Source organism: Anabrus simplex, chromosome 1, assembly GCF_040414725.1.
Source record: "Anabrus simplex isolate iqAnaSimp1 chromosome 1, ASM4041472v1, whole genome shotgun sequence".
NCBI classification, from domain to species: domain Eukaryota; kingdom Metazoa; phylum Arthropoda; class Insecta; order Orthoptera; family Tettigoniidae; genus Anabrus; species Anabrus simplex.
The window spans coordinates 1,088,730,888-1,088,802,976 of record NC_090265.1 but is presented as its reverse complement, the minus strand read 5'-3'; the positions used below and the strand labels follow the sequence as shown (position 1 = coordinate 1,088,802,976).

Here is a 72,089-nt window from a genome sequence, read left to right as displayed (position 1 = left end):
CATCAGCAGCTCCGCTCCAGCATCGCAGTCGCCGCCAGCGCCGCCGCCGTTTCACGCCGTACCGGCGTATTTAGGAGGGGAGGGTGTTGTATGTCCGGCGCTCCCTTCTCGCTCCGCCAGCCAGCTGCACGCGCGCCTGTGTATCATTCTGCTAGCTTCGACGCGCAGCCCTCAGTGCGCGTGCCTGACCATCGAGTGTACTATAAATAGGAGCTCCCTGCCTGCTCACTTGCCCACTTGCCCGGTGTCCAGCTCCAGAATACACCCTACGTCGAGCACGGAGGCTACTCCTCTTGAAAATGTGCTTCGACCAGGTGGACTGAATTTCTGGCAGTACGAGGTTTCACCTCTGGTCACCGCTCCCTTACCTGTTTCCGCTGCCTATGTTCCGTAATTCTTTTACAAGCCATTTTCATTCCCTAATTTACGCAAGCTCCCTTAGTTTCGCTAGGTGGAATTTCTTCAATCAATTGAACTTGCTTTTTAGGAATTCAGGCACTTCAACAAACAAGGACTCTCAAAGACATTTATGTTAGTGTGCCAGATAGTTCTCGACTATCAACGTGTCAATTCACAAAGACTATCTTTTCAAGATAGAAGTGTATATAAAGACTGTAAACCTGTACATATTGTATAAAGACAGACTTTTCTCAAGATTCAATATTCCTTTTTGCTTCAAAATAAATTTCAGTTATTTATGTAAATATCATAAAGTGAAGCAATAAAAGTTGTGTTTTGTAAATTTCAATCTTTGGTTACAACATGAACGATACTCACAGTACCGTACCAGTAAACGCAGGAAATGCCACGTGAACTGTTCCGTGTACGGTTGTAATTATACCTACTAAAACAGCCCACCAGGAACGATTTCTTTTTCCTTTTCCAGCCGCAGCTGCCCATAAAATCATAAGGGAAGCATGGATAACTTCTTTAAAACGTTCAATACTGGATGGAAAACTGTGGGTTCCTGCCAGTAATTCCAGAATCTGCATCCGACACTTCACTGATGCAACACCTACCAGAGACCCTGATAGCCCTGGATATAAACCTACTTTGCATATGTTACCAAGAAGAACTAATGAGGACGAAATACAGAGGAATCTGACAATCAGGTACAAGAGGAGGAAAGGGAGACAAAGTGAAATGCAAGAAAACATGAATTCTGTTCCTGAATCACAATCTCCCCTAACTGTTTGTAGTATAGGTATTCAGACTGATAATTTACCATTTTCATATGACCAGGGAAATGTAAATGTACTATTTTGTAATTTATATTTGCCCAGTGATAATTCAAAATGTGATTCAGAAACTCTGACGATTTTACACACGAAAGTGTTAGACAAACAAAACACGTACGGAAGCGCTGCGACGTAGCTGAAAAAATAGTTGTAAGGTAGTAAAGTATGTATCCATATTACTCTCTTCAAGTAAAATATTTCGTACTTTTTCCTAATTTACCGCAGATTTTACACTTTGAGTAAAAACAATAATTATCTTCCATTTGGGACAAATAATGTCGTGATATTTCGTGGATCGGATTCGTTCACGTAAACAAAGGATCTAAATTAAGATTTTTTAAAATTCTTATCTTGATGTTAATATTATATGGGGTTCGACTAACATTTGTCTCTCTCAAACATAAACCAGATACTTCTTTTGAAAGTTTTTCTTCCACCTGAGATATGTTATGGCTATCATTAAGCTCTCTTCCTTTCCTCAAAGTAGAATTCCTAAAATACTGAGAACTCCACATAATTTTCTGAAAACCTACAAGAATAACAACATTCGACATAGCTGATTAATTCAAATTATACGTATTCGCAACCCATTTCAATAAGTAAACAACGACAGCTGATGTTATTCTGGTGTTTCTCCCACCGATGAATAATCGTCTCTTCCGCTAGGGGCGCTGCAGTCGAAAATTTGTTGTTACGCACGGTCCCTATAGGAGCTACCGTATTTGTCACGTGAAGTTTGGTGAAGTGACGTCAGATACAAATTCGAAGCACGTTGGTCGTAGGGAAAAGTTACTCAGTCTGGGCTCAGCCCTCGGAAGCGTAGGATCTATGCGACTGTCACTCCCCTGGCCGGGCGAGTTGTCCGTGCCGTTAGGGGCGCAGCTGTGAGCTTGCTTCCGGAGATAGTCGGCTGTCCTGAAGAGAGTTTTCACACCAGGCAAATCCTGGGGCTGTACCATAAATTAAGGCCACGGCCGCTTCCTTCCCAATCCTAGCCCTTTCCCATCCTTGCGTAGCCGAAAACCATAGTGCGAAGTTAAACCACGAACAAAGATAAATATACTCTATTGGTCAAATATTTTATTTTGAAGTTCGACTTCTAAATTAGTATTATCAGTCCGTATCCTTTGTTGAATGATCAGCGCCGGGGCCTTAGTTCGGGAGGGCTTTGGGTTCGATAGCCGGCTAGTTCGGGGTATTTAACTGCTTCTAATGAATTCTACTGAATCTGCGACTGCGTATTTGCATTTATCCCAGTACACTCCTCTCTACACACACCACACTACATTACCAACAGTCACAGAAACACGTTATAATTATTGCATCCCTCCATAAAGGGTTGGTGTCAGGAGGGCAGTTGTAAAACAGGGCCAAATCCACTTATGCCTCACAGTTCATACCTGCGAACCCACCAGGAATAAAGTGAGATTAGTACTTTGTCACTACATTGTGGCCAATAAAATTTCTAAACGAAATCAGAAATGGTGTTCTTTGATTTTATTCATGCAGCAGATTTGTATGATGTGTCAGGGATTATTCTCATTTCTCAAACAACTAAATGTCAAGTGGCAATAAGAAAACTACTTTTACGCAAGTAGCACCATAGCTGACTGGTCCAATGAGTAGTCAGCGCAAGAGGAATAGACTGGGCGAGCGAGCATCGGGTTGACGCTGATGATTGGGAGAGATCAAACAAAGCATGCGCGGTGTCTCCTGAATGACGCCATGTGTGACCTTACTTCACAGATTCTGCGAATAGAGCTTAGATAATGAAGTTAGGCAAGCCAGTTCAGAATGAATGCAGCATGTACTATTAATTGGACAGATCTTATAGGCACTGTCGTATTTTAAAACTGTTCACCTTTCGTTATCAAAGATCAACTTTTGATTTATCTGGTGATTCACTCCATTATATTTAAAATTGAAGTTTTCAGTAATTTATGAGGAAGGCAATACTCGGCCGCACACAGATGTAGACTAGGGTACCAGATTACAAGCCTGAAGGCCCGATTTAAGATTAAAATGTATTAACATGAGCCACAGATCTCACAAAGGGTACCATTCATTTGTAGAGAACAAGTATTATTATTATTATTATTATTATTATTATTATTATTATTATTATTATTATTATTATTATTATTATTATTATTATTATTATTATTATTTTATACTTGCTTTACGTCGCACCGACACAGATACGTCTTATGGCGACGAAGGGACACGGAAGGGCTAGGAGTGGGAAGGAAGCGGCCGTGGCCTTAATTAAGGTACAGCCCCAGCATTTGCCTGGTGTGAAAATGGAAAACCACGGAAAACCATTTTCAGGGCTGCCGACAGTGGGGTTCGAACCTACTATCTCCCGAATACTGGATACTGGCCGCACTTAAGCAACTGCAGCTATCGAGCTCGGTATTATTATTATTATTATTATTATTATTATTATTATTATTATTATGAAAAATGAAATCAGCAAAATTCTAGTATATAAATTATTACAAAAAAAGAAACTTTTCCTTTGTGAAAAACTAATGATCATGAATATATTTCAATAAATGAACTCAAATATTGATAACGAACGATTTATTTGCATCATTCCACAGAGCGTCTTTGGGAACCAAGACCTAAGGTAACGGCTAATGTGACGTCATTCCGTCACACATTTTGTCGTGTTACACAAATATTCGGATGACTCCCAGCCAAAAGATATTTATGTCAAAACAATGTTCACTTCGCAGGATTGTAAGATGGCATTTTTATACTTTATCCTACATCTGTCTAGATACTTTAATTTACATTTAACAACAACCAAACTGTAATTACTTTACACAATGAGAAATATACATCAGAATTTAAACACGGTATTTTAGAATATACTGGACAGTTCACGAGAAACGGAACAATATTCGTCTCGTATACTTTTTTACCGGGACACGGGGACACTTCAGAGAAAAAAGAGAAAATCCCATGAAATGAGAGACGTCTGGTCACCCTAATGTGGACTATATTTCCACAAAATACATTAAATTTATCGAAAAGTGGATTGATTCAAAAGCCTGAATGATACTCAACATGCTGGCTGCGGACGCTTCCACCTCACTGTCAGCGCCAGTTAATTACAAGTGCAGTCGTCATATCCAACACGTTACCAGACTAAATTTAAACACTACAACAACGCGAATCAAGATGTTCCAAGCTCCATTAAGGAAAGAATAACCACAATTACTACGGCAACATCAACCTGATGTGAAATAAATATTGTTGTAAAACATTTGCATAATCTGACGATCAGCAGTTACGACATAATTCCTCTATAAATATCACATATCTTCTCCTGCATTCCCTCACTTGGAGGTCACACGTGTGAACTGTGACTCAGCTGATAAGTTGACGGTAAACTGCGCGCATAGGAGAGGCCACGAACTACCCGGCTCGCTGGATGAATGGTGAGCATTGAGGCCTTCTGGTAGAAGAACACGGGTTCGATTCCCGACCAGGTAGGCGATTTCAGTCCACCTGGTTAATTCCCCTGACTCGTGGAATGAATGTTTGTGTTAACGCATTCCACTTCATATACACACAACACACAACACTAACAACCATTAAAGATACATACAGTAGTAAATACATCTTTCCATGTGAATTGATGTCACGAAGGGCATTCGGCAGTAAAACAAGGCTTGGTCCAAAGTTGTGACGCAGTTCGCACTCGTCAGCCCACTAAATTGACGTAAAAGCAGCAGCAGCAACAGAAGAATAACAAGAATAAGAAGGAAAATAAGAATACGAATAATAATAAGAAAAATACTAAGAAGAATAAGAAGAAGGTAAGGATACGTCAGAAATTAAGGAGGGAAGGGACGAGACTGCATATCTGTAATCTCGGCGCCTGCTCCCAGCTATCCTGAGTGAGGATTTCTCCAGCTAGTGAGAAATCACTGAAGATGTATACTGGTTTGTGACTTACTTTTCCAAGATAGAGGTGGGCGATAAACATTATATTGTTTCCGAGTAGCTCAAGAGATGCGTATGGATACAGTTAACAGTACAATACATCACCCTCTATCGGCCAAGATTCAAGACGCAGTAAGTGTTTGAGTCTGATGTCCGCAATACCGTGAGCACCAGAATGAACTGCGCAAACAGCGATAAATGAACAACGTAATGAGCGAAGTAATTGGTCTTTTGTCGTAACCCCACAGCCCAGAACTCTTCAAGAACATCCAAGAATGTCTGTAGTCCCAGAACTGACTGAGTCTCGAAAATTGAGCGAGTTGGCTTCGCGGGTCGATCTCGTGGCTGTGAATCTACATTCTGGAGATGGTGGATTCGAACCCAATTGTCAGCAGTTCTGAAGATCATTGTTTGTGTTTTCCCATTTCCATAGTAGGCACGTTAGTGCGACATTAAGGAACCAGTCAGAAAAAAAATAATCGAAAAGGTAAAAGTACCTATAAAAATAGCGGGTAACACGTTTGGTTTACGAGTATGTAACTGTTGGTATAGCAGTCATAGCCACAGGGCCTCCAGCTTCTTGAGGAGTCCGAACTACGGGAAGATGATATTTAATCTCAAAAATCTCACATGTATTGGTCGAGATTCCAACCGTGACCTCTTGTCTAGAATCTACTGATGAAATCATTCAGTTATGAGTTATGACGCTCATATTGAAAAGAACTACTATGGAGACCATCGAAATGAACATAGCGAATAACCTCTTCCGACCCCCCCCCCCACCATGGCACTACAGTCCTGAAGGGCCTTGGCCTACCAAGCGACTGCTGTTCAGCCCGAAGGTCTGCAGATTACGAGGTGTCGTATGGTCAGCACGACAAATTCTCTCGGCCGTTATTCTTAGCTTTCTAGACCGGTGCCTCTATTTCACCGTCAGATAGCTCCTCAATTGTACTCCCGTAGGTTGAGTGGACCTCGAACCAGCCCTCAGGTGAAGGTAAAAATTCTTGACGTGGCCGTGAATCGAAGCCGGGGCCTCCGGATAAGATGCAGGCACGCTACCCCTACACCACGGGCCCGGCGGAACATGGCGAATAGGCCTACAGTATAACGATCAATGCATTTAGACAATTACTTTTAAGAGCTTATTTTATGCCAACGCTTCGAACGTCTCTGATGACGTGTATACTATGACGAAGTTACAAACTCCTTTGGGTACGTTAGGTTCAGATTCCTTTGACTTACATCTCGTGTACGCCTCCGTGGCGTAGGGGTAGGTGTTATTAACTGACGTCCTCGGGGACCGGGTCCGATTCCCGGTACTACCAGGAATGTAAGAGGGGCAGGAGAGCTAGTATGTGGTTAAAATTGTACATGCAGCTCATCTCCATTGAGGGTATGCCAAAAAATAAGCTGCACCACCTGGGGGGGGGGTGAGGACACGAGTCTAATTTACGTATATCTCATTACATGGATTTTCAATCAGAAATGACCGACTGTCGTAGGGGATTTACGTTATGTTTACAGTCACAAAGTGAGCTTTGTAGTCTTTTCCCTTCATGTTCTATCCCTTTCCCAGCCCTTCGTCACAAAAGCCCTAAGTTAGTTCGTAATCTGTTTACCCTCCAGGGTCGGTTTTTTCCTCAGACTCAGCGAGGGATCCCACCTCTACCGGCTCAAGGGCAGTGTACTGGAGCTTCAGACTCTGGGTCAGTGGATACAACTGGGGAGGATGACCAATACCTCGCCCAGGCACCTCACCTGCTATGCTGAACAGGGGCCTTGTGGGGGGATGGGAAGATTGGAAGGGATAGACAAGGAAGAGGGAAGGAAGCGGCCGTTGCCTTAAGTTAGGTACCATCCCAGCATTTGCGTAGAGGAGAAGTGGGAAACCACAGAAAACCACTTCCGGGGTGGCTGAGGTGAGAATCGAACACCCCTCTACTCAGTTGACCTCCCGAGGATGAGTGGACCACGTTCCAGCCCTCGTACCACTTTTCAAATTTCGTGGCAGAGTGGGGAATCGAACCCGGGCCTCTGGGGGTGGCAGCTAATCACACTAACCACTACACCACAGAGGCGGACCCTCTAAGTTAGTGCAACGCTAAAACGATATCAAGAGCCACCCTTACTCGAAGAAATGCTTTGTTTAAATTTGAAGACGATCACGTGGAATAAGAACATAATTAAAGGATCGTACAAAGTGGTCGTAACATAAGGTTAAGTGTTGGTTGTTGAGTTTCACTTCGATATAACCCAATATACATTAGTAAAAATACATACAATTTAAGAGATAGATACGTCTAAAGTTGGGAACTTTCGAAATCTATATCTGTGAAAGTAGAAATTAGAATACAGCAATTTTAATCGTATGATGCGTGCCAATTCATCATCATCATCATCATCTGTTTACCCTCCAAGGTCGGCTTTTCCCTCGGACACAGCGAGGGATCCCACCTCTACCGCCTCAAGGGCAGTGTCCTGGAGCTTAAGACTCTTGGTCGGGGATACAACTGCGGAGAATGACCAGTACTTCGCCCAGGCGGCCTCACCTGCTATGCTGAACAGGGGCCTTGTGGAGGGATGGGAAGATTGGAAGGGATAGGTACCATCCCGCATTCGCCTGGATGAGAAGTGGGAAACCACGGAAAACCACTTCCAGGATGGCTGAGGTGGGAATCGAACCCACCGCTACTCAGTTGACCTCCCGAGGCTGAGTGGACCCCGTTCCAGCCCTCATACCACTTTTCAAATTTCGTGGCAGAGCCGGGAATCGAACCCGGGTCTTCGGGGGTGGCAGCTAATCACGCTAACCACTACACCACAGAGGCGGACTGCGTGCCAATTACTTGCATTTTATTAGGAAATGAACGAAGATCTGCAAAAGTACAACTTCAAAACACGTTTGTTGTCGTAAAAATTATGAAGACCTGATTTGTTTGCTCTTTCTTTCTTTCTTTCTTTTGCGTACTGTTGTTAATTTCCTAATACGTTACAGATAGTGTCATGAAGGCTGTAGTGTGATTTGTTTTTTTTTTCCTAATCTATATATTAAAAGAGTTTACTAAAAACAGCTTTGGCGAATCCGTTCGTCCATTCTACTGAGTCGATTTACTTCATTTTTGTTTCCTTCTCTCCGGAATTATCTTTCGGTGAATCATAAGACATCGACAGGTCTCTAAGTTCAGCCAACTTTGAGTAATCATAAAATGAAATTATTACATGATCACTTCAACAATTGCAGGCGAAGGCTTACCCTAACCCGCAACACATACTGTACTTAACAAGTTGCTAAGCGACTAACACTTTCATTATTCTGATATACAGTATGTGACTTTCATCCTCAGCAACGCCATTGCATGCAGCCATGTTTGATTACTACCCGTCCAGCCAGAGAGTATACACTTCCTTTGATCACGGAAGAATACTATTCCCTGCTAGATACGGTACTCTTTGATTCTCTAACCCTTCCCAGCTTCCAGATACATTCAGCAAATGACAGAGCGTTCCTCATAGCTTACATGCTGCTGAGAGCAACAAGTCTACGTACAAACAGACTCCATAATAGCATACGCCTTATATATTATCTGGGAACACCTATCGAAGGATAACCTATCTGCACTAGAAAGAGTGAAGGCCACGTATCTTTAAAAAAGGTTCTCTGCCTGGTGCGCGGATTAGGCGTACGTTTTCAAGCCGTACAGTACTTCCTAAGAACGCGATGGGCCGTGGGCGAGGTGTACAACATATTCCTGATTCAAATATGGAAGAGATAACAGGAAACACCAGAAGCAGTATTACCGAGGGTGATATGGACAGTGGGAGAGGCCATTCCAAGGGCTAGTTGTATGTGTACCGGGCGGTACACCTCCACGCCGCTAATTTAAAATTGGCGCCAGTTGAAACTCCTCTGCTGGAGGAAGTCTGAACTTTATCGACGGTATTAATTTTCAAGTTTCTCAGAAGATGTCACTACTTGGAAAGTTTGGAGTTTTTGAACTGTGCCACTTTTGATGTATTTTTGTTTTACCGGTAGTAAGAAGTGTGAACTTTCTCTTCTAGAGGACACTACTGAAAAACTACAATGGTGCACCCTAGTGCGATGTGAAAGAACTGTTTTTTGGAGAAATTTTTATTTCAAAAGTTTGTTTCTTGTTAAATTTTTTTCTGTTATTGTTTAAGTTGGCTGTATACCCCTCTCTTTCCCCTTGTTTTGTATTTAGCCAATCCCGAATTTCTTTAATTAATTTCTGACCAATCTGATGTAACTTCCCCCAACTTGAATATGCTGCTTATCCCTAACCAATAAAGTTTTGGTGGGAGGGTGTTCTCATTCCAAAAACGCCTCGAACTTTCCGCGAGAGTATATAAACTGCTGATTTTTGGGTCTCTGCGCCACTTCTGTTCCATCTTTTAGTGTGTAAAGTACATAGCAGGGGGCGGGAAGCGCCTCTTTCTTCGGCAGCGGTCAACAACAAGGTAATGGCCGATTAATAACTTCTTTCTTTGCTAGCTCAGCAGTTTAACTCTCGGGGCGGGTCCGAAGTTTTTCCATAATGTAACCTTCCTTAAAATGTAAAGACACTTGGTATCTATTCCATCTTTAAACTGCATATCGGGATAGAGAGTGCTTAACCCTCTCGAGCTCCCACTCATATCGTTTTGAGGTGAACTTATTTTTTCTCAACCTATTCTTCTTTAACGTAATGTAAATTGTTCCTTTCTAAAGTCACCTCTTTAGTATGGGATTAGCCCTTGCATTAGTGGCCTAGAGCCAAATTAGGTTTTAAAACAAATACATTAGGAGTGCAGATCGCCTCCTCTCAAAATGTTATTTTAGAGGTCATGTAATTAATCCTTTTCTCACTTAATAGACCTCAGTAGGTTGGGTATTTTACCCCTGTGTCTATGTCCTGAGAGGACAACTTGAAGGTGGAGTTTGGTGTGGCCTTTGAGAGGCTTAAAGTTTGAGAGCGAGTGGCTCTTTCTTGAAAATTGAGTGTTGTATGCCTCGAGGAGGCTTTTCTGTGTAATTTGGAGCAAGTGCTCCTGAGCATGAATGGGGTTTCCTGCCCCTCTGTTAAAACTTATTTTGGAGTAAGGTTGGGCTGATTGCCCAAGAATTGTGAAGTCGGGGCGCGAAGCCCAAATCCGGTAAATATTGTAACTACATTTTGTTGCCTTGCTACTCTGTACCTGCCATGCTTGTTGTTTCTTTATTTTGAAAAGAAAATATAACCTTGTTAATTTTACATGAACTCTAATTTCGTAGCTTGAGACCCGTTCACACCCGCACCTTCTTTCACCTCTAACTACCGCAAAAACACGGTAACAAGTGGTAGCAGAGCGTGGTTGAATGGGTCTCAATTTAGCCCCTTTTGACGGCTAAACATTGCTTTGATTCAAACTCTAACAATTTTCTCAGTTGCTGGAATTTTTGATCTTTCCTGTTTCAAAATTTTTCTGTCATCATGCCCGGCCCTCGCGATGTTCTCCATCTTAACTATTTGCGCAAGGAGGAGTTGATCTATGAGTTAACTATCAGAAATGTGCAATCTGGAGGCACGGTTGCGATAGACACCAACAAGCTTAGAGAGTCCCTTGATTTGCCCATTTCCATCCCCAATTTGTGAGAGAATGAAATTGACGACTCTCTTTCCACGATCACCGAGAATACTACTGGGCTAGCATCGGTAGTTAGTTTTTTTGACGAAAATGATCCTTCTCCTAATCAAATTAAGCGTGTGCAAGCCAGGCTATATCATTTTTCAAATAGAGTTAACGATCTGTTGTCTCTGGAGTTGAATGACGTTCAGAGGAAGGAAGCTAGTACGTTGCTTGAAAGTATTTCTGAATTATCTAGCAAGGTCACTCAATTGTTAACTGGGGAAGTTCCTCCCAAAATTGATCAACCCACCACGATGAATGTAGGCAGCGAGGAAGAGCCTCCTAAGGGAGAAGCCAATAGGATAACCGTTGCTGCTCAAACTATCTCTGCCCCATTGGACAACGAGTCTGAACGCCGAGCATCGTTGAATAATATACGTGCTGAATTAACTTCCTTGCCACTGAAACCTTTACCTACTATGTCACCCGGGTTTAGTAGCTTGCCTCATCCATTGGCAATGTTGCTCAGAGGTATCTCTAAGTTTTCCGTTAATACCACCAGTGACGTAATTTCATTTTTAAGATTTTTAGTTGAATTTCAGGATCATGCCCTTGTGTTTTCTCTTTCCCCATGTCAGATTTTGCAAATCATCTATCCCTATGCAATTGGTATTCTCTCAGACAAAATAGTAAGAGCCATTGCCGAGCAATCATCTATTGAGGATTTCCACGCCCACTTGCTAGCTAACTTCATCCCGGCTAGGGCCAGGTCCTCCCTTATTCAGAAGTACTATTATCGTGTACAGCGTTTGGATGAAAACTTAGCAGACTTCATCCAAGATATTAAATTCTATACTAGGGTGTTTGCCCTTCATTTTCCTGAAGATCAGATTGTACAGGCTATTGTAGAAGGAATTTCACCATCCTATAGGTCATATTTGTGTTTCGCGGCGTGCCCGCAAACCTTCTCTGAACTTGAAGCATTGGCCGTCTCAAAGGAAGGAGTTAGATACGCCGATTCTTTGCGTGTCGCGAAAGAACCCCCTCCTTCTTTTGGTAATCCTCGGCCTCCTCCTCCTCGCCGACCAGTCACACCTCGTAAATGCTATGCTTGCGGGTCGCCCGACCATCTTCGGAACAAGTGCCCATTGAACAAGTCTAGTGGGACAAGGAATGGAACTGGTTCATCACAAGGCTGTTTTAAATGTGGGGCATTCTCACATATCGCCAAGAATTGTCCCAATTCGAATAGCACCCCCTCCTGCTCAACTTCAGGTGCAACTTCCAACAACAATCAAAAGTGAATAGTGGCTTCGGCTGAGTCGACTAATCCATCTTCCCGAGGCTCAGCCCCTGGCAAACAGGTCGTAAATTCAGGGAATGTTCAATCTGCAAATCTATCTTTTGAATGCCCCAAAGAGTGTCTTAGGATTGCGGCGGATACCCCCGCACCGGTCCCTTTTCTCAAACTTGAGTTAAATAATGAACCTGTAACAGCTCGTTTAGATTCAGGCAGTGTTTGTTCGATTATTTCGGCTGAATGGTATTCTAAATTGAAATCTGTTTGTAAACTACCTGACTATGTCTCATCTCCTGTTCAATATGTTTCGGCTAATTCATCTCCATTGGAAATCCTAGGTTCTGTAAATGTCAAAATTCGTATTTTTAACTTTACATGGAAAATCAAATTGTTTGTGGCTAAGCACATGTCTTGCCCCATCATATTGGGAGCTGACTTCATTGCTCACACTGGTCTTGTGGTCGATCTTCAGAGTAAGTCGTGCACATTCAAATTTGCGTCCAATTGTAAAATTCCCTTGTTAAAGTGTAATTCTGTATCATGTTCATCTATTTCGCCTACCCAGGATGAGATGTTGTTAGACCTTAGACATCTACCTGAGGAGCAGGCTGATAGTATTCGTAAATTATGTCAGTCATTTCCAGAGGTGTTCTCTGATACTCTTGGTGTTACTGACCTTATTGAATACAAAATTGAGGTCACGGATTCAATTCCTGTCCGTTTTCCACCTTATAGGCTATCTCCACCTAAAATGAAGGCTCTGAAAGAAATCATCGATCAGATGTTGAAGGATGGTATTATTAGGCCCTCTAAGTCGGCGTATTCGTCACCTATTTTTCTAGTCCCGAAACCCCAAGGGGGCTTCAGGCCTGTCATTGATTATAGGGCTCTCAATAGGAAGGTGGTGTTACAAACTGTGCCCCTTCCCGACCTTCATTCTTGTTTTTCATTGTTCCGTAAGGCCAAGTTCTTCACCATCTTGGATTTGAATCAAGCCTACAATCAAATTCCCCTTGCGGAAGAGTCTAAACATCTTACAGCGTTTGCCACGGACTGAAATTTATACGAATACAACCGCGTGCCCTTCGGGCTCCCCACGGGAGCAGCTGTACTCACTAGGCTGCTAGATAGGGTCTTCTCCGACATCAAATTTGAGTACTTGTATCACTACTTGGATGATGTCGTCGTATTTTCGGAGACCTTTGAAGAACATCTAGATCATCTGCAAGAAGTCCTCAATCGCCTTCGTAAGGCTGGGTTAACTGTCAAGTTGTCCAAGGTTGCCTTTGCTAAGCCCTCTATGTCATTCCTAGGGCATATTGTGTCACCTGATGGTGTTGCAGTCGATCATTCGAGAACACAGGCCATCCGTGATTTTAAACCCCTAAGGATATCAAAGGTATCGCCAGGTTTATTGGTATGGTGAATTTCTTCAGGACGTTTATTCCTAACTTCGCTAATAGAGCGGCGCCCTTGAACCTTCTTCGTAGGAAAGGCATCAAATTCGAGTGGGGACCTTCTCAACAAGCCGCTTTTGAAGATCTTAAATTAGCTCTCTGTAATGCCCCTGTACTTGCTATGCCTGATTTCTCGAAGAAATTCATCGTCCAAACCGACGCGTCGTCGTCAGCAGTAGCTGCAGTCCTTCTTCAAGAGACTGAACTAGGGAGGCGACCCATCGCCTATGCATCTAGGACCTTGTCGGCTCAAGAAGCCAAGTATTCCATCTATGAGCTCGAAGGTTTGGCAGTCTTATTCGCCTTAGAAAAGTTCCGTCTCTATCTGGAACATGTCAAATTCGACCTGGAGACAGATAATCAAGCCTTAAGCTGGGTCTTAGGTAGGCCGCGTCGTACTGGTCGTATAGCCCGTTGGGCCATCCGAATTTCTGCCTTCCAATTCGATGTCAGGCATATCAGAGGTACCGAAAATGTTGTTGCTGATGGACTCAGCCGTATGTTTTCCAACGACGTCGAGACCCACGAACCGGTCGACAGTTCATCACCTCCCGAGTCCATACTATCTGGTGTTAATGCCATCTTAACAGATGCTCCCATGCTCTTTAGGGATATCGAGAAATACCAACGTGAAGATCCGACGCTGGCTCCGATAATGGAAACCCTTTCTTCTGGGGAACATGTTGTCCCTTATGTTCTGAGAAATGGTGTTCTATGTTGCCCTTCGAGGCATGATAAGATGATGAAGGTCGTCGTTCTAGCTGTTCTTGTGCCTATGATCTTCAAGTACTATCATGAGACCCCTTTGGGGGGGCATCTTGGAATCTTTAAAACTCGTGAAAAGATTCGTGAAAGGTTCATCTGGAAGGGTATGGACGGTGAAATCCGTGAACTAGTAAAAGCTTGTAAATCTTGTTTGCTCAGTAAACCCACCATGTCCACCAAGGTAGGCCTTTTGTCTTCGCATCAAGCGTCGCGCCCCATGGAACGCCTGTATATTGATTATGTAGGACCCTTCCCCCAGTCAAAGGGAAATGCCAACAAGTTCATCTTTGTATGCGTAGATGGTTTTACTAGATTTTCCTGGTTATTTCCGACTAAGCTGGCTACCGCTCAGTCCACCATTACTTGCTTAAATTCTATTTTTGCCTCTTTTGGTCCGTGCCAATATATTGTGTCTGATAATGCTAAGGCGTATACATCAAATCTTTTTCGTAAATTCTGCTTTGACCTGTCCATCTCTCATGTGACTACTTCTGCTTATTACCCTCAACCATCTCTGGCTGAACGGGTTAACCGTAATCTCAGGTCCGCGCTTATTGCCTATCATCATGAAGATCATTCCAGGTGGGACACGTCCCTGCATTGGTTAGCTTTTGCTTTGAATTCGGCGGTTCATGAATCACATAAATTTACTCCAGCCTCTTTGATGTTCAAGTTTGTTCCCAACACGCCGCTCTCTAACCTCTGGTCTCTGAGTGACATTCTACCTGAGACAATAGACCCAGACAACATTAAAGATCTTTGGAAGAAGGCTAAAGCCAATCTTAAAGTGTCTCATGAAAAGGTTAGGGAAAGGTATGATCGTGGACGGAGACCCACCAATTTGAAGGTAGGCGACCAAGTGATGGTCAAGAATTTTGTTCCCGCGGGCAAGCTTGCCCCCAGATTTCATGGGCTGTGCATAATTCTCGATTTCCTTACACCGGTTACGTTGTTATTAAGCAATCCAGCCACCGAGAGGATATTTAGGGTTCACCTGTCGCAGGTGAAACCTATATAATTTCTGTGCTAACTTGCTTCATATTATCTTGAAAGGAATATGAAGGTTATATATTTTTTTTTGAGTTTCACTTTTAAGGCTTTCTGCCCCTTCTATAATATTTTGTTTTATATGTAAGCATTTTGTAAAACCTGCCCCGAACCGTTAAACTGCCATCCTGTCCTTGCCACGGCCATTACCACGCTCCCGTCTCCTGCTCCACTCTACACAGTGGCTTATGTAATGCCATGGATATCTGCACGCCGCTGGCCCCTCAACCTCTCCACAAGCCTGTGCCCTCAAAAAAAAAAAGATGATGGTCCAACAAATTCTGCCGCCTAGCTTTAATGTTTCAGTGCCCCCGCAGCCGCGCGGCGCCGTACCGCGACTGGGATAGAGGAAGGGCCCCCTCGACCCCAGCGAGGACGACATGTGCACGGCGAGCCGGAGCTCTCCTCCCGGCCAAGGCTGATGTGCGGCGCACGACCTGCTACTGGCCCGCAGCCTGTATATGTTCACCGCGGGCGCGGCCTGCTTCTACACCTCTGCTCCCCTCATAGTGCGGGCGAGCGGTATCTCAGGGTACTTGAGGGGCCCGGGCGGCCTCCTCTGAACGCAAGCAGTGGCGGCTGGTCTGGCCGTTAAAATCATCAACGTTTGAAGTACATATCCAGCTATATGGACATTCCTGTTCAACTTTACTACCTTTTCTTGGGAATTCTACTGCAATAGTTGGTGGATTTAGAAAATTTTTCTTCACTTTCAAGTATTAAAAGTTTTTCTTCTGAATTCAATTCCTACAAACATAAAGACATTACATCAACTGTACAACAAGTATTTTGAAACTGGATCAAACCAAATTTAAGAAAATCTTATAAATACTTCTGCAATTAATCCCCATATCAACATCAAAACTTGGACCTTGTTTTCAAACAAATTTCATGTGTCACCCCTGGAGGAACTTTTGGGGGGGGGGGGAGGTCTGTACCGGGCGGTACACCTCCACGCCGCTAACTTAAAATTTGCGCCAGTTGAAACTCCTCTGCTGGAGGAAGTCTGAACTTTATCGACGGTATTAATTTTCAAGTTTCTCAGAAGATGTCACTACTTGGAAAGTTTGGAGTTTTTGAACTGTGCCACTTTTGATGTATTTTTGTTTTACCGGTAGTAAGAAGTGTAAACTTTCTCTTCTAGAGGACACTACTGAAAAACTACAATGGTGCACCCTAGTGCGATGTGAAAGAACTGTTTTTGGAGAAATTTTTATTTCAAAAGTTTGTTTCTTGTTAAATTTTTTTCTGTTATTGTTTAAGTTGGCTGTATACCCCTCTCTTTCCCCTTGTTTTGTATTTAGCCAATCCCGAATTTCTTTAATTAATTTCTGACCAATCTGATGTATCTTCCCCCAACTTGAATATGCTGCTTATCCCTAACCAATAAAGTTTTGGTGGGAGGGTGTTCTCATTCCAAAAACGCCTCGAACTTTCCGCGAGAGTATATAAACTGCTGATTTTTGGGTCTCTGCGCCACTTCTGTTCCATCTTTTAGTGTGTAAAGTACATAGCAGGGGGCGGGAAGCGCCTCTTTCTTCGGCAGCGGTCAACAACAAGGTAATGGCCGATTAATAACTTCTTTCTTTGCTAGCTCAGCAGTTTAACTCTCGGGGCGGGTCCGAAGTTTTTCCATAATGTAACCTTCCTTAAAATGTAAAGACACTTGGTATCTATTCTATCTTTAAACTGCATATCGGGATAGAGAGTGCTTAACCCTCTCGAGCTCCCACTCATATCGTTTTGAGGTGAACTTATTTTTTCTCAACCTATTCTTCTTTAACGTAATGTAAATTGTTCCTTTCTAAAGTCACCTCTTTAGTATGGGATTAGCCCTTGCATTAGTGGCCTAGAGCCAAATTAGGTTTTAAAACAAATACATTAGGAGTGCAGATCGCCTCCTCTCAAAATGTTATTTTAGAGGTCATGTAATTAATCCTTTTCTCACTTAATAGACCTCAGTAGGTTGGGTATTTTACCCCTGTGTCTATGTCCTGAGAGGACAACTTGAAGGTGGAGTTTGGTGTGGCCTTTGAGAGGCTTAAAGTTTGAGAGCGAGTGGCTCTTTCTTGAAAATTGAGTGTTGTATGCCTCGAGGAGGCTTTTCTGTGTAATTTGGAGCAAGTGCTCCTGAGCATGAATGGGGTTTTCTGCCCCTCTGTTAAAATTTATTTTGGAGTAAGGTTGGGCTGATTGCCCAAGAATTGTGAAGTCGGGGCGCGAAGCCCAAATCCGGTAAATATTGTAACTACATTTTGTTGCCTTGCTACTCTGTACCTGCCATGCTTGTTGTTTCTTTATTTTGAAAAGAAAATATAACCTTGTTAATTTTACATGAACTCTAATTTCGTAGCTTGAGACCCGTTCACACCGCACCTTCTTTCACCTCTAACTACCGCAAAAACACGGTAACAGTATGAATGTCAGTTAAAGCATAGTTAAGATGTATATCGAGATATAGGCTTAAGGTGCGAGTGTTTATATGGAATCATCGATTGTTTTCCTCCATTGAATATAAGGGTACCGAAATAGTTGGACATTTTATAGTTATATTTGGTCACTGTATCGGTGAATAGGAGATATAATTATCAAAACAACTTACATTCACACTTTTACCAGGCTTAAGACCGGCCATGTCTGTGAAAACATAAGCGAGTTTAAAGGTTGCTTAGAAACTCCTTGTCAAGTTTTTATACAATTAACGAACATTCAGAATTTTTGTATGGACATATCAAGGAAATATCATGTCTGTTTCACTAGGAGTTTTATATCCATTGCAAAAGAGGAGCTCAGAACTTGGGAGATGGTTTAGCGACTACAGTTATCCTACCCGAGTTTGACATTGCTTACATTTACTTGGGCCAGGCTTCTCGCTTTCTTTCCCATCTGTCCTCACTTTTCCAACCTTGTTCTCTTCCGACCCCGAAGGTGTAGGTTTGCGAAGCGTAGGGAGTTATTCATTTTCACGACCTTGGTTGCCCGTCCCTTCTTTGGCCGATACCTTAATTCCCCGAAGGTTCGCACACCCTCATTTTCCCTCTGATTTGTGTTAATAGAAGTTCCTCTTAAAACAATAAACACCACCATCACCATGATCGTTATGGTGACAAGTCTCTAGTGTCTGACACCGTGGTCATCCGATTCGTTGTTGCAAAAACATTCACTAACTGAATGTTGTCTGGCAGGGTAGAAGAGGTTTGACAGTACACATACCTCACCCTCGCACTGTATTTATAAGTGAAAGATATTATTCCAAGTATTCGATTCATTATTATTTTCATAATATTATTTCATTTTTACGTTTATTCTTAATATTGTAAGTTGGAAGGTCACCATATGTGTTATGAGTAATTTATTTTGTACAACGGCTGGGAAAATCATTGCTGTCATAACTCAGGAAATTCGTTCCAAGTAGTCGATTCATTATTATTTTCATAATATTATTTCATTTTTACGTTTATTCTTAATATTGTAAGTTGGAAGGTCACCATATGTGTTATGAGTAATTTGTTTTGTACAACGGCTGGGAAAGTCATTGCTGTCATAACTCAGGAAATTCGTATGACTCATGTGGATATTCCAAAGTCTGATGAGGTGGACTTGTTATTGTAGTCGAAAAGTTCCGATGACTCCTGCGAAACACCCTGGTGTCAGTTGATGGTGTCATTGTCTTGGGGCCAGAAAGAGATTCAGGGCGTGGTCTTTATTAGGGGATCTACTCATGATTGGCTGGCCAGGATGAATCCAGACGGACCCTGTGAGAGGAAGGGGAAAGCTGGTATTTATTTAGGCATGTGAGGATACCGCGAGGGACGACTACACTGTACGGGAATGAAGGAGTGCTGACACTGGAACACGGGAATGATCTTCACACTTGACGGTACTGGACTGGACTTCAAACGTTTCTGAATGGTAGTTTTATTATGTTTGTGGAATGTGATTGACCTGCAATTGTGGAGTGCTTAGACACTGAGTACTGTAGCACTTGTGGCGGCTTGGTATTATATGTCGGTGAAAGCTGTGGGATCCTATATCTCAGACTTTCAAAGCGTGTGTTGCTCAAGTGGATATATCATTAAAACAAGTGATAGAGTCAGTAAACACATTATTATGATGTACAGTATCTGTGTGATATAATAAGTGCCAATTATGAGAATGCATTGTTCAACAGACTAACTGCAAATGGCAGCTTGGTCCTCGCTTTCGTTTTCTCACTGTTTTCCTTGTTGTTGTTGTTTTAAATATGGAGTCATCAAGCGATATTTTGTGTGTATTATAGGTATATTTCGGTGTGTTGATGAGGTGCACGTGCACGGATTTTATTGAGAATATAGTTAGTTTAGAATCAGTGGAGTTATTGATGAAACTAGGTGCAGTTTCAACCTATTTAGTCGTTTTAAGAAGGTTCGGTAAGGTCTGGAGCAGATGTACCAGTACGCAGCTTTTATGTACACGCCCTGGGAGAGAATGAATTATTATCATGCTTTATCTAAATTCGGAGGATCCATTCTGGTAAACTCTGGCGCCCATACTACGGACATTTCGATCAATGATTGTATTTCATTTTTTCAATTCAATTATTTTATTATGTTTTGAGTAATTTTATTTATTCAGATATTTTATCCGTGTTATTTAAAAAAGTTACAATGTGGTAGTATGCAACTTCTAATCACTAGACTGCATGCCAAATGCGTGAATTCAATTCCAAACCTCCTCGCAGTTTTCATATCGTGCGAGGCCATACGACGCTGTTGATGGTGATTCATTCGTCCATTGGATGGAGACGTTATGCACTTAGTGTTATTCAGCAGGAGTAGGCTATGTGCCTACACCGGGTTTCATTATTTCCTTACCGCATTAGCACAATCATCTCACACTCAGAAGGGCAGATGTCCCATGGGCGTCAAATAGTAAACCTACACCAGGCGAGCCGAAAATGTTCTCATACACTCTCGGCACTAAAAGTCATCTTCTTCTTCTTATGACGCCGTCTCCCTCCAAGGTTGGCAATCCAATTGATTATGATTATACGCAAAACGGCAACACGAAAGATCACTATCGACGTATATCCATACCACCGCCGCAAGTCTTTCAGCCAGGAATTTCTCCGTCTTCCCACAGATATTTTCCCAACAATCTTCCCTTGAATGATCAGTGGGAGAAGTTCATATCGTTCACCTCTCATGATGTGCCCGAGGTGGCTGAGCTTACTCTCCTTGATGATTATGAGAAGCTCTTTCTTCTTGTTCAAGATGTTGAGGACTGCTTCATTTGTCTTCTTTTCTACTCAAGATATTGGGAGTATTCTTCTGTATGAGTAGTACATTTCAAAAGATTCAATCCGCTTCTCCAATAAAGGGCTGAGCGTCCACCCATCGAAACCATACAGAAGGACTGGAATGACATAACAACGTAGCATTCGAACCCTGAGCTGGAGGTTGAGTGCTACTAAAAGTCATGCGTTAAATAAATAAATAAATAAATAAATAAATAAATAAATAAATAAATAAATAAATAAATAAATAAATAAATAAATAAATAAATAAAAAGGATGGTTCTCCCATTAGTGTTTCATTTCTATCATACTATCACTCATTTTATACTGAACTGATTGCTGTGACAGGTGAAGGAATAATGCTACTTAGAAAATGAGAACTTCTGCCTGGAGCATAGACACGTGTTGAAATATCCCGTTTATTCTAAAAGGGGTTGGAATTTCCCACTTCGCTGACATGGATCCCACGAAATTGTTACCAAAGTTATCTATACCTAGGCTCCGCGCAAGAGGAAATTTGTCCGAACACCACAACCACTGTACGTCTCGACAACGGAGAGCGTCAATTAACTTACTCTATCAAGTTGACCGAGAATTTTTAATTAAATATTGTAGAACACGTTTATAAAACAGCATTTTTGAAAGGGAAGGACTTAATTAATTCGTCCATTCACTAGCGGATTTCACGCTACAACTTAGTGCCTTTATTCCTTAAATAAAATAATAATAATAATAATAATAATAATAATAATAATAATAATAATAATAATAATAATAATAATAATAATAATAATAATAATAATAATAATAATACGCCAGTTCGTTTCGGATTGTTTAAGAGGATATGTATAATCAATTATTTAATCAACTGGTTTGTAAATTACGAAAACTGAGTTCGGTATACTGGTTGATATCACTGAATTTAGGAACTCTTTCGAACAAAACTAACAAAGCAGTGATCGCCATTAAGAACTCCGCAACAAACAACCAGAGTTACAAAGTTCACTTCAGTAATCGGTACCTAAAACTATCAAAACTCTCTGTCAACCGACTTCCCTTCTCGTCAGCACGAAGTGCAGTTTCCTCATGTTTCCCGCACAAAGCACAGGCGGACATGGTTTCTTTCACCATAGCCAAGTGCTCAGTTTAATACATCAAAGTGAAAACGAAATCAGCCTAAATGGACGTAGAAACTCGAACTATCGATTAATATTGAAGGGATTCTTAAGAATTAAAAGTGTAGGTTAATAAGTAATAGCCTACGTTAGTAATGGAGTCATCTTGTTTTTTCTTTGCTAGTTGCTTTACGTCGCACCGAGACACATAGGTCTTATGGCGACGATGGGACAGGAAGGGGCTAGGAGTGGGAAGGAAGCGGCCGTGGCCTCAATTAAGGTACAGCCCCAGCATTTGCCTGGTGTGAAAATGGGAAACCACGGAAAACCATCTTCATGGCTACCGATATTGGGGTTTGAACCTACTATCTCCCGAATACTAGCCGCACTTAAGCGACTACAGCTATCGAGCTCGGTAAGGAGTCATATTTTATCATATCTTATGATGGGAAGTTATACTCCAATGAATCATAAGTTGTTTTACGTCGCACCGACACCGATAGGTCTTATGGCGACGGTAGGATAGGAAGGGCGTAGGAGTAAGAAATAAGCAGCCATGACCTTATTTAAGGTACAGGTCCAGAAGTTGCCTGGTGTACCTAGGTGTTAATACATAAATGAATTATCTTTATGCGGGTAATCATATTAACACTTGCAGGAACAGCGCAGCAAGCAAGAATTCAAGAATGGCGCGTCAGGAGTCAACATACGAGGATCAGTCAATGGATGACCCCAAAAGAGGAACTCCCTCCTGGCCATGTCACAGATTGGGTGAATTGGAGAGCACTGAACAGACTGCGCTCTGGTGTTACGCGGTGCAGGGTAAACCAGAAGAAATGGGGTTTCGAAGTGGACAGTACCTTGTGTGTATGTGGAGAAGAGCAGACCACAGCCCATTTGCTGCAATGCAGTTCATGCCCATTCAGCTGCACAACAAAACACCTGGTTAAAGCAAAGCCAAATGCACTTGGTGTTGCAAGGTTTTGGGCTTACGTAGTTTAATGTGGCTCTTCGCCATTGGAGTATTTATATTATGTTTTATGTTTTTCCTTATCTTTAATTTTAAACTTATGTATGCTTCTGACACGATATAAATAAATAAATAAATTAACGAGGTAGTTAAGAAAGATTACAGATCTCTTCAAAAGGTTATGATAGTATTTAGGCATTGTAGTAAGGATGTAATGGAGAGGGCATATAAGGCTCTGGTAAGACCGAAGTTAGAGTTTGGCTCCATTGTATGGGACTCTCATCAGGACTACGTGATATCGGAACTGGAAAAAAATTCACAGGAAAACAGCACAATTTGTTCTGGGTGATTTCCCCCCAAAATATTGCAAACTTTGGGATGGGAAGACTTGGGAGTAAGGAGACGAGATGCTCGACTATGTAGTATGTTTCGAGCTGGCAGAGGTGAGTTGGCATGGAATTACATTAGTAGAAGAATAAGCCTGGGCGGAGCTTTTAAAAGTAGGAAAGATCACAATATGAAGATAAAGTCGGAATTCAAGAGGACAGACTGGGGAAAATATTCATTTATAGGATGAGGAGTAAGGGATTGGAATCAATTATCAAGGAAAATGTTCGATAAATTTCCAAGTTTGTTGAAAATACTTTTAGAAAAGCTAGATAATGAATTCTAAATATGAGGTAAACAATTGATAGGGAATCTGCCACCTGGGCGAAAGTCCTGAATGCAGATTGATTGATGATTGGTTGATTGTGAAAATAGGAAACAATTGAAATCCATATTGAGGGCTGCAGTCAGTGTAGTTCGAACCTAATATCTCCCGGATGCAAGCTCACAGCTGCGCGCCCCTAACCGCACGGTCAACCCACCCGGTATATATTATAATTTAAGGTTGTTTTGGCTCTTATACCCTTCGTAGACGAGTTTCATCTTTACAAGTGCAATAGTAAGAGAAAGAGACAGGAGCGTCAGCACAGACGCTGAAACGTATTTGATGATCAAAACAAGGAGAACAGGCTTTACGAGCCGGGAGGGGTCGCGGGGCCTCCGGGTACGAGGCAGGCACGCTAGCCCTACACCATGGGGCCGGCTATTCATACGAATGGTAGATGTATAAATTGCTAATAATTATCCAATATACACTTTTATTATATTTAATTTTATTATTACCTGACACATTATAAATTATATTACATTTTCACTGGAACATTCTTTACTTCGTGGAAATAGAATATCTCATGTTGCAATGGAGTTCTCTTTCATTAGTCGTCTCCGGCCATTGTCATCAAATTTCGAAAAAAAAATTGCTGTATCAGCATATGAACAGGGAACCCAAATGGATTTTAAAACAGAATTTTCAAACTTCAGGTGCATTAATTCCAATGCTTGCAGGACTGAATTATTTCAACTTATTTACCAGGATTTTCTTTACAAAAAATCTTACTAACTAGTTCACCAACATGAGCAGAAGCAATTGCATTCATCCTATCAATCAGTTCTGTAATTTTTTAAACTAGAAAATAAGAATATGTATAATTCTAACCTCCTAATTCCAAAATAACGTTTGCAATAAACTAATACATTTCAAAATCAAATGCTGCTTGGGATTTTACCAGGTTGCAAAATCTGGTATTTTCTATTTCTGCCATCCAATTTACCACGGGAACAGATTTTAGTGAAAATTGTTTGGAAAATGTGTGGAGGGTATCTAAATTTGTATATACATAAGAGGTGACTTTAAACAAACCTCCGCATCTTCTCAACACACGCTCGGGATACAATGAAAGTGACATATCTGGGAAGTTTCATTCTAGATACGAACGACATATGAAAACAGTTCTTTGAATTCGACATAATGGTATTAAGTTCATTAAATTTTTTTTTGGAAGGAGCTGAATTTATGAGCCCAGCAACTGATATGAATTTAATGTTCCAGTAATTTACAACATTTTAACATATACGGGACAGAATCAGTTATCACATGCATCACATCTGCTGTTCGCGGCATCTAGAAACGTACGTTCTACGAAAATTATTTCTTGTTCAGGTACTGGATCTTGAGTTTTGATCAAGATTGCGAACACACAGTGGCCTGAAGTGTCGATAGTTTCGCGCAGAGGTGAAGTTCGTTTTCCCTTCCAAAAACTGTTTTTATGGGTGCCAGTATTTCCTTTGCACAACATGGGATGTACCGTTCCATTTGGTGGTTGGCTGTAGGAAGGTCTCCAGATCCAAGAAGAAAAAAGAAAAATCTAAATCAGAATGAGATCTTAGAAATCTCAGTCTTACTGTCACTGAACGTTGATTGTGGAGGTTTTATTGATAAATGATAGACAGTACGTACCTGGTGCAGACTTTCGAAGCCACGGTCGTCTACCTTCTCCATTGGTATGTTGGCTTTGAGTAGCATCGCTTTTGTTCCGTAAATAAATTCTGTGTTTTCACTCTTAGCTTTCGTTTGCTGATCTAAGTAGAGTTCTATTATTGCCTGCCGTTTCACTGTTGGGGTGCTTATTTTACGTATTGCATATTCCTCATTTTAAAAACAATGTTTTGAGACAGTGCACATTTTTCTCCCACTCGATATGAACATTACAATATCTACACATTAAAATATTGCTTTCTGAAAGGTATAAACCTTCATTCACAAACTGTTTAGCCCTGCTGTGTTCCGTAGCACTTGTCACCCATCATCGCTACTTGTGGTTACTTTTTTATTTTGCCTGAACCAGGACGTCGAAATAAACCACCCCTTTGTATTCGCAGTCAGCTCCACAGCCAGTAGACGCCATCAGGGATTTCAGGATTTCCAAGAATCTTACCTTTATGGCGTGAGGAGACAGGCTGAGGCACGGCCAACTCGAAGTTCCGGCCTGCTACACATGACAGTTCCATAGTGATAACGTCAGTCGTTTAGTGCATTGGTATGGAGGCACGAGTCTTGTTTTCGTGGTGGTTTGGCAGCACGTTGTTATTTCAACGCTAGTAGAGGTGTTCGTTCGTGTATTCAAGTGATAACTGTATGAAAAGGCATCAGAAAAATATTTTTTTCAGCAATAGTATGTGATAAATACTATAATATCGAAATCTCAGCAGCCTGGTGTTAGGAAGTATTGCTAGGTTATGCGATAGGTGAGGTGAACTCATTGAGCTATTTTGAATTGTCTAAAGTATAATACTCTAAACTTTATTATGTAATTATGATTATTATTATAATGTGCAATGTAGTATATGCTCCTTTTTGCAAAACGGGACGAACGTGTAGTGTGCCTGTATGTACATCCAATTACCGTTCAAATAAGGAGGTGGCTATCTCAACATGTGCGTTTCCTAGCGATAAGGAGAAGCGAGCTAAATGGATGCATCCTATACACCGAGCTAATTGTGATCCCAGTAAGTATGCCTGTGTCTGTATTAAACATTTTTCGGAAAACCACATAATTCGAGTTGACACTGCAAAAAGACCAGACGGTTCCGTTTTAACTGTGCCTAGGGTAAAGCCAAAACTGACGATGCTGTGACAACTGCATTTCCTGGGCAGCCATCATATTACGTCTCAGCCATCACCTGCCAAACGAAAATCGCCAGAAGAAAGGAGAGAGGATATTTTGCAGAATGACGAACCTTCAAGACTATGAATAAGTGTAATATAATGGCATTTTAGAGACAGCAACAGTTTGCCTAGTGACCATTATACTATTTTTCAAATTGTTGTGGAAAGCTACTTGTTAAGTGAGACCTTGATATCTGATTCAAAGATGCATTTTAAAACTGTAGAAATCGTAGGGATGTTTTTTTTAATGTTTTGATAATGAAAGTTGAAAAACCTGTGACAAGTGTGGGTATGTACTGCTGAGTCAATGAGTGTTGTGACCAAGATCTGTCATATTTTGGGATTTTTTTTAACAGTTAGGCCTATTCATAAATAATTAACACAATCATGTGCTCAAACAAACATAAAATAATGCCATTGTTTTGAGAGAAAACAATTCTCCTAGTCTCCATCAGCGTACAGTCCAGGTGAGTAAGTACTCTTCAGTCGAACATTTTACGATATCTACTGTAATATACTACCTTGAGTGAATATATTTGTGTGTTCGTTTGCATTCTTTTGATAGTGTTTCTTCGATGTTATGTGTTTATAGGCTTATTACTGCATTTTCTTTGTCACAATTTGAGAAAAAGTATCGTATCACCAATATAGGAATTGCACGCGACGACGGAGACTGAGCACTATACGCGTGACGTCACCACTATTGGTACTGTAGGGAGATCAGAAGAATGCACATGCCCGGTGAGGCACGGGGCGAAGGGGTTTTCACCAGCAGAGCCAGTGATGCAATGGTTACCATAGCAACTCCGCTACTACCCAGGCGACTTTATATTATCTTCTACTGGCAGCTCTTCGCTCTTGTCAGTTGTAATCCAGCGAGCTGTAAAGTGTGAGTCAATGTTTTCGTGTAGCAGATAAGAGCAGATAAGAGCCGATCTGTCTGGGCAGAACAGGAAGTTCGTGCTTGCAGGCCACATTCCTCATTCTTGCATTCTTCTCATCTCTACACAGTAGCAGGCCTCTATATATCAAGATGGCCGTGGCTGAGGCGGGATTACCAGCCACCCCAAAAACTTCGTTTTGCAAGAAGCCCGGAGTCAAAGTCGGTAATATTCACGATCATTCCATTAAGGAATTTCCTAAAATATTAAAGGGAACAGGTATTTCTGTCGACTTACTTCTTATCTCTTCCATTTATCTTCACACACGTAAGATTTGAATACAATTATGTCAAGCTCGGATCCCGCCCCGCGGTGTAAGGATAGCGTTCCTGCCTCTTACCCGGAGGCCCTGGGTTCGATTCCCGGCCAGGTCAGGGATTTTTACCTGTATCTAAGGGCCGGTTCGAGGTCACTCAGCCTACGCGATTACAATATTAAGGAGCTATCTGACGGTGAGATGACCAATCATTTGGGGAAAATTCCACCGAGGATTCGTCGTGCTGATCACACGACCCTTGTAATCTGCAGACCTTCGGGTGGAGCAGCGGTAGCTTGGTAGGCCATGGCCCTTCGGAGCTGTTGAGCCATGGGGTTTGGGCGCGGGCGGAGGTATATCAAGCTCCTTATTTGCTATGAAATTCGCTGCTATTTCGCACTTCCCTTCAATTTGCGAAAGTGAAATCATTATTTTTTAACGAGAATCATATGACTCGCCAGGATATCTAAAAGTCGATTCAAAATATATTTTTCCCCCTTTATTGTTAATGCGAAAATACCATGCCCCTGCAAATAAATGTGATGATGATTATGGCAATGGGGATGTTGGGGGGGGGGGGGGAGGGAGCTTTTAATATACAATCTGCTGTGTGGAAAGAGGAATATGATTGATGACATGCTGGTCTGTAACTAGATGACTGTGGGTAATAATGATGATTCTACCAATAATTAAAAAATGTACAAGTATGTTATAAGCAGGCTTCGAATAAGTATGCATAAAAATGCAAAAGTATGCATGAAAAGCACTAGCAAGTGTAAAAATATGCATTAAGAATGTTGAAATATGCATTGAAGAAACGTAAATATGATTTCAATTAGCAATAAACTGATATTGTTACGTGCTCAAGTGACCGCCAGTCTTGCCGCAGCCCCTTCGTATTACCTGAAAGGGGATGACTAAGCCAGCTCGGACAACTTCCCATCCCTACCGAGAACAAGCCATGGCCCTTCCTCTATTGCCCCATTCATCTGCTCTCTCCATCTACTTTCTCCACGCGATTTCTGGAAGATATGACAGTAAAGTTCCATCTCCAGACGAACCCTGCATGTTCTAGTGCCCAACATCGAGGTATAAACACACAGCCGCTGCGAACGAGTGGTGGTTGTTGTGTCGGAGAGACCAGTGAGTGAGTGGGCTGGAAGCAACGGAACGGAGGACTATACTGTGTGTTCGTATATTTCTGTGGACTGAGGCTGAGCGAGGGTCAGAGAGGGAAGGCGCTGTCCTGAGTGTGAGGGTAAATGGACCTGTGTTAATTTTCGCTGTTGTGAGTATCGTCCTACTGTTGAATACTATTGAGCTGTTTATTTGCTTACTGCATGTGACTGTGTGAAGTACTGGACTGTGTATGGAGTCGAACCAACGTACAGTCATCGCGTGTCGAGTGACCCGTAGCCCTGTGTTCAGATCCAGGGGGCTACACACAGCCGCTGTATGAGGTGACTAGACTTGGGGAAGTGAAAGTATTAACTGTCCGTAGGCATAACAACGGGCTGGACCACCTGCTATGCCGTAAGGAAGAGGGACTTGTAAACATACAGTAATTAGTAAGTGTGGCTATTCATAACTGATTAGAATTTTTGTATGTGTGTGTGTGTGTGTGTGTGTGCATTTATTGGGTCGTCCTGAAATAAATTAGAGTTGGATGGAGTTTTATTCCTATCAATATTATAATCAATTTCACACTTTAAACATCACCAAAATAAACAATGTAAAATGTATATCGTATCAAAATAAAATGCTCCAGTTTCTCAATGAAATTTACAAGCCCCGATTACAATCAATCGTGGCATGATGCAACAGGTGCTCAGACACAGATTTGTGCCTATTTTCACTTAAAATAGTTTTGTACTTAGCAAATACTCTCTCTACATAGCATGCAACAAATTGGTGTATACTCCAACATATCGAAATCAGAGACTTCCACCATAGACGCGCCGTTAAATTTTCTTTGTCTTGGAGAAGGCCAGAAATGATTTTAAGTTTGCGGAAATTAGTTTTTAACAATACACTTTGATTTTTATCCGAGAAAACTTAATTTGTTTGGTTCATTAGGGAAGGTTCAATTTCTTCAACAAGGTAGGCGATTGCAGAGTAAGCTTCAGCCTACAAGTGATCACGGCTGGTTCGTGGTCCGAATGCCCTGCACTCCGACCGACCAACCGAACAGAGGACATGTGGCCTAGGCTCTACTGTAACTGTACAGCTCTGCATTCGGGAGACGGAGATGTGCTGGTCCCTACCGTCGGCTGTTTTCCATTCTCCTGAACTAAGGCGAATTCCGGGAGAGTTCCTAGTATACGCCACTGCCGCCAATACCCTCACCTTCTCCACACAATCACTACCACAAATCTTCTAGCCTGAGAGACGGTGTCATCGTCTAGGAGGCCTGCCTCACCCTTCCGGGGAGAAACGAAAACAATTTAGTAGTAGTGTGTATGTATGTTTAGTCCTCAGCCCGAAGGCTGGTTGGATCCTCAACAGCTCCGCCATCAGCTGTCATAGATGACCTAGGCATCACTGAAGAGGCGTACTAGGGAAATGAGGAGCGAGGTAGTTTCCCATTGCTTTCCTCACCGAGCCAGAAGTTGCTATTACATATCAGTCTGCCAAGCCCACTGAAGTATCGGTCTAGAAAGCCAAGAATAACGGCCGAGAGGATTCGTCGTGCTGACCACACGACACTTCGTAATCTTCAAGAGGTCGTTTGGTAGGCCAAGGCCCTTCAAGGTCTGTAGTGCCATGGTGTTAGTTAGTAGTAGTAGTCTTCAACAAGTCTAGTATTAACGTAAACGGACAGTCCTACTTCTTGCAAGTTCTTCATGGCTAAAGATATTCACAGCAAATTGGAACGAATGAACATAAGTTGTTCACGGACACCATCTTTGCCGATGACTTCTGGGGCTTCTTTAATACAGGTAGATTCTTCGGAATTGAAACTTTTAATTTCTTCATTTACTACTTTAAAAAAAATCGGCATTATAAACAGTGGCTTCGAACCACGTTCCCCATCTTGTATGAAATGGTGAAAACTGGAGCGGCACATTACCAACTGTATCAAAAAGCATATTCTTGCCACGTGAACCCTTCAGAAATACTCTTTTCACTGTAGAGATCAAAACGTTTACTTCAGGAAAGGAGGCTCAGACTGCTTCATAACAGCCACTCAATGATACACGTGACGTGTATCATCTCGGGATAAAATATTCCAAGACCTTCCATAGCTTTGCACATGGAAGGCGCAAGGTCAGTGCAGGCGACGAGAACAGTTAAGAATGCGTAATGGCCAGAAAAGAATTAAATGCATAATTGAAACATGCAGTTACTGCGGAGCTATTTGCCTTATTGTTAGGTGACGCATCCATAGTTATTAGATATGATTTGTCTCTCTCATCTTCCTCCTTTCCTAGAATTCCAAACCCGAAGTTAATCACAGATCTTTGATCCACGTCCGTTGTTTCGTCTATTTAGATCAAAATATATTTTCTATCAGCCTTTTCACTTAGTTTGGCTAACGTCACTTTATACAGCTCAGGAACGGAATTCTTCCTCATTGTTGATTTATCTGGGACAGGTTGCTTCGCATACTCCTCCAGAAGCAGAACTAAGCTCTTATTGTTTAGATTAGCCGATGGCATATTTGTGAAACAAACGCTTTACACAACTCATTTCTGAATTTCTTTCGTGTTGGTCCAGGTTAAATTAAAGCCATTGTTTCAAAAGGCTGGTGTTTTCCTTTCAAGTTTACTATTTTTAATTTATTGTTTTTCATCGTTTGAATATGATGCTGAATTGATACTTTTAGTTGTCGTTATGGCTTGCTGCAATACTTACTAAATAGAACACTTCCGTCAGTTGAAAAATCTTAAAACTTGCGTACATGTGCTTTCAGTACGTCTTCTCATTCGGCATTTTAAATTAAGTAGCAACAACACAGTCATTTAATGTTCTATGAACCAGAAACTTTTTCAACACAAATAGAGCAGGACTGATAAGAACTAATTATGCATGAAAGGACATTGTGGTTATCTATTTACGAAGGTCGTAAGTGAAAACGCAGGAATCAGTAGCCTACTTGCCTAATAGGGTCTGGATGTAGAGGTGGTGTTTCTAATTTTAAACAGGCTACCCACCTGTGGAACAGGCTACCTGGCGATGACCAACACAGTTCAACTTCTTCAATATAGTTTCCATCATTTAGGTTATCTCAAATGCATGCCAGATTTTTCAATATTTCCTGCGAAACTGGTGTCTACAACCAAGGTGCAGAATTCCTGCTTTCAAAATATACCCTAACGTGAGGACAGCACAAAATACGCACTATTATAAAACAACTCCAAATATGCAATTGCATATCGTCGTTTAAGGAACAATACCACATATCTGACAATGCTCTCCCTATCCATTATCTTCCTTAAAACTGGTCACGCCCACAGCCACATATGGGTATGCATTCCATCACATCAATTTGCGTTGTGTTCCGTTTCTAGCGCTTTCGTGTAAAGGAAAATGAACCTTACCATACCTTACTGTAGAAATGAATGATTGTATGACGTACATATTTACCCGCTCCTACAGTATAATATAGGAGCTGCCTGGCAGAGGCGGTAAAGGCGTGCTCGGTTCAGCCGGAAGGACGTGGGTGCGATTCCCCTTTAGGAAGTCGAAAAATTTAAGAAACGAGATTTCCATTTCCGGAGGTGCATATGGTCTTGAGGTTCACTCAGTCTACCAAGTACCAGGCTATTTCCTGGGAGCAAAGTTGGTCGGCGTAGAGCTAACCACTCTACTCCATCAAGTGCCAAGATTACGGGTAGTGGAAACCTTTATACCTTCCACCCCTCCCAGGGCTTTCATGACCTGTACGGAGATGACTTCACTTTCTACAGTATAATATATTTAAAGTTCATTTTCCTTTACATATAAGCATAGGGAAATTTTCATAACGATTTTTTTTCTAATGGACTGCAAATCCATATGTGGTTGGGAGGCCCGACCAATCTTAAGGAAAATAAGGGATAGAAAGGACATTGTTTGATACGTGATATTATTTCTCAAGGGACGATAAGCAATATGCAGTACGCACAATTACCCTAAGCCTAATTATAACATATCATGAACAATTGGTTTTAGAAGTACGTAGCAAACTACTGATATACGTGACTTAGTGCATCGTAATACAAACAAGAATCAATGGAAGTACGTAAGTACTGTGTTATTTGAAGGTCGTCCGACTCGTTGGCTGAATGGTCAACGTACTGGTCTTCGGTTCAGAGGGTCCAGGGTTCGATTCCCGGCCGGGTCGGGGATTTTAATCTTCATTGGTTACTTCCAATGGCCCGGGGGCTGGGTGTTTGTGCTGTCCCCAACATGCCTGCAACTCACACACCACACATAACACTATCCTCCACCACAATAACACTCAGTTACCTACATATGGCAGATGCCGCCCACCCTCATCGGAGGGTCTGCCTTACAAGGGTTGCACTCGGCTAGAAATAGCCACACGAAATAAAAAAAATGAAGGTCCACTCGGAATAAGGGTCTATGCTACAAAATAAAATGTTCAGGAAACAGAAAAAAAATGTTGAATAATTAGACCATGAAAAATATATATATTTTGGTATAAATAAGATTATTTAAAGAACACCTGGAAATCAAATTATCACAAATTAACCTAATCAAGGTAGTAAAAAAGCACTTTATTACTTTGAAATCATGGAATAAAGGCCTAACCACATTTTCACTGTTTGATAGTTTTACTTATTTTAAAATGAATCACTTCAAATCACTATAGAATCCGTTGAATTTTTGAGGCATATAGTCACACATCTTCAGTAGGTCATTCCTTTTTCTTTCTTAATGGGCAGTGTTGAACCGTAGAATTGTGGCAATTCTAGAGGCAGGAGGAGTGACTGATACCGTCTGTTCCTGACACCTTTAACTAAGGTATATCTTTCCCATGAAACAATAAAATTGTGGGATCTTCGCATATACACAGATGTGGAGTCATCTTCAGAAAACTTCAGCCTCATTGCTTCAGTAATCTTGAATTTAGGATCTTCAACCAACGTTCCATGTAGTTGGCTTTGATCTTTGAAATCAGAACTTTGGAACAGATGTAGTACATGGAAAGGTTACTTATGTATTAAACAATGACCAAATTGATTCTGACCATCTTTCTTAGCACAGCATAACATATTTATTGTAGATCACCTGTTGTGGCCTCTTTTTGCTTCTTTTATAACTCATTTCCTTGTTGCATAAGCCTCATCCTTATTTCACTTTCTTTTCCGTTCATTGTCCTTCCAATTATCCATATTTTTCTTCCTTTTTATTGTTTTATAAAGGTTTTTTAACTCGTTCGTCGAAACATTCATCACACTGGCATCCATCTTGAATGAGTGGCACAGACCTTTCTTCCAGGCAAAGAAGTTTTATAACAAACAAATTACCTTCTTATTAAACATATGACAATCACAGTTCGCATGCAATGACCTGAGATGGTAGAGACTGTTATTCCGCTAAAAACTGAACTTGCTGATAAATGTGACTTAGGCACTTCTTGCGGGAGGGCCTTCATTTATTCTCACGTTCCGGTAAAGCCATTTAGAAGAGGCTACTGTCTTGCAGTTCCTAACTCTCAGTGGGAGAGAATTCCATAGCCTAGCATGAGACACAAGGAATTATGTTGTATGCACTGATGCTCTATATGTGAGTACAGTAAGCGAGAAGCTGGATCGAATGTATTGCTGATGAGTGGAGGGACACAGAGGTAGCTAAGATCTAAGGTAAGTTACTGCGGGTTTGCTTCATTCAAAAGTTGAAAAATGAGTGTATCAACGTGTAAATATCTCATTTTCTTAAGCTTTAACCACCTGTGTGTCTCGTAATAGAGGTGACATGCGTGCTATAATTTCATGTAAAAATAAAGTCTGACTCGTTGGCTGAATGGTCAGCGTACTGGCATTCGGTTCAGAGGGTCCCGGGTTCGATTCCCGACCGGGTCGGGGATTTTAACCTTCATTGGTTACTTCCAATGGCCCGGGGGCTGGGTGTTTGTGCTGTCCCCAACATCCCTGCAACTCACACACCACACATAACACTATCCTCCACCACAATTACACGCAGTTACCTACACATGGCAGATGCCGCCCACCCTCGTCGGAGGGTCTGCCTTACAAGGGCTGCACTCTGCTAGAAATAGCCATACGAAATTATTATTATGTAAAAATAAAAGGGATGCAAGAGTTCATTGCCTTCTGCAGTTTCTTTCTTTGTTCTTCGGTAGTCTCAACTAATACAACATCCAAATAGTAGAATATGGCTGACGGGAGCGACTGAATTAATCTTATTTCTATAGTGTATGAAAGAAGCCATGGCGAATTCTGTGTGGGTGAAGCGAAGTATGTATACTTTCCTGCAAGTATCAGTTATTTGTTCATTCCAATGTAATGTTTCATTTAAAATGATCCCAAGGATTTTCACAGACTGTTACAACGGTATTGACACACCGTTCATTATGAGTTGGGGCGGAGGTCATTCGTTTAGTATAGATATATTAATTTTTTGACTTTCCAATAATTATAACCTGTATACTAATTGGATTCATTAGGAGAAGTATTTCACTGATATACGAATTGATTAAGTTTAGATTGGCATTCATTTGCTGAATTGTGGTATCAATATCTTGAATTTTGAAGTGGCTATATATTTCTATCCGGCCCCTTGGTGTAGGGGTAGCATGCCTGACTCTTACCCGGAGGCCCCGGGTTCGATTCCCGGCCAGGTCAAGGATTTTTACCTGGACCTGAGGGCTGGTTCGAGGTCCACTCAGCCTACGTGATTAGAATTGAGGAGCTATCTGACGGTGAGATAGCGGCCCCGGTCTAGAAAGCCATGAATAACGGCCGAGAGGATTCGTCGTGCTGACCACACGACACCTCGTAATCTGCAGGCCTTCGGACTGAGCAGCGGTCGCTTGGTAGGCCAAGGCCCTTCAAGAGCTGTAGTGCCATGGGGTTTGGTTTGCTTTATATATTTCTAGGTCATCTGCATAGAGGTGGTGGATACAGTTAGGTAATTTATTAGAGATGCTATTATTATAAAGAATAAAATACAGAGGTTCAAGTATAGAACCCTACTACTGTAATTTTTCCGTTTCCATTGTGATGTTTTATCGTCCAACACTTCACGCTGACGTCTCTTTGAGGGGTATGAGAACAGTGGTACTGCAGTGAAACTTAGATGAAGTCCTTGCAACTTGGCTAATAATACTGTATGTCAGTATTAACAGTGTCAAATGCGCTGCTAAAGTCTAGCAGACTCAGAATTTTCTGTCGCCCTAGGCCTATGTCGTCCTTAATTCTAACCTAAGCTGTCGTAGTACTGCGTCCCTTCTTAATAACTGATTGAAGAGTTCAAACAGTGAATACTTTTCTAGATATCGTACCAGTTGACTAAGTATTCGTTTGTCTAGGGGTTTAGAGAATTTTAAGTATGGATACGGATTTTGCAGGAGACTTTTTTGTCATAGAAATGATGCGGGCATCTATCCATTTAGCTGGAAAAATGTATATTCGGCAAAATATTATCAATGATATTGGTAATGTGCGAGTGTCATCAACTCCTACAGCTGGATGGAAACTTAATCGAGAGTGTCCCTTTTCTTAATTTGTAATAGGCCTATGTAACTATTCTGGGTTTAGATTTCAGACGATCCTGTGGTTGTTGCCTTAGCAAACAAGTGATGATAGTTTGCACTAATTGTTGTTATAGTTTTAGCACTTACCTAGCAAAGTGATTGTTTAGCTCATCGAGAGGTGGTGGTGGTGGTGGTGATTATTGTTTTAATAAGAAGTACAACTGGTCAACCACCTCTTATTAAGACTAATCAGAGGTGGAAATGGAGAAGGTCCAAAGAGAGATTTTAAACTAAGAGAAAATAATGACTTACCCATCAGATATGTCAGGTTTGAAGTAAAACTACTATGATATTATTTGTAACATTTATTGCGAAGTTTGAATTCCAAAACGGAACAGTAGCACGGCGCCAAGACCCTGTGAACATCGCCACACACTATCTGCCATCTATGTGCTTACCCTACACAATAAACAAAGGTATGTCATTAACGTCCGATTCATGTAAAATTATTAAGTAGATGTCGGGAAGTCATAACAAAAACATTCTGGCCTAGCCCGTTTTCAGCCTTTGCAGGGGGACGAATTTCTGTACTATGTTCGAGAGGTAAGAGATAGCGAACGGATTTAGATGGACATGAAATATGGTAGGTTATGGAATATAACATTTTTAAAGAGCGCAACCAGCAAAATATACCCCCCGTACTTCAATAGTTTGTTTATGCCAACCAAAATATATAAAAACAAGATTGATCTTAAATTAATTATATTTCATACTTGCTAGTATCAGTCAGATTGGAAGTTTGAGAATCTTTCAAGTTACTCCTTCATATTAATGAGAGAAGAGGACTGTAACATTCAGATTTGGACCTTTGGTATCATTTAATGAAATGAGTTCCGTATTGAAATCAGTCAGACAATAAAATTACCTAACCTTAGTAACTTTTATTACTGCTAATTTGTAAAATGTAGCATAAGGATAGAGTTTGTGTCGCAATAACAAGTAAATGCCACCTAGCGTAGAGAGCTTGTTACTACGGCAACAATGACAATATTACTAACAAAATATCTCCATGTACGCAAAGCCTCCTGTAGTTTGCACGTCATTCACTACGTTTCATACTTACTTCTTCCGTAATTTAGTTCCTTTTCATGTAATCAATATTAGGCTCCTTCGTATTAGCGTTGCTAAATTTACTGTGTTTAAATGTAGTCATCATTGTTTTCCTAGAAATACACTATACTGTGCTTAATTTTTCTGAAGTAATTTCAAAATTACGTACATATGATTCACTGCCTGATGACAATACATTGTTTCTCTTGCTAATGTACGTGTAATTAACCTTTAAAACAAAAGTTCCACAATTACAGCTTGTTATAGTGTGTTATATGAAAGAAAACTAAGTAACTCAAGGTATCTTTTCAAATTTTATTTATGATGATGATGTACAGAACTTCAAGTTCTAACCTATAAGTTATATTTACCTTCAGAACAAGTGGTCACCTTCGTCGACAACATCGTCTTGGTCATTATTTGCTATCTGGTATCTGGTGGTACTGAGCTTGATATTCCCAACTTCCAAAACTAGATCCTTTGGAAAAGAACCAATCGCTGCCAATCAATCCTAGCTAGCATTATCTAAATAATGTTTAAACCAAAATATCGTAGAATGTATTTGATGATAAATGTGTATATCCATGTGTGCTAATGAGGACAAATGATCGCACTTCTTGTGTCGGTACTGTTGAACCACTGGGAGTAAAATTCTGCTGGTAAGCAACCTTCGTAGCTATAGGGCGTTATGTTCCCTGATTTCAGTGTTATGTTACCGAATAGTCTTAGCAGGATGGGTTATAGGTGATAACGAATGCTAGTGTGTGTTAACTACGCAGCAGAGGAGTAGGTACCTCCTGATGGTCTTCAAAGTGTAGACGCTGTGGCAGAATTCTCCTAACCTCCTTACTTAAGCACGTAGAAAGTAATATACACAGGTATGAGTGAGCTACCATTCTTCATTCTGTAAACACGATGCCTGAAGACAGATAACCTTATATTATGACGTTGATCCATTTGACCTGTAATCTGCTGGTACATTGTTTCCAGTATTAACGTTCCTAAGCGACGATGCTGACCTTAAAATATGTTTTTCTGGTTCATTTCTGAAAAAGAATAGAAGAGACAATTTTAATTTAATTACTTCTCAGCTTTTAGGCTGTAAGTCTACTTAACACTAGTTATACCACGCAATAAATATCTTAATGAAATCACATGATTTATAATGTTACAAAATAAATATTTAGAATCTGATTTAAATATTCTACTCGTAATGATTGTGCAAATGATCTCTAAGAATCTGAGGGTATTCCTTTAGGACCAATCTGACTATATAACTTAAATGTTTACTTATATCGAAGTAGACACAAAAGTCAAAGAATAATCTCCGAATTGTTCCCCTTAATTCTACCAGGAGTTCTACAATGGCAAGGTCTTTGAGGTTGTAGTTGTTTGTTATGATGGCTGCCATTTTAGATACAGTGAAATGTAAGATAATGATTTACTATTCTGTGATGACATAAATCATATGTTTGTAGGAAAATATTAACTTGACTACAAATGAAGGTACAACTGTCAATATATTTTCACTTGTTCTAGATATTGGATATATATATATATATATATATATATATATATATATTCGTTTACGGCCATTAGAGACCACGTTAGATAACAATTACATGTTTCTGGAAGCCTTCCTCACAGCCCAGAACTTCAGCATCCTCTCTCTGGCAGCCTGTCTTCTTTCGTCCGTCCACCCACGGTTAAGTTTTGGTTCGTCATGGAATCCCTGAAATCTGTCGATCACTGACCTAAACTTTGTTCGGTTTGAGATGTCTTCCGAATTTAGTCCCACCTGTCTGAGATCCTTTCTCACCTCCCTGAACCATTTGTCCGACACTTTAGGTCTGCTGTCTAGTATTGTGAAAATCCTTTTCGTTAGTCTCTTCTCATCCATTCTAAATAAATGCCCATAGAATTTAAGTCTCCGTTTTCTCATGGACTCAGTTAGCCTTTGGAGATAAATATATTATTATTATTATTATTATTATTATTATTATTATTATTATTATTATTATTATTATTATGAAATGAAATTAAATGGCGTATGTCTTTTAGTGCCGGGGGTTCCCAGGACAGGTTTGGCTCACCAGGCGCAGGTCTTTTGATTTTACTCCCGTAGGCGACCTGCGCGTCATGATGAGGATGAAATGATGATGAAGACAATACATACACCCAGCCCCCGTGCCAGGGAAATTAACAAATGATGGTTAAACTTCCAGACCCTGCCGGTAATCGAACCCGGGACCCCTCTGACCAAAGGCCAGCACGCTAACCATTAGCCATTGAGCCGGACCATTATTATTATTAGTTTTAGTATTTATAAAGTCATTAAGTTGTTTACATATTTACAGGACTCTCTTTCTTATAAAATAATTAACTAGACTATTCTTCTTCCTTTCCTACCACTTTTCCTCACAACTGTAGGGTCGCGGGTACGAACTGCGCCGCACATGTAGATTTGGTCCCGTTTTACGGCCAGATGCCCTTCTTGACACCAACCCTATATGCATGTTTCTATGGTGGTTAGTAGTGTGGTATGTTGTCTGAATATGAAGAGGAGAGTGTAGAGACGGACACAAACCCCGTCCCTGGGCCAGAAGAATTATTCAGAAACGATTAAAATACCTGACCCGGCCGGATATCGAACCCTGGACCCTCTGAACCGAAGGGCAGTACGCTGGCCATTCAGCAAACGAGTCGGAAAAAATACATGACTCTTGTAATAACATAAATACTTGAACAACTAATCTTGTAACTCTTAAATATACATTGTATTCACTATATAAAACTATTGAGAAGTTTTGTGACACGTGCTGATATACATCAGTTGATGAGAAAGGTCTAGAAGTAATTTTGGTTCACTATTAGACCAAGATTGTGGAAGATAAGAGATATAGACCGTATACTTAAATGGGTGGAAATTTCGTTAATTGTTACAAAATTTGATAATTTATCTGTTGTCCATATTGTTAGTATCTTTTTCTTTTTTAATTTCGGGAACCTAATAATAAAACTCTCGTGGATATTCGTATCCACCCAAATAACACTAGGATGAGCATGTCAGCGTTAAGGAGCTAGAGTTGTACTCGTTAATTAATTGCGTGTGGCTATTTCTAGCCGAGTGCAGCCTTTGTAAGGCAGACCCCCCCGATGAGGGTGGGTGGCATCTGCCATTTGTATGTAACTGCGTGTTATTGTGGTGGAGGATAGTGTTATGTGTGGTGTGTGAGTTGCAGGGATGTTGGGGACAACACAAACACCTAGCCCCTGGGCCACTGGAATTAACCAATTAAGGTTAAAATCCCCGACCCTGCCGGGAATCGAACCCGGGACCCTCTGAACCGAAGGCCAGTACGCTGACCATTCAGCCAACGACTCAAACGTTGTACTCGTTGAACGCAGTGGACTTCTCGTAGACCTCAGATCGTTTGATGCCTAAGGTTGATGCTATATGCTTCCTTAGTATACGATGCCTCGTATTCTTTAGGAGACCCCCTATACTGGAAGAATCATCATCATCATCATCATCATCATCATCTGTTTACCCTCCAGGTTCGGTTTTTCCCTCGGACTCAGCGAGGGATCCCACCTCTACCGCCTCAAGGGCAGTGTCCTGGAGCTTCAGACTCTTGGTCGGGAACACAACTGAGGAGTATGACCAGTACCTCGCCCAGGCGGCCTCACCTGCTATGCTGAACAGGGGCCTTGTGGAGGGATGGGAAGATTGGAAGGGATAGGCAAGGAAGAGGGAAGGAAGCGGCCGTGGCCTTAAGTAAGGTACCATCCCGGCATTCGCCTGGAGGAGAAGTGGGAAACCACGGAAAACCACTTCCAGGATGGCTGAGGTGGGAATCGAACCCACCTCTACTCAGTTGACCTCCCGAGGCTGAGTGGACCTCGTTCCAGCCCTCGTACCACTTTTCAAATTTCGTGGCAGAGCCGGGAATCGAACCCGGACCTCCGGGGGTGGCAGCTAATCACGCTAACCACTACACCACAGAGGCGGACTACTGGAAGAATACTACTTAATATTTATTTATTTATTTATTTATTTATTTATTTATTTATTTATTTATTTATTTATTTATTTATTTATTTATTTATTTATTTATTTATTTATTTATTTATTTATCGTATAGCTTTTAGCGAAGGGAATATCCCAGAACGTGTTCGGCTCGCCTGGTGTAGGTCTTTCTATTTGACTTCCATAGGCGACCTGCGCATACGGATGTGGCGATGATGTTGTTGATGATGATGATGACGAGGTGGGGAGAGGGTCAAATCCGGTGTCGGTACCTAGTCTACTTCTGTCGAATTACATCAAGGGGTCTGCTCAAGGCTTAACGTTCCCATCGGACGGACCAATCACCACCAACAGCGTCATATGCTCTCGCTCCATATAAGCACTGCGGAGAGGTGTGAAATTTAATCTAGGCACTTGGCACGCAATCTAGTGATTATAAATTGTGTGCCACCAATTCCCCTACTTTGCCGGCCAACATTCTGATGGGACTCGAACCGGCCAACCTCGGTGTCAGACCATATAGATTTCAACGCCTTAACGATCATCGCCACCAGGTGGACTATGTGCCCTTAATATGCAACAAATAATATTTTGTCGCACTTGTAACACAGGTTATCTCTAAATGACATCGCTGGGTGTTATTTTCTGCGAGCGATCCGTGGTCAATTATGTTACTGTAACGTCTGTAGTAGTGTATACTTATGAGTTAAGCGGTATGGCGGTGAACTGATAATATTACTCTATCCCATAGTTTGGCCAAAATGTAGGGAAAGTTCAGAAAATACTATCCTCACGTTTGACAGACACCGAGTACCGATAGTAAACTTGATGAAAACCTACAACCTGTTTTCCAGTCTTTGACCGGGTCAGGGATGTAATGAATGAATCAGATATAGGCTGTTATTACGATGGGGTCGCCACTCCCAAAGTGATTTATATCAATGAGTGATAGATGCTATGAAATGAGAATGGAGAGTGTTGCTGGAATGAAAGATGACAGGGAAAACCGGAGTACCCGGAGAAAAAACTGTCCCGCCTCCCCTTTGTCCAGCACAAATCTCACATGGAGTGACCGGGATTTGAACCACGGAACCCAGCGGTGAGAAGCCGACGCGCTGCCGTCTGAGCCACGGCCACGAAGGCTCTATTCTTTCTTGTAACATGCCAAAATACTGGGTCAGGATCATTTAGGTTTATTACATGGTAAGTACCCTTCAAAAGACTTTATATTTTAAGCTATTCAAGATATCTATGGTAAGAGTATTCCTATTAAAAATTGCCTCAGCTTAGTTGCTTCTTGTAAGTAATTCATCCATAATTAGGCTAATTGTAGAAAGATAAATTTTTATCCAAACAGACTTTACTAGTAGATTTGTGGAAAGTTGTGTAACTCGTTATTGTTAATTTATTCTTATTAAGCTAAGATTAATAGACTGAAATGCTAGTTAAAATACTCAACAATTGGAACATTCCATTAAGATAAAATAAAAAGGAAAGCTATCTATGTACAACCCGGGAAGGTCCTTGGTGGAATTAAACCTGGAAGGCTTGTACTGTTCGTAACCTCGCGCAAAACGTGATAATACGGTTAGCCCTGTGTCCATTCATCTTTTTCCACAGGAATTAATCTGGTACTGATTTTATGCTGTAGTCTGAGTAAACCTCAGGACCATGTTCCTCCCAACAATTGGAAATGCTCTTTCTACTTTCCGATTTTCTGACAGGGATTCGAACCGAAGTCTTTCCGTGTGAACCGAGCGCGCTTCTACTGATTCCGCTATGCAGCTCGCACTTGCTTTGTGACAGTATTCGACATTTCCCAGCGTCACCACTGCCCTTCCTTCGTAAACAAGAAACTGTGACCAGGTCATCGAGATGCAAGTTGATAAAGACGCCTAGTCTACCATTCGAGTCTTATTTTATGAAAGGTGTCCTTAATATAATCCCGTCCGGAAGCAAGTGTGAATATTTCTCCATAAATGTCTTCAGTTCCGTACATTTTGTTTTAATACACATTCCCTGTGCACTTTTCAATCTACGTTCGCCAGCGCGGAAACATCAATTACTCAAGACAGAGCTGCGCTAAGCTTCCCTTATTACAAGTCGTCTGTGTCTCTTTATCACGGCTCGGGTTGTATATTTATGTTATACTCGAGAAAGTACTTCTCGGTAAGAGTATCTGGACTCTGATGTTTTCCAAAGATTCACTGGATTTATAATCAGCAAGACTAAAAGAAGAAAAAGCTGTGATCGTTGGTTCAATGCCAGATAAAATCAGTAGAATGTTGAAGACAGGAAAACTGAGGATACGAGATTGTGGCATGTGGGGTATAAACTCGTCTAAGGAAATACTAGTATGTCGATAATAACTTAAGTATTATCTCTAGTGATGTCAAAAGAATCGCTTGATCATTACGAGGTATTACCTAAACATTATCCCCACTTTTTTGGACTAAAATACTAAGATAATACAGATGTTGATTCCCAAAGGGAATTTAAAATATTTGTCCCGAATGAGTAAATTTATAATACCAATATAATGGTCCGTTATTGGACATTATAAATTTTCCAGCTAACTCATTCTTGGTTGCCTGCGTTTCGCCCTCGTGTGCTAAGTTAGGCTCATCAGTTGGGACTTAGCACACCACCCAAGACGCAAGGCTAGTGCATACCGTGGAGGCCACTGCATAGGCTACTTGAAGCCACCAGCAGTGCCAATGCACTATGAGAGCTATGTCTCATTTCCAAAATACTAATGATAACAGCAATTGAACGGAATAGTAGAAGTTACCATCACCTGGTGTTCCCCACGCAGAATTTTGGTTTGTAGGCTTATTGCACACAAGGGAACAGAACATCACTGAGTTAAGTTTACGACAGAATGATCATAGCCACTGAAATCTTCATGCATGAGACATTTAATGGGAAACAGTGCGAAAATATATATAAAAAATGTACAAAACTCGAAAAAAGAAACGAAATACTACAGCACTTGGAAAATTGGTTCGTGATATTTTCTAGCATAAGCTACAAAATTATTTATGTATTAGCTCTTGAAAGGGATAACTCCGTTGTCCATCCGGCAAAATTCTTCCATGTAATCTGCGTTTGAGACCTTCTGTATATAGTTCGACCCGCATGAAAAGAGCAGTCGTGGGAAAGTTGCCCGGTTGACATCAAATTAAAAAGCTTTCAATCGTCATATGCGGCCATACAATATTCCTTAATGGTAATATCAAATCAAACTCGTCAGATATACAGAGGATTTGACAAAATAGATTTATGAACGAGTTTCGAGCAAATAACAACTAGTGCACATCAGAATCAAGTAATAACATGACGTTAACTATTCATTCTTTAATCGAGGGCGTGGTAGACTTGTGACATTGTCACTTACCTCTCACTATGGAAGTGGGCTTAATCTGTTAATCAATCGTAGAGTGTCGATCAGTGGATTTCAAAATCTCGAGTTCAAACCCGGCAGAGGTACTCGAATATTTGGAGGACGAAAAAGGAAGTTCATTCGATACTTAAGTCATACGACGCCATGTAAAATATCTCTAATGGCACATTTGATGTCTAGCCTAGAAAATAAATTCAAATTCAGCCATAGATAACATCACAGAGATTCCATTCTCTGGAATCTGATAGAGGAAAACTGATTGTCTAAATTGACACACAGGCAGCCTAATTGGCGTTAAACCAAAATGGCCTCATTCGGTAGCTGAGACCATGTGATTGTTACTATTATCAAGGCGGCTGTGTTCGAAATCCTGGCCAATCCATGTGGAAATGTTGACATGAAACGTCATCTTCCTTTGACTAAGATTGCACGTAAAATTGAGACATTGCAGCTAAGATCATGATATCAACAGATACTCAGAAATACAGGCTACAATCTGTATTGGAACTGAAATACAAATGGCAATTAAGACCATTCGTTTGCTGTAGTTCGTGGTGTTATGATATACAGAATGCCTCAGGTAACTCTACGATCTCAGATATTTACGAAATGAAACAGAATGTGAAAAATATAGTTTTGCAGCAAGTATAGTTGGGGACAAATCATGACGACCTCGCCTCACACCACTACTTTCCAGCGGCAGCTCGGTGTTATTAGCGACTTAATAGGATTTACTACCTCTACTGCAGCCCGAGTTGCCAAATCGGCTACTGCACTCTACACGAAGAAAGGATAAATACTACAGAGAGTGAGGAAGAAAGTGGTTTGGCAGCCTCTCCAAAACAAACTAGGATCACTTGGAACTCGTTAACTCAGCAGGGTGCAGGGTGTGATTGACTACTGGCTTCCAGCTCGCTTCTAGGAACTAAGGCCGTCATGTTTTGTCCCCAACTATACCCATATCAGGGCATCACACAGAAAATTAAACAATTATAACTTCCGACACAAAGTTTTGAAATGGAACATATCTATTATTTCTAGTGAACTAAAAAGTGGGGGTACATATTAGTGATAACAGACTTCGTTTCACTTTTCTAAGCCTCATACCTCCTAAAATATGTAGACTTATAAAGGGTGGTGACGGAGTCACGGTTTCTCATGTTATGCAATGGGAGCAGTACAATGCTCAGAGCAAGGGTTGCTTGCCATGTCTCTGAAGCCTGCAATAAACAAACCAATATCAGTAAAGCACGTTCTACTGCCCGGCGTAGCCTACTAGTGTCTTCTGATCTGATCTGCTGTATTGCTGCCAGTATGAAACAGGGAAATTATACTTACTGTAACTCATTTTACGTACGTTTCAAATATTCATCATCATCATCATCATCATCATCATCATCATCATCTGTTTACCCTCCAGGGTCGGCTTTTCCCTCGGACACAGCGAGGGATCCCACCTCTACCGCCTCAAGGGCAGTGTCCTGGAGCTTCAGACTCTTGGTCGGGGATACAACTGGGGAGAATGACCAGTACCTCGCCCAGGCGGCCTCACCTGCTATGCTGAACAGGGGCCTTGTGGAGAGATGGGAAGATTGGAAGGGATAGGCAAGGAAGAGGGAAGGAAGCGGCCGTGGCCTTATGTTAGGTACCATCCCGGCATTCGCCTGGAGGAGAAGTGGGAAACCACGGAAAACCACTTCCAGAATGGCTGAGGTGGGAATCGAACCCACCTCTACTCAGTTGACCTCCCGAGGCTGAGTGGACCCCGTTCCAGCCCTCATACCACTTTTCAAATTTCGTGGCAGAGCCGGGAATCGAACCCGGGCCTCCGGGGGTGGCAGCTAATCACACTATCCACTACACCACAGAGGCGGACTCGTTTCAAATATTACTTTTCCGTATTGATTCATTGAACCATGGTTTAGTGTTTTTTGCTCTATTTGATTTCGTCCAGAAGATATACTGGTCTTCAGTAATGAAGTAAAACTAGATATTATTTGAATTCACCACGAATGTCACAGAAATGCTACCGCAGCTGAGATATTGTACGCTGAACTGCGACAAACAACCGAAACAAGATCGCTGTTCTAGCTGCTGCTGTAGGTGAGTACGACGAACTTGGACGTGGTCTTGGATTAAGCTGTAGTAGTGTGTGGTTCTTGGTAGGTCCTGATAATGTAGGCTGGGCATCAAAGTGTGCGAAAGTAACAGCTTAAAAATTACACGTCAACGAAGGATACTAATAGAAGTCGGTGACATCGTTAACTGTCGGCTCGTAAATCACGGTATGTTCTGCCAATATATATATAAACCCCACGTTTCACACTTGAAGTTATAATTAATAATGATTTATGGTAGCTATGACTACGGCAATGCCTTTGCTGGCAGGACCTAGTGTTTACAGTGCACTATGTCTTCTGGTATGGGCTACATCAATTTTGTTACTTTCTTTGTCTTATCTTTGACAATATGAAAGTGACTGAGGTATGAGCGATGCTAGTAATGCCAATCCTTATGCAGCCAGTCCCTGCTATAAATGGTGTGAAAATGTTGCTCATAGGGTCGGTTGGTGTATGCATTTCAGTGGGCTTGGCAGACTGATATGTAATAGCTAATCTGGCTCGGTGAGGAAAGCAACGGGAAACTACCTCACTCCTCATTTCCCTAGTACACCTCTTCAGTGATGCCTAGGCCATCTATGACAGCTGATGGCAGAGCTGTTGATTGAGGATCCCACCAGAGGAATCGCTGACGGACTGAACATACATACATGCATGACTACGGCAGACTGTACGAATACTCTGTACAGCTATTGATAACGCTGTCTGTGTGCCGTTTTCGACCACGTATGTCCTCCAAAGAAACATATTGTAAGTTAACATTTGACAGAGTGTGGACTTCCTGGAAACAGATGGATAAGGTAAGTCGACGTTCACGGAGGTTTGAAGGTTTCCGCAGTCTGAATATAGAGAACAGGATGGGAAAGGCACAGACCAGATAATGGATAGAAAGGAATTTCCTTTTCCTTTTAATTTTGTCTTCCTGTATTCTTTGACCATACACTCAGCCTCAGTTTACATTTTGATATGTGATATTGGAATTTATTTTAAATGAAAAAGAAGCAACAATCCACAAGGTTGCAGTTTTTCACCTCTCCTTTTCAGTATTTATATAGAACAAGTGGCAAAGAAATCAAAGGGGAATTTGAAAAATGAATCACAATCGAGCGACAGAAAATAAAATCTCTGAGATTTGCCGATGATAATTGTTATTTTATCTGAGTCTTCAGAAGATCCGGAAAGATTTGCGAATAGTATGGACACAGTCTTGGGTAAGGAGTACGGGATGAAAATAAATGTCAAAAAGAAAAATAATAGAGTGCAAACGAACGAAGTCAGATGATGCAGAAAATAGTAGATTAGGAAATGAAGTCTTAAAGGAAATAAATGAATATTGTTACTAGTGTAGTGGAATAACTAGCACAAGCAAGGAAGGCCTTTCTTACTCACCTCAAACATTGATATAGGAATTAGCAAGATGTTTTAGAAGACTTTTCTCTGGAGCCTGGTACTGTATAGAAGTGAAACATACACAATAAATAGCTCAGAAAGTAAGATAATATTGTCTGTCTGTTAGGTCATCAGCCCAGAGGCTGGTTGGATCCTCAAATAGCACCACCAAAAGTTATGCGGTTATAAGGAAACCGCAAAAACCAATGGCAGCACCAAAATGAGGCGTACTAGGCAAGACGAGGAGTGAGGTAGTTTGCCATTGCTTTCCTCACTGGGTCAGAAAGTGTTATTGCAGCAGGACTGACCCTATGAGCAACACCTTTCATAACACTCAGATGCACTAGTCGTGCTCTGAATGTCATTACTCAGCACCACCCATACCCCAGCAGCTTCCATATTATCACAGCCATGGATGAGACAGGGACTACGGTGGAAGCTACACTTTACTCTGGCCTGTGCCAAGAGATGGATACGAAAGTACTGTATCCATCAAGAAATGGCAGCAGGCAAAAATATAACATTAGCTTTTGAAATGTAGTATTACAGAATAATGCTGAAGGTGAGATGGGTAGATAGAATCGCGGATGAAACGATGCTGATTCGAATTGGTGAGGGAAGAGAGTAATTACAAACAAATAAAAATAATGAACATTAAACGTCCAAATAGAGAAAGGAATCGCCCCAGAGAACACTCGGTATTACCAATTGCTGAAATCACCACCATGAGACTTCGTGGATTACTAACGTTACTGTGGCATGCGTTACTACGGACACCAATCTTTCAGACCGACATATTACTGAACTTCAAACGGGGACAACGCCGCTGATACACGATCCTCTTGTCACACGAGGATAGAAGGAAGACTTATGTGTCATGACACTCATGGCCCTTCGAGGTATCATGTTTTGCAGATTACAAATGATAATATCCGTCAAGTGAAGGAGATGCAGCGAGGTGCTTTGATCTATTAATAGCCTTGAAATTGGTGGAAGTCAGAAGTAGCGATATACATTGAACAAGAAAGAGTAAACTTCTTATTTACACAATATACTACAAATTAATTTATCGTTCATTATATTACTTCTCTAACAAACTTAGAGAAAGTATTCTTCTGCATTAAGGAGAATCTGATGGTAACGAAATCAGGGGATAGAGTTTTGCGTTCCTGCTCAAAAACTATCCTTGACATAGAAAGTTAAATTACACCATATGGTATTTAAAGAATCAAAGAAGTTATTTCACTAAGTATGTAACGTGATGTCATAGGTGGGACGGAGTGGGGCGCACCATCATTTTGCTATCGATTCTTGATATCTGGAAAGTCTCGACGGCTGTAACATGGGACTAAGTGGATATATTTAGATGTATCGAGATTTTATTTGAAGAGTTATTTGAGGAGAAATAGTCGGTAAAGAGGAATTTGGAAAGGAAATCATAATCCTATGAGAGAAAATAACAATTCTGAAATTTACCGATGATGTGGTTATTTTACCTGAGTTTGCAGAAGATCTGGATAAATTGCTGAATGGTATGGACAGTGACTTTGGGATGGAGTACAAGGTGAAAATAAACAAGTCCAAAATAAAAGTAATGGAGTTCAGTCGAACAAAGATTGTCGGTCAAAAAGCCAAGACGAAGTTCATGGAAGAGCATCGTTATGATTTACGACATCGAGATAAATCGACTGACCTCACTATCATGGAAGTACGTTCACTCAGTCCTATGCTACAGCCGACACTAAAACAAAATGGCGATGCAATCAGTGCCACTTTGCTTTTCGTCGCTGCGCTGTGATGACGTCATCAGCTGGCGTGATTGTTATATTATCTCGTGCATAATTATATATTCTACACGTGAGTATATGTCACTTAGCATTAGGACGCAAAGGGGCTTTTGAATAATAATGCTACATGCGATAAAAATTGTGATTAACCAATAAAAAAGCTCCATTTTCATATAGAATGGTGAACACTGATCCACTTGCCGGGGACTTATGCATGGTTAATATCAATGTTTCTTCATATTTGAAACTCATGTTGTTACCGACTTACATACATCCTAATTCGTCGCTCAGCAATGTCAGAAAATTTCTGACACAGGCACTCTCCCGCGGGCAGGACCGACTACGAGTACAAAGTCAAGTTTAATATGAATGTACTTCTTTGAGGAGATTTCAGTTCTAATTAATTCAAAACGAAGAGTTGCTGACATCCATGAAGAATCGTTTCAATTTTTTATTCGGTGGTCAAGTTTCGACTACTCTAACACACACACAAGTTGCTTTACGTCGCTCCGACACAGACAGGTCTTATGGCGACGATGTGACAGGAAAGGTCTAGAAGTGGGAATGAATCGTCCGTGGCCTTAATTAAGGTACAGCCCCACCATTCGCCTGGTGTGAAAATGGGAAACCACGGAAAACCATCTTCAGAGCTGCCGACAGTGGGATTCGAATCTACTATCTCCCGAATACTGGATACTGACTGCGACTACTCTAAGGTCTTATTTGTCTTAATATTAATTAGGCCTATGTGTGAATATTACTGTAGAACCTGTACCGCATGTGCCATATTTCTCATACGATAGATCTATCCTTTACAGTTTTTAACATGTGTAAGCCAATATATTATTAAGCGAAGCTGGTTTATTTCGCCAGTACCCTAAGAAATAATCACACCTAAAACGCTTGTAGATTTATTCGATCTATCCCAAACCCATTCCTTCAAATTTTCGATTCTCCTTGCATAAATGCAGGTTTTCATGGAAGTAATGAGCACTAATACAAGAGATGACTTTGAAACGACAGGACATCACGTCTAAATCAAAGGGTGGAATTTCATGAAGTTTTGCATAAACATTCTCAGAAGGATGCGTCACTTGTCTATTTCGTTTCAAAATATAGACTGGAAAATATATTATTTACGAAATTATTTGCAAAGATCGCAGATCAGGTAAGATAGTTATGTGAGCATTGCAATGGCATATGTTTTTAAATATGAAGGCGATAACCGATATATTGATCCCGTTTCATGTGCTCATGCCGATTAACATGGCCAGTTCTATGATAAATTTCCAATATGTAATAATGCCCTCATAATTTTATTGTGTGGCATAATATTTTAAGTGGCCCGGACACGACAGACACCAATTGTCTACGGAGAGGATTAGGGCCGTGTATATTTATAACGAGAAAAGAATGCTTGAAGCTACTGTTCGAGCGAAGCATGACCTAATTGGGGCTATTTTGAAGCAAGAGGAAAAGCCTCATCAGACAAAGGGTATATTTGCTTAAATCGCTAAGGGTTGCATACAACGTCACTCTGTTCGAGGCTAGAAATACGCAGGATCATTATGATTTGTGCAGACAAAATCAAGACCAGAAGATGATCAGTGCTCTGATTGAGCATGATGATGAAGAAAAGAAAGAATTTAATAAAACGGCTCTCCCGAGGCGAGAGAGAGCGTCTTTATTCTGTAAATCATAGGAGTGTCCTTTATTTTATGGATCTTCCTTATACCAAGGATTTTAAGAGTGTCTTTATACTGTTGATCATTGGAGAGGTGCAGGGATGTTTTCCGGGAGAGTTCGCTTACCCAGTGAGTTTCAGGACATTTTTACCATGGGTTCGAGACGTTATTCGTTATTCGTTATTCGAAGACTTGAGAACTTTAAATGCCTTCTACTCTAAGAGGCCGGATACTGACTAATGACTGAACGTTCTGAAATATATTCAAGTCTCATGGAAAATAGAGATATTGAAAGTTCATGAAAATTTTACGAAGAATTCGAACTGTGCGATCAGAGATTCCACGACCCGTTTAGCTGAAATCGCACTATGCAAATTAGGGTCGAACAATTTTGTAACAGAAACATACGAGTCAGTCGCGTGTCATTTAAATGAATAGACTTGTTCGAGTGGTAAGGAAAGAAACTAGGTCACTGGCCTAAGAGATGAAGGTGGAGTAAACCCTGACCGTGTGTAACAGGCTGTAGTGCGTATAAATGGTTATATAAGTGAACAGCGTAAATCCATATCAGCTATAGTGAATAACTGTGTTCTGATGTTCGTGAAAGCTCACGTGACAGAAGAGTAAAGACATCGTGGGATGTGGACTGGTAACTGGAGCAGCAGAGGTGGCGTATCCAAGGACATCAGCAGTCACGGATCGTGAGACTACCGTAGTGATGACTGAAAGGATGGCATAGTCTGGTCCAAGGTGGATGTTGTGCAGCAGAAATGAGTACTACAAATAACACTGTTATTGGTTTTACGTCTTACTACCTAATTTTTACGGTTTTCGGAGGCGCCTAGGTGCCGGATATTAGTTTCACAGGATTTCATTTACGTGCCTGTAAATCTACGACACGAGGCTGACGTATTTTAACACCTTGAAATACCACCAAACTGAGCCAAAATCAAACCTGCCAAGTTGGGATCAGAAGGCCAGCGCCTTAACCGTCTAAGCCACTCTGTCCGGTGGAATAAATACTCATATCCAATTTATTAAATAATATATTCATACATAATTATCAAGCGCATAGGTTACTTTCATTAATAAATAATTCAACTTTTATCTGTAAATAATTTAACGTATCGGTGCTTAAGGTTATCTTGTTTTAGAAACCAAGTGGCTTGATTTTATTTCCTATTTCAGTTTCTTTCGTTGCTGGTTATGTTTTTTTTTTTTGATATGCTGTGGTCATCTAGGGTTAATGTAAATATTAGGGGGATACATTTAAGTAATTGATTCATTTTAAATTCAATAAACAAACTTGAGGAATGAGAAGGGCATATTCATTCCACCATGCTGTGAGCGTATGTTAGATGCTGGAAGGATCATGGATTTGTGTAAATAGTATAGTGTGATTGTGCATGCTGTTGTGAAGGATCGTGCTGCCTAGACAGAGAGTGTCCTAGTCACTTTTTCAATGTGTATGATGTGATTAATGATGAGAGTTTAGTCTTAAGTTTCGAGTGAAGGGATGATTTTGTGTCGACCAACTGGATCTCTATTTGAATCCACATATTCTTATTCTTATCCATTTCACTCTGTTTGGGGTAGGATAGCTCTATCAATGGTTAGAGAGTCGTGTTTTCCTGTCCTCCCTGTATTTTTTCATTCTTTCAGATCTTGCCTTCCTCTCTTCTTTAAAAATTCTGTATAGTCGTTTGGGCTTCACCCTATCCTGAAAGTTCTTTATTTTATTTTTGGTCATTTTCTTTGCAGATCCATCTACAAGCATCTCTTCTGTAGTTTGGAATTCTCGTAGGTCCTTCTCAGTTTCATTAAACCAGTTCGGCTTCGTTTTCGTATTACGGAATTAGTAGAAAATTATTTTAGTTATCCTGAATCCGCATATTATTTATATGTTTAATTTAATTTTCAAGTTTTCGTTTGAATAGTTTACAATTTGGAAAGGATCACCAACGTTAGTAATGATATTCAATAAATTTCGCTACATGTATTCATCAATGCAGGTTGAGCCAATAGTGGCATAATTAGAGTCACCGGATTTTAAATTTAATCGAAGTAAATAACTTGAAATGAGATTGTGTATTTATTGTACACGCGAATATGAGCTTAATAATACGCTCGAAGTTATTATTAGGAGAATTGGATATTGTAAGTTTGTCAACATTTAATTGTCATGTAAGTGAAATACAGGACGCATGGATTTTTTGATTCAGTGATAATGTGGAAGTTTGTTCTTCAGTTAAATGCCAGCGTGATGAACGCAAGTTTTATCGACTTGCCTTGGTAGTTATTTTTCTTTTACAGCATCTTCGATTGAACCTGGATCCGTGTAGGCCAAAGCCATTTATTCGTGTGGAACTGAAATCCCAGAATTATGTAACGGCGTGTGAGGAGAATTGGGTTCCGTTTCGAGGGCTAATTCCGACAAGGATTGTTAGCTACGAATTGGGGGTCGTTGTTTAGTGCGGTCTATGTTTATATTTCACCCACGTTCCTAGAGATTGTTTGGTATGGTGATTTATTTAATTGTGTTCATTTGGGGAGTATTCCGTATCAATATCGGGTAAGATCGAACGGTAGTACTGGATATGAGCGTGCGTATTTATTTATTTATTTACTTATTTATTTATTTATTTATTTATTTATTTATTTATTTATTTATTACGAGTAGTCATGACCATTTATTTCAGGCAACAACGTTGAAACGGTGATTGCATTTAAGTCCATTTCCTTTTTGTGATGTGTGTTGGTGTGAAAAGTTTGGATGTTTAATGTGTTTGTAAAAATTTGAGAGCATGTACGCATTTTTCTTGTTTTCATTCATGTGTAATTTGTTCATGATGTGTTTATATGTTTACTCCCGCGGGAGCTGTAAGTAGTGTACTCACTGACTCACTTAGGTTGTAATAGTTTTTTTTTTTTTTTTTTTTTTTTTTTTTGCTAGTTGCTTTACGTCGCACCGACACAGATAGGTTGTTATGTAATGTTATTCTTATCTCTAGGATTTCCCCCTGAGACAATTAGGTAGATTAAGCTAGGATTCCACCGTGGTGAACGCGGAAATGGAATAACGAGTATTCATTCTGAAGCTGAAAATATTGAAAATAGTTCACAGCCGTAATAATACTTGTATAATTTAATTCAAGTTCAATATATCATTAAAGGAGTGTGTCTATGCAGAGTATCTTTCCTTAAGATTAACTCTTTGCAGAATTAAAATTTAATATCATAAACTGTATTTATATGCTGTTATAATGCGATATTATTAATTTAATTCATGTTATTAAATTAATATAGTTTTATCAATATTACGTCGTAATTGCCCATCATTTATAGTATACTACGCCCTTACCATTTCCGTTAACTTATATGTTCCCCATCACTTAGAATCAAGATATAACATTTATTTAGGTGTTATTTTTACGCCACGGACCGGGCACGCCTGGATCCACTGGCCAGTTTGGGGCGTTACCAATTTTATATACTGTTCATACGGACTGAATATTGACAGTCTGTGTTTTGCCAAACGTGGTGAAAGTATATCGGTCTGTGTAGAAGTTTCCTACACCAAAGTATTTCCTAGTAAAGTACCTCTCCTAACTGACCTCAGGTTTATAATAGGGCAACATCAAGAACGCCAAAAGCTACAAAGGTTCTCGGAAGTCTAGTAGAAATTCAAATTTTCGACTTCCGGTAAATTTTTAATTCATCATTTTGAAACGCAAGTGAAATTTCAAATTCTAGCCGTAGTAACTCGAGTAAATTTGGAAAATATTGACACTAAGTACATACCTGTACAATTTAAAATAACTCCGATTTAGAGCGTTACTAAAAATGAAACATAAAAACGTTACAGATTTTTTCTACAATTTTACATAACCAAAGAATACAAACAAGGGGCTGCTGAACTATCGGAGGAAAATATATTTATATCGGTTTGTTTTCAGACTGACTCTGCTGTACGAAATTGGTATCTGGGTGGACTCAGGATATCTTATTTATAAATAAAAAGTAACAGACATGAACATAGCGATAATGATTGCTGATACAAGGAGGTGGGAAGAATGAAGAAATGGTACTGGAAATGAGGAGAAAAAGGCGAAGTTGGATAGATGAAGCTGTAAGTGTCAGCCGTCTACGGCAGAGGGATCATGTGAAGTGAATGGAGGAGGATATGTTACCTAAGATAATAATAAACAGAGCCTTAGAGAAGTAGAGGAAACCCCACTGTCGGCAGCCCTGAAGATGGTTTACCGTGGTTTCCCATTTTCACACCATGCAAATGCTGGGGATATACCTTAATAAGGCCACAGCCGCTTCCTTCCCACTCCTAAGCCTTTCTTGTCCCATCGTCGCCATAAGAGCTATCTGTGTCGGTGCGACGTAAAGCTGATAGTAAAAAAAATGTAGTGGACACGATGGTGACGATGATTCGACATTTTAATGATTTAATGATAACTTATAAATTTCTCGGTTGTCGGAACACGAAATATAATATTTAGAACACTATAACATATCTTTGAAAATTAACAGGAATGATGAAAGTTGCCAGTAATTTTTTTACAGGTATGTTATGGTGTTATAAGTGTTATATTACGTGTTTCGGCGGACTGGTACACACAATTTAACTGAGGTGACACTGAAAAATAATGGATTCCTTTCTAATTGATTATGAGAGGTGTGAAACTAAACGACAGGTAAATGATTCTGTTTTCTTTCGAGACATTGACCTGAAATAGCACTTTATGCAACAAGACTATACTGGCAATAATTAAGGCAAAAATATGCTTATAAACGGAGCAAAGCGAGTTTTATAATTTTCATATGAGTGTCTTAATTACTGTTATAGGCGAGTTGCATACTACTGTTAATGTTCGACGATAATTCCAACTCTATTTTTAAATATTCATAAATGTCTGTCGAGATGTCGCTTGATAGTTGAATTTACTGGACAGAGCGCATGCGCTGGGTATTATTTTCCGTGAATGGATTACAGGCCTTGACATTGTAGTATGTTTTCAAAGCTTTGATAGAAGGTTATCATAACGTAGCTTTATTTCAAATACAAATTGTTTATTGTACAGTTGGTGAAGTTAATTTGAGGGAATGTGCCGTGTGGTTGTGGAATAATGGAAGTAGAAATTGCATTGAAGTTAATATGTGTGTCCGACATGTTTGATTTTGGAAACAAGTGCGAAACTAGTGCGTTGAGAGCATGTTCGATGCTATTCTTACCCCCATTGATCAAACAGTTGTATCATAATGACAATCTGAACTGTGATTGTTTGAGGAGGTGTATCATAATGAATCTTGAATGAGCCTCATTAATTTTCCTGGCATATATATTTATATTTCCGCATCGTCGAGCATAAAATATATTATAGAACTTACGAAATATGCAAAAGCAAAACAGCGTAATATTTAACAATGAGACGGTGTCCCTCAGTCTGTCACTCAATAACGCCCAGACTACTTGACCAATTGAGCTGATATGTGATATGCATATACCTAAGAGATTATCTGGATAAACTATTGAATAGGCCTAACTGTTGGAGAGTGAGAATGTAACGGTCAGTATTCATGTTTCATTACTAACTTAAATTCTCAACAGGTGTGTGATGTATAATGAATACAATTATATTCTTTTTTACTTACTATTAAGAGGATCGTTTACCTTGTACTTTTTCTGGAGCAGGGTAGTGGTAGCATAGACATCCAAGAGGCACGTGGCATATGCCCTGCTTATTGTGGTCTTTCCTGCAGGAACTCTCGCAAGTAATATCAATCAAACCGTCACACCTGGGATCTGAAAAAGTAACAAAGTCTCAGGCACATCCCTCGGCTATTTTGTATTTTAAATCTTTTAATTAAAAATAACAATCTAAGCAAGCACAAAAAATTCTTCTTCTTCTTCTTCTTCTGACTATGTAGTTGATTGGGAGCAAGAGTTTGAATGGGAAGTCTCATGCTGAAAGTATATTTGAGCTAGAATTTGAAAGGGGTATTGAAAGTTATAGAAAAACATAGGGGAGAATCGAGCGATTTAGTGGCAGAGGGTACTGGCCTCGACAAAATCGCTCTGAATAACGTCCTTATATTCTAAATCATTGGTCTTCAAATGGCGGACTTCGGTGCGAATCCGGAGCCGATGCCCTTTTCCCCTCACCTGCGCGATTTATACGATGTGAAGGGTAAGAAAGAAAGGGAAAAATTGCAATTAGAATCACTAAAAATTATTTTTGAGAGTAATGTACGACTTATACGTTCGTTGACCTAGAACACTATTTGATCAACAGATGGCAGTACCATATTTTGAAGATATCAATCAATCAATCAATCAATCAATCAATCAATCAATCAATCAATCAATCAATCAATCAATCAATCAATCAATCAATCAATCAATCAATCAATCAATCAATCAATCAATCAATCAATCAATCAGTCAATCAATCAATCAATCAATCAATCAATCACTACTGATCTGCATTTCGGGCAGTCGCCCAGGTGGCAGATTCCCTATGCTAGTTAACAAGTTTTCTGTCTGCTCCAAAGATTGCATTGAGTGTTTAGGCCTACTTGGCATTTCTCTAGTCTCAAGCCTCCTCGCTGCCTCAGTAAGTGTTTAGCCGTGGTTTGTTCCGCACACGAAAAAAATAAACGCATGGTTTGTACATCAGTGTAAGTAGAGTTGTAAACATTTCAAAATATCCAGGCCATTATGATAAAACAGTGCTGATGGTTGTATTATTATTAAAATCAATTAGACCGGGCGAGTTGGCCGTGTGGTTAGAGTCCCACAGCTGTGAGCTTGCATCTGGGAGATAGTGGGATCGAATCCCACTGTCGGCAGCCCTGAATATCGTTTTCCGTGGTTTCCCATTTTCACACCAAGCAAATTCTGGGGCTGTACCTTAATTAAGGTTACGGCCGCTTCCTTCCCACTCCTAGACCTTCCATATCCCATCGTTGCCGTAACACTTACCTGTGTCGGTGCGACGTAAAGTAAATAGCAAAAAAAAAAAGACAATCAGCACTCAAGTGTTTAGTGCATAAAACTTTTCCGAGACTAAGTGTAAGTTATTAAATATTTCAGTGAAGTTTCTTTTTTATGAGCAGTCAAGAGTCAACAAGAGACATAAAGTGAATCTGAAAGTCGTATCTTCAAACATATATAAGAACCGCAATTCTTCTTCATTTTGCCTGAACATACAGACGAAAGACGGACATGTTTCTCCCACTAAGTATAAGGAGAATTCTCGGAATTCTCAAGTCCATTCATCTCTTTTATTTCTTTGTGATTGAGGACTACGATAGCGATTTTGTAGTATCTATAGGCCTATTAATTTATGTATTGTGATAAGTTGTTTTGTCGCAGCGCTATACAGAGCATGACACAATAATGTTCGGCCAAACTTTAAGGGTACATTCCCCACACTCAGGAGAAGAAAATGTGTTATATGAACATGGGTCAGGAAACGATTTAGTTTCCATCTTAGAACAACTGGGAAGGAGGACCACTACCACTACTTCGCCTAGGCGGCCTCACCTTCTATGCTGAACTGGGGCATTGTGTAGGGATGAGAAGATTAGAAGAGGAAGAGGAAATGGCCGTGGTCTTAAGTTAGATAACAACCCGGCATTTGCCTGGATAAGAATCGGGAAACCACTGAAAACTACTTCGAGGATGGCTGAGGTTGAAATTGAACCGACCTCTACTCAGCTGACTTCGCGATGCTGAGTGAACCCTGTTCCAGCCCTCGTACCACATTTTAAATTTCGTGGCAGAGCCGAGAATTGAACCCGGGCTTTCGGGGATGGCAGCTAATCGCACTAACCACTACACCACAGAGGCAGACCCTTATTGTTACCCCCTGCATAAATAATGATGTTTCAGACATGTATAATGCTAAAATTTAAATAATCATTCAATTACTGGATAATAATGGCGCATGGCCTCCGGAGAGGCCTGGTACGGGTCATTTTCTCGTAGACGGCCTATTAGGCGGCCTGAATGCCTGTGAAGATGAGGGTCCTACCTAGGATGGTCTCTGATGCTGACAACGTCACATATACCCAGCCCCCGAGCCATCTCACCATCAGACAGATCCTCAATTGCATTCACGTAGAATGGTGGACCTCCAACCAGTCCTCAGATGCGGGTAAAAATCCCTGTCCTAGCCGGGAATCGAACCCGGGGCCTGCGGGTAAGAGGCAGGCACGCTACCTCGACACGCGGGGTATGTTTAGCATTATTGCCAATTAGCCCAACAATAGAAATCTAAAGTTAACATTTAGGAATATTGCAAATTACGTTAATGTTATGATTTTTCAGACGAGAAATAAACAACATAGATAAGACTACAGTGATGCATCTGAAATGAGTGCAGAAAACCGTATAAATGCGGCTGTCTACCACACCACTGTGAACAGCGACCATCAAAAATTTTTTCCGATCTGTGTACTACAATGGTGGAAGCCATTATCCCAATGCAAAAACTGGAGCATCTGGAAAGGCAAGCACAGTATTGGAAATGTTTGATAGGGTCCAACAACGAAATCCAGGAAGGAAATATTAAAAGTAGCCAGCACGCTAGGAGGTGATGTAGGCGAAGCAGCAGACCTAAAATGAACTGGCTTTATTAAAGTTTTGACCCATTACTTCATCAGATGTTGAGAGTTCCTTCTAAGAATACAGAAACATACTTCATGAGATTAGTACACGATTATTAACCCGAAATATTGAAAAGTTGTTATTTGTAAATTCCTTCAATAGTCATCGAGTATACTACTCAATTATAAGTAAGTTTTTATTCCTATTTGGTTCCATATTTTTCACAATGGTGCCTACAGTGTGTACGTGCCTATTTTGGATATTTAAGGCCTATTTGCCTGCCTGTTTTTAGTGCCTATTAATCCTGACCCTACTCTTTGGCTTTGGACGAATTTTCAGATGGAGTACTGTGTCAAATTGCGTGTATATACTCGGATTTTCAAATGGTGTTCGATTTGTGAGAGAATTGCATCGCTTCAAGGCTATTGATCGCAGTCGTGTTGAGCACTATGCGCTATTGTGTTCGAGTGTGATAAAAATCGGAAAACCTGTTATAGGTGACAACAGATGATGTTCATTGCATGATAGGAGATACGAGGGGCCTAGTACATCATATTTGAGATTAAGATAGTAATTTTGTGTTTTGCCATAATGTCGTTTGGTTTATTAATTGCTTTCATCGTTGATGTTTGGCGTAGTAATAAGAGACACGCTATTTGAGACTCTTACAAATTGAACGAATAATTCCTTTCCGAGAATATAAGCAAATACGGTTTTGAAAGTCATTTCTCAACGTTAATACAGTAACAGCACAATCTTGCATACGCTCATACATTTCAGAGTGAAAAGTTACATATTAGCAATGAAACTGACCTCATCCTGCACGTACAGCAGGTAAATAGGCTATTCTCGTGAGATTTATATTTCTCTGTTAGGTACTAATGCACTGTAAACACATTCTGCAAAATATTATTTATTTATTTATTTATTTATTTATTTATTTAATCCGTTTACCCTCCATGGTTAGTTTTCCCTCCTGACTCAGCGAGGAACTTCCCTCTACCACCACAAGGGCAATGTCCATGAGCGTGAGACATTTGGTCGAGGATACAATCGGGGAGGACGACAAGTGCCTCACCCAGACGGCTTCACCTGCTATGCTGAACAGAGACCTTGAGGGGGATGGGAAGATTGGAAGGGTTAGAGAGGAAGAGAGAAGGAAGGGGTCGTGGCCTTAAACTAGATACCATCCCGGCATTTGCCTGGAGAAGAAGTCGAAATCCAAAACGACACATGAACTTTCTCTGCCCTTTCTTCTGTCATCTGTAGCTGTAGCATTTCCATCTGTAATTGTGTTTTCGTACATCATTCTCCTCAATCATCGATGGAAAATGGTTTTTCCATGGCCAGAAAAAGTCCTCCAATTTGTTGAGTTACATAATTTAACAAACCTCAATGTGCAGAAAGTGGTTTCCTGAGTTGTCTGATGTTATGACTGCAGTCACTCATACAGTTAATATTTTACTCACCGAGTTCCATAGATGCAGTCACTTAAGTGCGGCCAGTATCCAGTATTCGGGAGATAGTGGGTACGAACCCCATTGTCGGCAGCCCTGAAAATGGTTTTCCGTGGTTTCCCATTTTCACACCAGGCAAATGCTGGGGCTGTACCTTAATTAAGGCCATGACCGCTTCCTTCCCAGTCCTATCCTTTTCCTGTTCCATCGTCGCCATAAGAGCTATCTGTGTCGATGCGACGTAAAGCCAATTGTAAAAAAATACTGACCAATAGCCTAGCAGTTAGGCTCCTTTAAACAACAAACACCGGGTGAGTTGGCCGTGCGAGTAGAGGCGCGTGGCTGTGAGCTTGCATCCGGGAGATAGTGGGTTCGAATCCCACTGTCGGCAGCCCTGAAGATGGTTTTCCGTGGTTTCCCATTTTCACACCAGGCAAATGCTGGGGCTGTACCACGGCCGCTTCCTTCCAACTCCTAGGCCTTTACTATCCCATCGTCGCCGTAAGACCTATCTGTGCCGGTGCGACGTAAAGCCCCTAGCAAGAAAAACAACAAACAATTTTTTACGTGTGAGATCATTGAAACACAGACTTTTCAGAACCTACTTTGAGAAACTTGGTGGGATGGCAAGCACACGGATCTTTCTCTTCACAATCTATACAAAAATCTGTCTGTAGTGATAAGAATCAAAGGCTGTGAAAAATAAGCACCAATCCATCAAGGAGAGAGACAGGGCTGCAGTTTGTCCTTTCTTCTTTTCAATGTATTTATAGACAATAACTAGCTCGAAAAGAAAGAGGATAGAAACTTTTGAAATGTGGTGTTACAGAGGAATGCTGAAAAAGAGATGAGTAGATCGGATTACGAATGAAGAGATACTGAATCGAGTTGGTGTGATCAGTATGATTTGGCCAAATTTCAGCAGAAGAAGAAACAACAGAATGATAGGACACACCTTGAGACACCAGGACATATTCAGCTTATTTTTTTGAGTTAGTGTAGGGGTAAGAACGGTAGAGGCATACAATAAGGCAAACGAATTAGTGTAAATGTAGCACAGGCTAGGGTGGCACTTACATTTTACAATTTGCTTTACGTCGCACCGACACACAGGTAGGTCATATGGCGACGATGGGATAGGAAAGGCGTATGAGTGGGAAGGAAGCGTCCGTGGCCTTAATTAAGGTATAGTCCCAGCATTTGCCTGGTCTGAAAATGGGGAAACCACGGAAAACCATCTTCATGGCTGCCGACAGTGGGGTTCAAATCCACTATCTCCCGGATGCAAGCTCACAGCTGTGCGCTCCTAACCGCACGGCCAGCTCGCCCGGTGGGCGGCATTTAAACCTGCATCAAATTAGTAAACAGAATCAAGCCGACAGGTGCCGGCAGAAAATTGTACTAATCAGACAACGCCCTCCCACTACAGACACACCAAAAGAAACAGCAAAGTAACAAGTAACAGACACATATATGGCTCATGTAGGCGGGTTCGATCCCGGTTTACTCCAGTGATATTTGAAGGTTTTTAAATACATCAGTCTCGTGTCGCTAGATCTATCGGCACGATAAAGAACTCCTGTGGGACAAAGTTCCGGCACCTCGGCTTTTCCGAAAACAGTGAAAGTAGTTAGTGTGAATAAAAATAAATAATATATTAAAACAAACATAAATACAGTAATTAAATGGAACAGTGAGGCACAATGTTTCAAGTGAAATTACAACCAATAACGATGGCGAATCATAGTCTATGAAAATATTTAAAAATGTTAATTTCGTAAAATAAATATGTGTTGGCACTTGTAATTTAAGAAATTTTTCTAAATAAACAGTTGGCGCGCGCATGCCTGTGTGTATGTGTTTGTATGGACTGAGATTCCAGTATATATTCGCTGCTATGCATGGCATGGATTCAGTAATAACAAAAAGCCTACAAGAACTTGGATGGTCCACTTTAATTATGCAATGCCATATCAAATGCTTGCTTGATTGCGTGTTGCCACTGGAGAGATACAGGTCTTCCTAGATGACGGCCAGGAGCAACCTGCGTAGCTGAATATGGGATGGTGATGGTGATAATGGGTAGAAAAAAGGTTAAACCTGATGTCGGCACGTAACGTACTCCTAAGAATAATCACATTATTTGTAATAAGTAGCCGAGATGAAATTTTATATAATTGAATGTTACATATAGAGTATCTTTGTTTCATGGGCCATCTAGAGTAATATAGATCTATATAAAGTAAATGGTAGGGGGTTTCGTTTATTTTGCCAATTTTTCAGATATTTTTCCGATTTAGGTCAACTCAAGACTGTATTAGTAGTTTTTAGCTTTCGTGTCTATCCTTCCGCCCGTTTGTCCGACTGTTCCCCCATCACGGCAAAACGGCTAAATAGATCTCAAACAAACTTCAATGTAGATAATACTCATTCAGAGGAGGGTTTATATCTGCATAAATGATTTTAAAATCACTGAATGGAATGAGGGTTTATGGGAAAACCACAACAGTTTTCTTCCATTTTCTCCTATAATATTGATTTTCGTTAAAATCCGTGGACAACTTTACCTAAATAACTTTTGGTATGAGCATAATTTCGCTTACTCTTCAAATGACGGAGAAAATTACTGCTTTATGTGGATTTCATGCTCTGCATTGAGTGGCCGACAGACCGACAACGAACCTACCGGTTACCATGGCAACGTCCTTGACTGCCTGCCACGAAGGAAGTAAGGTAATATCATCTTCGTCAACATTCCTGTTAACTCCAGGTTGTTCCTTGCGTAAAAGGCAAGAGAGACGTCGTGCTGCCATTCTGCGGTATATTTGCGGAATACCGTTGGAGGATACAATCGTCTTCGAACAGAAGGGTCTGTTAATATTTGAACAGTACCGCGGAAGGTAGGGCATTATTTCACGCTATAAGGTGTTTTCTGGCATTTACTGCATTTATCTTCTACTTTTATATTCCGCTTTAATTTCTTGCCTCTGTCTTGCCTCTTTAAGCTTAGGTAATAACACCATAAGTTATCTTCTTATCTGTTTATCTAAGAGTCCCTGCGCCTAAATTTCTTCTCTGTTACTGAATTCTTATGTCCGTAACTCATATGATCACAGTTTAGTGAGGGACATTTCATTTTCAATGCATCCACTTGTAATTTACATATTCATTTGTCCTAACCGGCTGTCCTCAGTTATAATCCTATTTCCTATTAATTTCAACTTTCTTAACTGCAATACTTTCTTCCTTAATTACTCCGTACATACGCAAGTGCTAATCAGATACCTGGACTCACTTTTCATTGAGAACAAATTCCTACCTGTTCTGCCCCCCGGAAGATATCGAAATATGGAGGCAATTTCAATGACGGTGCAGACCTTCGTTTCGGAGTAATTGGTGGCTAAACGATAATTCGTATCATAAAACAGAAAGCACAGTCGATTTGCACGTTAGACAGAGCTGCATTTCTCAATTTTAAGTTAATTTTGTACTTTTTACATGCATACTTTATCGTTTTGCACACATATAGGAAAGATAGTATCATCAAATTCGGTATGCACATTGACACGACCAGTGGTCATACGTTAGCCAAATTTTATGATTCCACCTTCCACATAAGAATTCGAAAAACAAGTAATGTGTGAAACCTGTACCCAAATGTCACCCTATTTAATGTTTCTAATCCAATCTAACCCATAAATATAAGAGATACGAGAAAATGTGATAGGACCAAACATGCAGAACACCAGAAGTGTAGTGTGAATGCGGAATCCGTTTGTTTATATTACGTACCCTTCAAAAGCAGCAGATCTCTAAATGAAGGTGTTCACTTATAAACGTAACCATACTTATATATCTATATAAATACAGTTGTATGGGGTCCGCTGTCTGTAATTTCATTTGCTTGGTCACTTTTTCAGATACTTATCCAATTTACGCCAACTCAAGACCGTACCACCGGTTTTTAGCTTTCGTGTGTGTTTGTCCGTCTGTTCCACTATCACAGGCGAAATGTCTGGATAAATCTCGACCAAACTTTATATAGATTATAATCGTCCAGGGGAATGTTTAGATATGCATATGATTTTTTTTCTATTTGCTTTACGTCGCACCGACACAGATAAGTCTTACGGCGACGATGGGGTAGGAAAGGCCTAGGAATTGGAAGGAAGCGGCAGTGGCCTTAATTAAGGTACAGCCCCGGCATTTGCCTGGTGTGAAAATGGGAAACCACGGAAAACCATGTTCAGGGCTGCCGACAGTGGGGCTCGAACACACTATCTCCCGATTACTGGTGCAGCTATCGAGCTCGGTACATATGATTTAAAAATCACTGAATTGAATGGGGGTGTATAGGGAAACCACTACAGTTTTCTTCCTTTTTCTCTTATACTATTTATTTTCTGTAAAATCGTGGACTATATGTAACACGTCGCTTCAAATTAAAAAAAACCTTTTTTTTATGTACATAATTTCGCTTGGTCACTGGACTCTCTTTCCTTTGAGGGAAAATTCCAGGCTGTTGAAATATATTACTTTTAGGCCCAGGAAAATTTCGAAATATGGAGGCAATTTCAATGACGGCGCAGACCTTCGTTTCGAGGTAACTGCTTTCTAAAGTGTAAGTCATTTCACAAAGCAGATTACACAATCACTGCTTACTTTGAAGAGATCTTAAAATATGGTCCTATGCCTTATTTTCGTATATCTTGATACTTTATATAGCGCAGCATTTCTCGATTATAATCGAATCTCTGCAACTCCATTGTGACTGACATTAGGAAAGGGGGCCTGTCATTATAATGAAAACTGTCCATCTCTATTGTGAAAGGCAGTTATTAAGTGAGCTTGCCGTTATCATAGAAACTCCTGAACTCGATTGTGAATGGAAGTAGGAAATTATCATCAAAATTTCATCAACGTGCATCTTACATGGGGGTGTCGTCCCCTTTTGTTTCTGGGAGAGTTCTAAGAGGCAGGAAATACAATATAATCTTACTCATTACGTATACAGTAACTTACGTAGAACTCCGTATACAAGGTAGAATACCGTAGCGAAGCACGCGTACATTTGCTAGTCCATAATAAGATAAAATGGAGAACATGATAGGCATCAGAACACAGATGTCCCACGCAGTGAAGAATTGCCAAACGAAAAACGCAAATATTTTCTAAAAATGAAAATGGGTTATTTGGTTTAACAGCTATGCAGCTACTCTCACGATGTACAGAAGGGAAAGTGGGACTTCCTCTTACCTGAAGAAGTAGGGTTCAATTTCTGGCCTGTTTAGATATTTTAATACTGGAGCTGTTCAATATGAGAGACATTGGACTTGGTCAAGAAAACCATGCAGAACGCTGACCGCGTGATGCTACAAAATGTACAGGTCATGTAAGTGGGCAGCAGCCAGTTTGGTAAGCCACCGCCCTTAATGAGTTGCTGAGTTTGTCGTTTGCTTTGTTAGCTACCAGACACAATACGAGAAAACCAAAACCAAGACATGTTTCCGTTGTTGGATTAAAACAGCGGTATAAAAACTTGAAGAGAAAATACGATAAAAGCAGGAGACTCACCTATGCCTTCACCAAACACGTTACAAACCAAGAGAGAGGTTATAAGTAATATACAGGTTGCTTTCATGGCGGAAGGTGCTGTGGCTTTCGCCCGGACACGTAAAGAGGCTATAAGCTTATCTATGGCAGTGTAGCCTTACACAATGCGGGGACAGATAGCCCGGCTAATGGCGTGCAGATAAGCTGTTACTTCACCATGATAGGACACCACCAGCATTGTCATGAATTAAAAGTCGACAAGACCTACATTTCTAGTCAGAAGGAACTATCTTTTATGTACTTAACTGAGTGTAATGAGTAATGAGGTAATTTGCAAGAATTTTCTGAGATTAGAATATATAGAAGAAATGAGTTATGAATATATCTTTCTTTATGTGACGGATTGATAATTTAACCAAGTTTCCTTGTGCCACTTCTTGCCTACACTAGATTTACACCACTATTTTCATAGATTCCTTCAATGACCCTCATTACACGGAAATGTAGAGAACTTCATAACCGAGCGAGTTGACAGTGACATTTGGGAGATAGTGGGTTCGAACCCCACTGTTGGTAGCCTTGAAGATGGTTTCCTGTAGGTTCCCATTTTCACACCAGACAAATGCTGGAGATATACCTTAATTAAGGCCACGGCCGCTTCCTTCTCACCCCTGGTCCTTTCCTATCTGATCGTCACCGTAAGAGCTATCTGCGTCAGTGTGACGTAAAGCAATATGTAAAATATTTCATAACTTCTCTAGGGACAAAATTAAACGAGTGACAAAGGGTCATATTTCCTGGTCAAATATTCAAAATTTCATACTCAGTGCCCTCGATTTCAGTACTGTTATCTTGTCACCCTAAAGAGCAAGTAGACATAAATCCAGCGGCTTTCTTACGTATATCGGCTCATTAGAGAAGGATGTGTAGTGATAATACCAACATACTGAACACAGCCGTTAGGTTGTAGTGGTGATTATTGTTTTAAGAGAAAGTATAACTAGGCAACCATCTTTTATATAACACTAATCAGAGAGAAACAATTGAAGGAATCCTACATTTCGAAAAATGAAGGTATCGGCCAAAGAAAGACAAGGGCCACGAAGGACGTGGAAATGAAAGACTCCCTCAGTCTCGAGTGCTCTAATACCGTCGGGGTCGGAAAAACAAGAGTTTACCAAGGGAGGTCGCATGGTATAGACGAAAGTGAGGAATCTGGCACAAGTAAGTGGAGTCAATGTCAGGACTCAACTGAGGGCCCCGTGGTCACCAACCCACGATCCCGAATTGAAGGCCTTTGGGGTACTTTTAGTCGCCTCTTACGACAGGCAGGAGATACTGTGGGTGACAACAGCCGTTCTCGAAGGTTCTGTTGGTTAGGCGTTACACTTCTGTTTCTAAGTTCACAGTCTCGATCACGGCTTTGGTCGATGCCATTTCAAGGCATCAGTATTCTTGCCATGTAGTTTCCAACGTTAAGAAATTCCCTCGGAATGAAATTAAACATCCGAGTGTCTTGTAAAACACGTAACAGTTTGCAAAATCATTGGCCTGTTTCGAAACCCGCCCGACTCATGTTGCTTTTTGAAATGGATAGATTTAATTTACTTTTTACTTAGGATTTTATGGTGACGATTGGCTAGGAAAGGGCAAGGACTGAGAAGAAAGTGGCCGTGGCCTTAATTAAGGCCTTTGCCTGGGTTTGAAATGGGAAATGCTGGAAATCCATTTTCAGTGCTCCCAACAGTGGGGGTTGAACCTTCTATCTCCCTAATGAAAGCTGACAGCAATATGATGCAAACCGCTTAGCCAAATTACTCCACGTTATTCTGAAAGTCTCATAGCTGTGATTACCAAATTAACAGTTAGAAAAAAACACGAATAACAATCAGAACAAGAGCTTTTGGCACATACAGCCCATTTAGAGTCCTTTGCTTGCCAAGACGATGGCTACAAGCCTACAAATATTGTAAATGATACGTGGTGTGTGCGAAGACATCCTCAGTCGTATTGCTTGACTTTCTTGCCCGGATCCGCTCCCTTTCGTATCACACAGTTCGTCTGTTAGTCTCACGAGGCTGAGTAAACCTTATTCCAGCTCTTAGTCTACGATTAAAATCCCTAAACGAGACGAGAAAAGAATCTGGGACTTTCTGGTAAGGAACAAGAATTGGCACTCCTACATCACGGGACTACATGTTAATATTATTATTATTATTAATAATAATAATAATAATAATAATAATAATATACCGCCTGGTGGCCATGCTCGTAAAGTCCTTATGGTCTGAAACGGTAGTAAATTGGATCGAGTCCCTTTGGTGGAAGAAATTCGCCATTGGAGAATGTTGGCCGGTAGGGAGAACAGGTGGTGTTATACAGTTTCTAACCACTAGATTGCTTGTCAAAAGCCTGGATTTTATTCTAAACCTCTCGCGAGTGTTCGTATGGAGTGGGGGCATAGTACGTTGTTGTGGGGACGTTAATCCTTGAACGAACCCCTTGGTATTATTCCAAAGATGTAGGCTATACATTGATGCTAGGATTCATCTTCTCCGTTCCTCATTATAATCGTCATTATTATCTCGCACCCAGGCATACAAGTCACCCTAGAGCGTCAACTAGAAGGACCTGTACCAGGCGAAATGAATATGTCCTCGGACACTCCCGGCAATAACAGCCATACGCTAAGTATAACAAAATAAATAATACAATTCATTATTATTATTATTATTATTATTATTATTATTATTATTAATAATAGCAGTAGTAGTAGTAGTAGTGCTTGAAAACTGCCTCCCAATGGAGATAGTCTCACCGGACTCAGTAGCCCTATAATCACATTTTAAATTCCTTTTCTTTTTCTTTTTTTTTTCAATGTACACATTTTCATTTATGTAGCTGATGGACTAAAATTTGGCACGATTTCTTCAGCACCACTGTGACAATTTTGTCTCGTAGGCTAAGTATTATGCTAATCCAAATTTCTTCTAAAACGATTCAAATAATTTCGGAATAACACCGTGAGACCCTATTAGAAGTCCTGTTACTTCTAGATGTTTAAGATGATATATTTCTTTGAAATATCCAATTGTTGGCTATTATGTGATCTTAGTTTAACATTTACTCCCTCTGGCTGATTTCTTCCCGTTTCAGATCTATTTCTGGTGACCTTTGAATATGCTAGGATGTCTGTTCATCTAGTGGAGCAGTTTGTTTTAATACAGGATACTTTCACCTGAACTTCCCATGATTTGTTTTTCAATGCTGCTGTTAGATTCCTTACTTGATGGTGCCGAGGGTTTCTGAGTAATAAACCACGGTCACATTGCCCTTGAACTTGTGCAAGCGTTTAATACTCCGGGTATCCATATCTGCACCGAGAACTACACTTACTGTCGCAACATTGCCATTCATTGTCCGACAGGTAACCCATTCAGAGGTAAACAGACATGACTTGTTGGTGATCCAAATATTGGCTTGGGTGACCTCACTGTACAATTCGATCCCTTTGCCCTTTACAGGCAATGCTTTCCAAATGTCATACTCCCTCTGAAGAAACTTTTCCCTTAGGTTTCTAGACTCTTCATATCGTAAACAACTTCTTTTTCCTGACAGGGTAGAAAATGATCCCGGTATTTGTTTTGAGTATGGCCTGACGCCCTCCCTCTCATTTCTTGTTGTGTCAATAGTCCACCCTTCCTTGTGTGTCACACGTATTACCTCATTACCCACTCTCCTCTGCACAACATACACACACTCGCACTGAAAAGAATACAAATTGCCTTATAACAGGGGAAATATAGCCACCAGGAAACAGCGGAGCACGGCTATTCATTCTTTATTAATAATGCGTCCTTAAAAAAATGCTTCCTTCCTCGCATTTTGCAAACACCAAGCTGACACAGAAAGTGTTGCAGCTTAACTCACAGGGCGAGTAAAAAGTGTGCATCAGTACATTCAGACCCAGAACTCAGCACAATGTTGAGCAGAGGGATTTGATTTTTAACGAAATAAAAATTATTTTTCTCGATTTCTTTGGAATACAAATAGTCAGCCTCGTGACGGTAGATTTACTGGCACGTAAAAGAACTCCTAAGAGACAAAATTCCGACATATTGGCGTATCCGAAAACCTTCAAAAATAGTTAGTGGTACGTAAACATATTATTATTATTATTATTATTATTATTTTTTTGCTATTTGCTTTACGTCGCACCGACACAGATATGTCTTATGGCGACGATGGGATAGGAAAGGCCTAGGAATTGGAAGGAATCGGCCGTGGCCTTAATTAAGGTACAGCCCCGGCATTTGCCTGGTGTGAAAATGGGAAACCACGGAAAACCATCTTCAGGGCTGCCGACAGTGGGGCTCGAACCCACTATCTCCCGATTACTGGATACAGGCCGCACTTAAGCGACTGCAGCTATCGAGCTCGGTATTATTATTATTATTATTATTATTATTATTATTATTAATCTAAACTAGTTATCATATCTTTAGTCTCCTGTCGCCAACCTCAGGTGGGTAGATTGTGAAGATGAAATGAATCACTGGGAACAAAACTGGGTAATGAGGTGGAAGGGATTGGCTCTGACCGGGCGAGTTGGCCGTGCGCGTAGAGGCGCGCGGCTGTGAGCTTGCATCCGGGAGATAGTAGGTTCGAATCCCACTATCGCCAGCCCTGAAGATGGTTTTCCGTGGTTTCCCATTTTCACACCAGGCAAATGCTGGGGCTGTACCTTAATTAAGGCCACGGCCGCTTCCTTCCAACTCCTAGGCCATTC

General features: G+C 40.7%; 1 long non-coding RNA gene across 1 annotated transcript; it reads right to left on the bottom strand.

Annotated features, from left to right (window-relative positions):
* Positions 1–36,493: 36,493 nt before the first annotated feature.
* Positions 36,494–67,436, bottom strand: LOC136876362 (uncharacterized). Its single transcript, XR_010860578.2, has 3 exons — positions 67,322–67,436; positions 57,351–57,482; positions 36,494–38,299 (listed from the first exon to the last, which is right to left on the bottom strand). It is a non-coding gene; the product is annotated as an uncharacterized lncRNA (long non-coding RNA).
* Positions 67,437–72,089: the final 4,653 nt, after the last annotated feature.